Source organism: Pituophis catenifer, unplaced genomic scaffold, assembly GCF_029215685.1.
Source record: "Pituophis catenifer annectens isolate HBS135680 unplaced genomic scaffold, rPitCat1.0.hap2 SCAF_1, whole genome shotgun sequence".
Lineage (NCBI taxonomy): Eukaryota > Metazoa > Chordata > Lepidosauria > Squamata > Colubridae > Pituophis > Pituophis catenifer.
The window spans coordinates 97,718,559-97,781,875 of NW_027256881.1; the positions used below are offsets into that span (position 1 = coordinate 97,718,559).

The 63,317-nt window shown below is 38.9% G+C and overlaps 4 protein-coding genes across 6 annotated transcripts; 2 read left to right on the plus strand and 2 right to left on the minus strand.

Moving 5' to 3' along the window:
* Positions 1–1,454: 1,454 nt before the first annotated feature.
* LOC139323656 (amine sulfotransferase-like) lies at positions 1,455–11,401 on the plus strand. Its single transcript, XM_070953095.1, has 7 exons — positions 1,455–1,532; positions 1,831–1,980; positions 2,345–2,553; positions 6,821–6,947; positions 7,672–7,766; positions 8,783–8,963; positions 11,241–11,401. The coding sequence occupies exons 2-7, from the start codon at positions 1,839–1,841 to the stop codon at positions 11,399–11,401; spliced, it is 915 nt and encodes a 304-aa protein (XP_070809196.1). The 5' UTR covers positions 1,455–1,532; positions 1,831–1,838.
* A 1,487-nt stretch (positions 11,402–12,888) lies between these two features.
* RWDD1 (RWD domain containing 1) lies at positions 12,889–24,132 on the minus strand. Its single transcript, XM_070953106.1, has 7 exons — positions 23,903–24,132; positions 20,385–20,450; positions 18,915–19,045; positions 18,173–18,316; positions 16,023–16,155; positions 14,624–14,686; positions 12,889–13,182 (listed from the first exon to the last, which is right to left on the minus strand). Exons 1-7 carry the CDS (start codon positions 23,973–23,975, stop codon positions 13,070–13,072), a joined length of 723 nt encoding a protein of 240 aa, XP_070809207.1. The 5' UTR covers positions 23,976–24,132; the 3' UTR covers positions 12,889–13,069.
* A 7,755-nt stretch (positions 24,133–31,887) lies between these two features.
* Positions 31,888–45,910, plus strand: TRAPPC3L (trafficking protein particle complex subunit 3L). Of its 3 annotated transcripts, XM_070953119.1 has the most exons (6): positions 31,888–31,929; positions 34,036–34,083; positions 34,547–34,644; positions 36,711–36,810; positions 44,888–45,073; positions 45,791–45,910. In XM_070953119.1, exons 1-6 carry the CDS (start codon positions 31,888–31,890, stop codon positions 45,908–45,910), a joined length of 594 nt encoding a protein of 197 aa, XP_070809220.1. The 3 variants fall into 3 exon arrangements, with proteins under 3 accessions (XP_070809220.1, XP_070809228.1, XP_070809235.1); XM_070953127.1 differs by lacking the exon at positions 34,036–34,083 and having other exon boundaries at positions 36,684–36,810; XM_070953134.1 differs by lacking the exon at positions 34,036–34,083.
* Positions 45,911–51,418: 5,508 nt separating this feature from the next.
* Positions 51,419–53,759, minus strand: LOC139323697 (calcium homeostasis modulator protein 6-like). The gene is made up of 2 exons (XM_070953145.1): positions 53,223–53,759; positions 51,419–51,829 (listed from the first exon to the last, which is right to left on the minus strand). The coding sequence occupies exons 1-2, from the start codon at positions 53,757–53,759 to the stop codon at positions 51,419–51,421; spliced, it is 948 nt and encodes a 315-aa protein (XP_070809246.1).
* Positions 53,760–63,317: the final 9,558 nt, after the last annotated feature.

Below are 63,317 nucleotides of genomic sequence, written 5' to 3' on the forward strand. Positions count from 1 at the left end.
AATATATCTGAGACAGCTAATTCCACAAGACTTAAAGTTGCTAGGGATGAGAAACAATCGAACTGTTGGCACTTGACAGAATTAGCCTGCAATACTGCATTCTAACCACTGGACTACCCTGACTCTTAATGCTGTAAAATGCTTTTGGAAAAGCATGATAAGACACCACCTGGATTGCATGAGAGCTTTTGATAAAACCTCTAATACCGAAAACATATATACAAACCACCCAAACCACCTACACACTCATACACAATAGTGTAGACCCATCAAGTTTCTCCATGAACTTATCCATGAAGCTGACAATAATATAGAAGTGATTTGTCATACCTTCTGATCCCTTATTGACTATGTTGGTCAGAATGTTTATGCAATCATGGTATCTGAACTGATAAAGTTTAAAGTGCCAGCTAAAAGTTTGCCAGCATCTATTTGAATAAATGAGCAGTTCCACAAAATCAGGATGGACAACATCGTTACAATTATTAACCCAATGTATTGAACTTGGCTGCATTTGCAGAAAATAAGCTGTCATCAGGTCCACACAAATCAAGATCATATACCGTAGTTCAATTAAAGGTTGCAACATTGCACAATAAAATTATTCCTTGCATAGCCTGAAACATATATTTTCCTGTAAAGATTATACAATAAACACACTAGGCCCCTCAAAACTCTACAGCTTTCATTTTCTATGCATTTATAAAATTCTCCTTTCTTCCTTTGGCCAAATGCTTTTGTTTCAGTTGCCTTCCAGGAGCTCCATGGGAGCTGAGCTCTATAGCACATTTTTCCGTGAATGCTCAGAAGCCACAGCATGCGATGCAACTCTTGTTCATATGTCCGACAGTCGATCCAGTGTGAAATTCTAATTATGTACTCTCGCCATATTGAATGGATTTTCATGGAACACATTTAGGTGACATTTCAGCTAAGATTTTTCTGGTATGATTACACCTATTCAGCATAGCTCTTAGATAGAGCATGCAGGGGTTCCCCCATAATGAGGTACTGTTGCCTTTGGAGGGGGCAGTAATATAACAACTCTTATGTAAATTTATATATGGAAATTGGGATTGGGATTCAGGTTTGAACAATAACAATGCAATAATTTTGTTCTGGCCGCATCTCCTATTGGTAAATCCGTAATTCTTCATATAATGATACATTCCAAATACTTGGCATGCAAATCAGAAGTGCCTTTGTATTTTTAAAACATACTGATTTTTATAGCAACACTTCAATAAATTTATGGATATAGTGAGACAAGTGTGATACAGGTCTACATCAGCTAAGAAAGTTCCCCTTGACCTGTTTTACATTTCCAAATTAGATTAATACTCAATCGTGTTAAATGTCCTTTCTTGCTCATTTTTGGAATACAGAAGTACTGCTGAAACAATGATTGACTAAAGATCAGCCTTCTTAATATTTGAGCATTCTACAGAAGTTTAAGTACATTGACAAAGTATTGCAAATAAGCTAGTTTAAGGACATGACATGAGTGGACTGTCAGAGTCCATATAGATAAGGTAAGAAAAGAAAAGAATTGCAATTAGTATGTTCTTAACATTGTAATTAAACTTTCTCTTCTACACATAAATTTTAGATTCCAAGAAGAACAGCAAATTTACTCTTTGCAATGGAAACTTCTATGGATGAAAATTGAGTTCATGGAACTAATGAATTAATTAGGGAAACTAATCTAATAACATATACATCATTTTTCTTTATGTTAGCAGGATTCATGATTTTTAAAGAACTGAATTAATACAATATTGAGCATAAATGTAGGGAGTATTGATAATTGCTCTATTATTACCTCAACAGCTGAAGAAATGGAGTCAGTGGATGAGTCCCTGTATAAATACAAAGGACTCTATTTCATAACTGACTTGTCCTCACCTGAAAATTTAGATTCACTGGACAGTTTTGAAATCCGAGATGATGATATATTCATAATCACATATCCTAAATCTGGTAAGTTCAAAGTTGTCTTCCAAGAAAGAGTTAATCTTGTATCCAATGCTGTTATTCAGTTCTTCAGTATGTTGGTTGTTGTGACTCTGTTGTGCTATAACCAGATTTTAAAATTTAGCATTTTATAAAAAGCTGGAAATGTAGGGAAAATAAAGCTGCTAAACCTCTATTTTCAACATTTATATTTTACTCGACATTGCTGAATGGGTGACCTTGGCTAATCTATCAATTTTAGTAGAGTTAGTTGTCTTTATGCATCTCTGAAACATTTGCTATTCTCCCTGATAGGAAGGTTGGGTTTACATAAGTTCAATGTTCTTCAAATTATAATGGGTGAATTAATTTAATTATTCCTTATTTGCAGGCACAATATGGACTCAGAATATTGTCAGCTTGATTCTTTATGAAGGTCACCGAGATGGAACTGAAAATATTAGCCTGATTGACCGAGCACCATGGCTGGAGTATAATATGTTCCATGTAGATTTACCTAGTCGCCCATCACCTTGGGTCATTTGTTCCCATCTGCCCTACTATTTGGTACCCAAAGGATTACAAAATAGAAGAGCAAAAGTAGGACATATTTTGCTAACTTGTCAGGTGGAGTGGGCTACTGTCTGAGTCCTGTTCTTTCAGCTCTGTATCTGAATATTTTATTAACAAATAGACAAGGGTACACAAACAAATATTACATTGTTCCAATATGTTTGGTAGACAATAGTAAATTCTGAAGTGTGTGTGGGGGGGGGGAGGACCACAAACAAGCAGTGTTAAAATGAGAAGGTCATGCCCAGCAGAAATAGCTAAGAACCAAACGGAATATCAAACCCTTAAATTTATTTTTCCCAAGAACTCCCAGATGGATAGTAACAGTTTGTGTTGCATGGCCAGTTGCTATCTTAACATATCTGGAGGATGTCAAGTTGAGGGATGCTATCTTTAGCCCTCAAAATCCCTTCCCACAATTTCCATTCTCAGTCACTCATGCCCTAGTCACCGGAAGCTTTAGTGGTGCAAAATGCAGACGCAAAGGGCATTGGTGTATTCTCTAGAACTGCATACATTACAGCTCTACTTTGGAAACTGCTTTGGCTACTAGATTACTTCTAGATCCAATTCATGGTGCTGGTTTTGACCTTCAAATTCCTTCATGAATTAGGAACATGTTATTTGAAGGCCCACCCCTCCCCAGTTGCACCTATGCATCTCATCAAGTCCAGCAGGAAAGGCATGTCGGGGTCCCATCAGCTAGTGAGAGTTGTCAGGCAGGATTTAGGAGGAAACCTTTTCTTCTTTGGTCTCTGCCATATGGAAAATCATTCCCCCAAGTCAACGTTGGCTCCAATCCTCCTGGTCTGCTGAAAGGCTGTCAAACATGGTTTTGCTAAGGAGCTTTGAGATCTCATGAGAGAATGGAGCATGTTAGATGAATGTCTGAGAGTTACTTGATGCAGTCTCTGTATGCTTTGCTTACAATTCCAACATTTCCGGTTCCATGGTGTTAATACATATATACATATTATTTACTTGTTATTCACATAATATTACCTCGTTACATTATCTTAATTTGAAGGGTATTACCCATAGTAATGCATGATTCTTTGTAGACATATATCCATATTATTCACATGTAATTTACATATTCTTACATCTATACTCAATTGCAGTTGGTACTACAGGTACTACTGCTCATTTCTATATAACCATTATAAATTAATTATTGAATTAAACTTTAAGCTCTCTCGAGCTTCACTTTTGTTTTTTCTCTAACCACTCATACCACATATCCCACACGCTATAATAATCCGTATCCTCTCTATCATTAATTTCTAGTGTTAGTTTGTTCATTTCGGCGCACTCCAATATTTTCCTGATTACGTGTTCTTCAGGTGATAACTTTTTTTCTTTCCAATACTGGGCAAAGGAGATTCTTGCAGCTGTTATTATGTGTGTAATTAAGTACCTCTTCTTTTTTGCATATTCTGTTTTCAGAATTCCCAGGAGAAATATTTTTGGTTCTAAATCAATAGTGTCTCCTGTTATTTCCGAGATCCACTTCCGTATCATCCTCCAGAATTTTTTCACTTGGGCACAGGTCCACCAACAATGATAGTAGGTGCCTTGCTGATGGCCACATTTCCAGCAATTTGAACTCATATTGGGATAAATTTTTGCGATCCTAGCTGGTGCTAAATGCCACCTGTAAATCATCTTGTATTGATTTTCCTTATAGGTTATCGCCCTAGTCATTTTAAGATTGCTGTTCCAAATTTGGTCCCATTCATTTAAATTTATGTTTTGCCCGATGTTTTTGGCCCATGCTATCATTGGGTCCTTAACCACCTCCTCTATCATATCATAATCCAACAGGTAATTGTATAATTTAGCTAGTATTTTATTATCAGTGCCCATCCAAATCTTATCGAATCCATTAGTGCCAGTCTCAATGCCAAATTCCTCCTTATCCTTTTTATACCTTGATTTTATTTGTGCATATGGCCACCAATCTATGGGAATGCCCTGTTCTTTCAATTCTTCCATTGTTTTAAGGTTCCCTCCCCCATCTAATATCTCTTTATATTTAACCGTTTTTCCCATTTCCAGCACATTGGGATATATTATCGCCTCCATCGTGAGAGCCATCTCGGAACTTTTGTGTATTGTTTTCATCTTATTTCTCCCCATGTCAGCATAAGTGTATCCCTTATTTTGTGTCTGTGGAAGTATGTTCTCATTCTTTTCTCTATATCCCAGAGGTAAGCATGCCAGCCCTTCTGGAGATCATGCCCTTCCAAGGTCAGGAGTCTTTTATTTCCCAAGGTTGCCCACTCTTTTAACCATACTAGATTTGCCGCTTTATAATAGGTCCCCCATATTGGGAGTCCGAAACCTCCCCTATCTTTTTTGTCTTGCAAATTTCTAATCGCTATCCTTGGTTTCTTCCCCCCCACCAATGAATTTTCTGATAGTAGAATTAAGTTCCCAAAAAAATTTTTTATCTAATTTAACTGGGGCAGTTTGAAATAGGTACAGTAACTTGGGTAATACGCTCATTTTTGTTGCAGCTATCCTGCCTAGGAGTGATATCTGAAGTTTTCCCCACTTTTCTAAGTCCTGTTTAATGTTCTTGATCAGGGGCACATAATTGTCTTCCTTAAGGGCCGAGCATTTTGCTGAGATCCATACTCCTAAATATTTTACCTTCTTGACTACTTGTAGCCCCATTGATACTTCCACTGCTTTCTTTTGGTCCTCAGTCATATTTTTGGTCAACAATTTAGTTTTGGATTTGTTTAGTTTGAACCCTGCTACATCTCCATACTTACCCAGCTCTTCCAGGATTTTAACACCTGTTTCCGATGGCTCCTCCATAATTAGTCAATCCCTTGATTTGGTTATTATCTCTAATCCTTTTTAATAATACTTCTAGGGCTAGTATAAATAGAAGTGGTGACAGGGGGCACCCTTGTCTCACCCCCTTTCTAATTTGGAAAGTTTTTGTCAATTCTCCATTAAGTAAAATTTTTGCCCTTTGGTTTTCATAAATCATGGTTATCGTATTTACAAAATTTGGTCTGAATCCCATCTTATTAATTTGTTGTTTCATGAACTCCCAATTCAGGTTATCAAACGCCTTCTGGGCATCTAAGAAGACCAGTGCTACCTCTTTATCTGGGTGTTCCTCGTAATATTCAAGTATATCTAATACCATCCTTGTATTGCTTCTTATCTGTCTCCCTGGAAGGAATCCATTTTGATCACTATGTATTAAATTACTCAAAATTATCTTTAGTCTTCCTGCTATGATGCTCATGTAAATCTTATAATCCGTTTTAAAGAGGGAAATTGGCCTGTAATTTTTTATCAATTTTAAGTCCGCTCCTTCTTTCTGGAGGAATGTGATAAATGCCTCCCTCCACGATTCCGGTATTTTAGATTTTGTCAAGGCCTCATTATAAATTTCCAACAGTTTTGGTAGGAGGATTTCCTCTAAATCTGGATTTTTATATAGTTCCCCTGGGAATCCATCTGGGCCTGGTGATTTGTTCTTTTTGAGTTTGGATATTGCTGTCTTTAATTCTGTCATTGTAATTTCTTTGTTAAGCATTTCTTTCTCCTCCTCCCCGATCAGTGGAAGTTTTTCTTCCGACAAGTATTGGTCCACTTTGTCTTTGGGAATTTCTTCTTCTTTATATAAAGTAGCATAATATTCACGAACCATCTCTAATTTCTCCTCTTCTTTGTTTACAATGTGCCCCTCTAAATCTTCCAGCTGGTGAATGATCCCTTTCTCTTTTTCTTTTTTTAATCTGTAGGACAGCCATCTGCCCAGTTTGTTGGCGTTTTCAAAATAATATTGTTTAGTTCGTTTTATTTTATAAGCCAGGTTTTCCTGATCAATAACATTTAGTCTATGACGGATAATCATCCAATTTCTTTAGCTGTCTCCTTATCCGGGTTTTGCTGCACTTCCTTCTCTGCATTACCTAGATCTTCCAACAATTGCTTCTGAATCTCTCTTTTTTCTTTGTTCTTATGTGCACCATATGCTATTGCCAGGCCTCTCAGGAACGCCTTCATTGCATCCCATATTATTCCTCGATCAGTTGGTTCCTCAATGTGCGTCCCTCCCAAAGCTGCGCACTCGGTGGAAGAGGACGACCATCCCAGATAGGAGTGTACCGATCTTCGGTCAAGGGTATACGATAGCTGCGCTCCCCTGCTAGAACCTCCAAACAAGCTCAACCAACCAACTCTGTATGCTTTGCTGTCCATCTGTCTTTTTTCTTGGTTTTTTCTTTTTTTAAAAAAACTAGATATTATCATCTTTTTCTTACAGATTATTTATGTGCTTAGAAATCCAAAAGATGTCTTGGTTTCTAACTATCATTTTCACAAACTATCAGTCAAAATAGAAACCCCAAAAGACTTTGATATCTTCTTTGAGAAGTTTCTGGCTGGCAAAGGTAAGAAGAATTTGATTATGACAATGTTTTGTCCCTTTTTGTTTTGGATAAGAGATTATGAATATATTTCAATCCGCTTCCCACCATGAGCAAACAATCCATCCTTTCTCTTTACATAAGAAATGAATAATGATTCTCTATACACATGCAGTAAGTTGTGTAAACTCTACACATATATTTTATAATAGGATGGGTGGGTGCAGAAGAATGCAGGGCTCCTAGGACAACTATGACGTAAAAGTGAGTGGAAGAGGCAAGGGAAGCGGGAAGCGTTTTAAGGGTTGGAAAGAGAAAAGGGCTAACCAGAGTTAGTTCTTTGAATATTTGAAGAAGTATAGGGATCATAATGGAGTAAACTCAAGCATTAACAATGTAGAAAGAGCTGTGGTGGCGCAGTGGTTAGAATGCAGTACTGCAGGCTACATCTGTTGACTGCCGGCTGCCTTCAATTTGGCAGTTCGAATTTCACCAGACTCAAGGTTGACTCAGCCTTCCATCCTTTGGAGTTTGGTAAAATGAGGACCCAGATTGTTGGGGGCAATAGGCTGACTCTGTAAAACCACCTAGAGAGTAAAGCACGGTGAAGCAGTATATAAATCTAAGTGCTATTGCTATCCCTGAGACAGATGGTCAGTTGGATCATTGCATCAGAGACGAACAACTGAACTCAGCGACTTTGAAGACTGTTCTCATGTTTATGCTAAACTCATTTCTCTCATATCAGTGTTTTGCAGTTCATGGCTAGACCATGTTGAAGGTTGGTGCACTCATAAGGATGATTTCAATATTCTCTTCCTGTCTTATGAAGAAATGAAAAAGGTAAGATGTGTTTGTGTTGTGTCGTGCAATATGAACAACCATCAAGCACAGAAAGCTTTAGAAATGATGGGATGTGTAAATAACTTATTCCAACAAGGAGCAGTAGAGGTGACCACAGAGCCAATCTTAGTTATTTCTATGATGTCCTAGAGGACTGGTGAGATCTCTGAAGAAAAATAAGTTTCTGTCTCTTCAAAAGGATGGTGGAGGATCCAGGAAACTAGAATGCTGTCAGCTTGATATCAAAAAGATTAATAAAAGGTGTATTTGTGAGCACTTGGCTTGTCATGCTAGAATTCACAGGATGCATGTCTTGTAAATGAGTTCAGGAAAAAAAAACTGATCTAATTTTTGACAGACTTAAATAGATAAGGGAAATCCAATTAGCACAATGTACCTGTAATCAGCAAAATCTTGGCCAAAGTGTCTCATAACATTTTCCTGTTTGGGCTCAGAAGAGATTGGCTCAACTCAACTGCATTTTTAATAGGCCAAGGCATTTTTTTAGCCTCGCTTGGGAACTGGCCAGCCTCTGATGTAGCCAATATTGCTACGAATATAAGAGTCTGAATCTGTGGCACATAAATATATTGTGAACTAAAAATGTTTCTCAACAACCTGCCTCCCCAAAACATTTATTAGAAGTCCTAAAGCAGCATTTCTTTGTTTAATTCATTGATACAGCTTCTATGTACAGTTTTCATTTTAAAAAAATAGTTTATATCAAAGTAATTTTTTCAGTAGAAATTTGAAGTTTAATATGCAAGATATAAGAGGGATGCGGTGGCTCAGTGGCTAAGACGCTGAGCTTGTCGATCAAAAGGTTGGCAGTTCAGCGGTTCGAATCCCTAGTGCCGCGTAATGGGGTCAGCTCTCGTTACTTGTCCCAGCTTCTACCAACTTACCAGTTCGGAAGCACGTAAAAAATGCAAGTAGAAAAATAGGGACCACCTATTGGGAAGGTAACAGCATCCATTGTTATGGATGAACTAAAATAAAATTCTATCAAATTGCAGGATCTGAGAAGTTCTGTACTGAAAATATGCAACTTCCTTGGAAGAGAACTAAGTGGAAAGGAGGTGGATGATGTGGTGGATAAAGCTACATTTGATAACATGAAAATGGATTCTAGAGCAAACTACACATTCTTGCCTCCTGATATCCTAGATTTCAGCAAAGGAAACTTTCTTCGCAAAGGTAGATGAGTAATAATTCATACTCTGGGGCTATGCTTTTGGAATGTTCCAGGCTTCATCTGAAACCAGGGTTACCACCAGGGGTGAAATGTAATATCTGTTACTACCGGTTCTATGGGCGTGGTTTGGTGGGGGGAGGGGTAATGTGACTGGGTGGGCATGGCCAACTTTTTTTTTTTAACTTTACAAAGCATTTTTTCTAATGCTTTGAAAAGCCTCTCTGCCGATCAGGAACTCAGCTGGGATCGTCAGAGAGGCTGTTTAAAAAATGCCCTTCTGCCGATCAGGGAACTCAGCTGGGATCGTCAGAGAGGCTCTTTAAAAAATGCCTTTCTGCCGATCAGGAACTCAGCTGGGATTGTCAGAGAGGCTCTTTAAAAAATGCCTCTCTGCCGATCAGGAACTCAGCTGGGATAGTCAGAAAGCCTCTTTTTTTTACTTTTAAAGCTTTTTTTCATTGGAAGAGGTTGTAGAAAAAAATGCTTTTAAAAGTAAAAAAAAAAAGCCTCTGATGATCATGTGGCTCAGCTGGGCATGGTGGGGGGGGGGCGCAGGGATTTTTGCTACCGGTTCTCCGAACCACCCGCCACCATCGCTACTGGATCAGGCGATCCGGTCCAAACCGGGAGCATTTCACCCCTGGTTACCACCCTCATCTGAAAAGCACTTTCTAAAGTGGTATGGATATGTCCCAACAGCCTCTCTTTCTGCTGTCTCTCCATGATGTTGTCTTTGTCTTATGATCAGCCTACATTTGAGGCAGCCATAAGCCTTTCTTAGTTGTGCCAATGTTGAGGTGGTGTTCTCTTTTTCACCCTAACAAATTTCTGGTATGGATATAATCCGACCTGTTTCAATTATCATTCTGTTGGTTGTACAGTCTAATAATCCTTTGGGAGGGGGATTGTTTTAGCTCATACTGACCACTTTACCACTTTCACAACCCTAACCCTATAAAAACCGAAATTTGAGGATTTTACTAGTCTCCAGCATTGTCTTAACACAATGCCCAAGAGGAAGGACATTAGTAATAATATTAGAGAACCAATTGTTGCTGACCATCAGTGTAGGTAGGATTATTAGGTAATTTCCAAACAATTGAAAGCACATTATTCTACGGTGAGGAAGATTACTCACAAGCGGAAAACATTCAAGAGCGCTGCCTATCTTCCTAAGAGTGGACATCCCAGCAAATTCACCCCAAGGTCAGACCATGCAATGCTCAGACAAATTGCAAAAAATCCAAGAGTTACATCTCAGCCAGCATGTTAAAGTTCATGATAGTTCAATTGGAAAATGACAGAACAAGTATGATTTGTTTGGAAAGGTTGCCAGAAGGTCTCTTCTCTCTAAAAGGAGCATTGCAGCACAGCTTTGATTTCCAAAGTTGCATCTGAACAAATCACAAGACTTCTGGAACACTGTCCTTTGGACAGATGAGACCAAAGTGGAGATGTTTGGCCACAATACAAAGTGCCACGTTTGGTGAAAACCAAGCAGTAGATATCAGCACAAACATCTCATACCAACCGTCATGCATAGTGGTGGAGGGGGGATGATTTGGACTTGTTTTGCAGTCACAGGACATGGACACCTTGCAGTCACTGAGTTGACAATGAACTCCTCTGTATACCAAAGTATTCTAGAGTCACATGTGAAGCCATCTGTCTGACAGCTAAAGATTGGCCAACATTGGATCATGTAACAGGACAATGACCCCAAGCACACCAGCAAAACTACAACAGAATGGCTGAAAAGGAAAAGAATTAAGGTGTAGCAATGGTCCAGTCAAAGTCCAGACCGCAACCCGAATGAAATGCTGTAGTGGGAAGTGAACTGTACATAAACAAAGGCTCACAAACTTCAATTAACTGAAGTAATGTTGTAAAGAATAGTGGGCCAAAATTCTTCCAAAATGGAATCAAAATTCTTCCCAAACTATTGAAGCGTACGTTTTACACACACAGCTTCTCCATTTTGGCTTTCTATTTATAAAACAAATCATGACATGGTGTAATGTCATGTTGTTCATCTGAGGTTATATTTACTTACTTTTAAGAACTGCTAAGACCAGGTTTTCAGTATTTTGTCACTCATAAAACTATGGAACTGAAACAGGGTATACTTCCTGTTTACATGAGTCTATATACATTCATACACAAACTTAGTCACAGAAAAATGTGTAAGAATGAACATTTTGGTGACAGGATGACGTAAATAGCCTCTAGTTTAATTGAATGCAAAAACTGTTGACATATTTTTAACCATTGTTTCCCAGGCACTGTTGGGGACTGGAAGAACCTCATGACTGTTGCCCAGAGTGAAAGGTTTGACAGTGTCTTTAAGGAGAGAGTGGAAAAGCTGCCCTTCAGGTTCTGCTGGGATATGCAGGAGGATCCTGAGCCTATTTCCAGCTCAGTGCAGGAAAATAATGTGTGATACGTGCCTTCAAATGATTTGAATCAGAAATGACCTTTCAAGAAGAATCTTTATATCATCTTGTAATGTTTAATTCTCAGCTCTGCAGGGATCATAGAACACAGCAACATTAAATTCTGTGTTATTATTAAATATTGTACGCCATTTTTTTATTTATTTAGATTTCCATAGCTACCTGACACTGGGTGTTTTGCAGTGGTGAAATCTAAAATTTGTCACTACCGGTTCTGTGGGGGTGGCTTGGGGGGGGGGGGGTAATGTGACTGGGTGGGCGTGGCCAATTTTTAAAAAAAAAACTTTTAAAACCATTTTTTTTACAACCTCTTTGGCGAAGAGGTTGTAAAAAAATGCTTTCAAAAGGCTCTGATGATCCCAGCTGAGTTGCCTGATTGGCAGAGACTTTTTTTCTTTTAAATGCCTCTGCCGATCAAGCAACTCAGCTTGGATCGTCAGAGGCATTTAAAAGAAAAAAACCCTTTAAATGCCTCTGACGATCCAAGCTGAGTTGCCTGATCATTAAGAGGCATTTAAAAGAAAAAAAGGGTATTTTCTTTTAAAAGCCTTTGATGTTCCCAGTTGAGCTGCGCGATCATCAGAGGCTTTTTTCTTTTTACTTTGAAAAGCATTTTTTCGGCCGAAGAGGTTGTAGGAAAAATGCTTTTAAAAGTAAAAAAAAAAAAAAAAAAAAAAAAAAAAAAAAGCCTCTAATGATTGTGCAGCTCAGCTGGGCATGGGGGGGGGGCAGGGATTTTTGCTACCGGTTCTCCGAACCACCTGCTGCCATCGCTATCGGATCGGGCGATCCAGCATTTCATCCCAGATATTATGTCTCATTAGATTATATTATTATTTAAACAAGTTCATATAGCCACCCAGCTCATATATGGTGCCTCCAGGTGGCTTCCAACGTTAAAGCAGTGTAAAACCTATATTTCCTTCACCCACCCCAGCAACAGTGACCACACAGTTACACCATGATTGGCTCCTTATCAGTTAGGGGCTCCCTGGGCTCCCTGACAAAATCATGTCTTCAGAACCTTCCAGGAAAGTAAAGAGGTGGGGCCAATCTTATCTCCAGGGTATAATATTCCAAAGGGAGGAAATCACCACAGAGAAGGCCCTTTTCCTCGGTCCCACAACATGCACCTCCCTAATAGATGGGACCTGCAACTTACCTTGTCTTCCAACACTGGTGGGCTAGGGTAACAGCCTTCTTCTAAAATAAGCATCCTATCATAATTCTGTAATCTTCAAGGTGATGCCAAGAGCGATATGTTCCAAATAAAACAGAAGAAAGCCAATTTCTCTTCAGAACTCTCCTCCTACAATCAACTACTGTGATTTATAATTGAAGGGGGGGAAACATTACCTTCAAAACAACTATCTTTATCCAAATCTTAGTACAACAATGCAGTTAATTTGAGAAGAGCGTTTTCTGCTTTCCCAGAAAGGCCATTTTCTGCAGGAATACACAAGAGACACAAATCTCAAATGTTAAAGTCTGTTTATTACCTGGGCTGAAAGCCACCAGAAAAGAAGTCACTTGGTCTTAAAATACTTCACCCTTTTCTTTGAAGAAAAAGATATCCAAACCACATGTGCATCTTTCTGGCTACAAGTGTCCAACCAAACCTATGGATCAAAGTAGCTAGTAGAGGAATTTCAGATCTAGTCACTATCTAGATGAACAGGGTTATAGTCTGGATCGTCCTCATCATCTTCCAACTCCAAGTCATCCATTTCCTGGAACAATGATTCATCTACTTCCACATTGTTTCCACCTGGGAGTGGGGGAAGAAGAAGGAAAATAAAGATGACATTTTATAGAGACAAAGGAGATGAATTCCAAACTGAGTGCTTGTAATGATCATTTAGCATTTAGCTAAAAAAAACTGATCCAGCATGCAAAGGGGCCATAATTTCCAAAGAAGACAGAAACCACACAGTGGGCGATCTATACCTATACAATTAACTCAAGCAAATGGGAGTGAGCTTACATTGTGTTCTTTCATGTGATATTAATAAATTTAGAAGGCATACTGTACAGGGCTCTGAGGTTAAGGAGTTGTATTGATACTTACCATTTCATCAGTTTGAATTAGTAACATAAAGAACAAAAGTCATTACTTTTTTTAAAAAAAAATGGAGTATAATTTTCTGCAAGCCAAAAATACTTAATGCAGTAGAGGAAGAAAAAAATTCCACTGTCTTCCTCGAATTGCTTTTCAAACTGCTTATGCTATGGATCCTCTGAGAAGTCTCTTGCAGTTAAAAAAACATTTTGGGGAAAAAGAGTGGATATATTGCTAGTTTGAGTCTGGGTCAGGGCTGTCAAATTCCTGGCCCGCGGGTCAGATGTGTCATGCACTAGCCACACCTACACCCAGTTTAGCCAAGTGGAAAAAAGTCCCGCTATGTCACGTGACATCACCATGATGCTGTGAGTTTGACATCCCTGGTCTGAGTTAACCACACAGGATCAATGATATACATCTCTGTACAAGGAAGAAAAAGGTAACAGTGGAGCAATAGTGACACCTTCTGTCTTCCATGATACATGCTGTTAATTTTGTCCCTTATTTATCAAGCTTGAAGTTTATGCTGGAGGAAAAACACCTACACCTAGGCACGTAGGCGATAATGGTATAATGCCAAAGATGTTTCGAGTCAACTGCAGTTTTCTTGGCCAGATTTTTGTAAGTTATTTGCCTTCATGCCAAATAACCTATAAAATATTTTTTAAAGCAAAACTACATGTGATATCAGCAAAATGGAATCCTATAAAGGACCAGGAATATTTCAGGTGTTAAAATTGGCATTTTTCAGACATACCTTCAGTTTAAGCCAGATCCAAAGTTATTTGATTTCAGCTGATACTTAGCATTTTATATCCACATAAGCAGACTTGCTTGCTCAATTAGCTTTTTCCTTTCTGCTAGAAGCTATTGTCACATTAAGAGGGCAGATACAGATGTAAGAATATAGTTTGGTTAAAGGGATAGCTCCCAGTTTTTACATTACCTTGAACCAGAAGTAATTGCTTATCTTCAAAAGCATGTAAGTAGCTTATTCATCTTTATTAGTACTGGAGGCAAAATTTAGCCAATTGATATGAAAATACCAGTATATTTAGTGGTAAGTGCCAGGAGATTTAGTAGTAAATAGCTTTTATCATTAAAATCATATTCTATAGCAATTAAAGTAGAAATAATGGAAGGTTACCATCTTCTAAGAACTGAATATCAGATGTATCAAGGTTATGATCTGTCTCAAACAGCTGCTTTCCTATTAAAAAATAAAAGAAGTACGGTAAGTTGATTTGGATAGAGGTATAACAAATACATACACACACTCTTTAGATTACAACTTTGGAGATAAACCTATGATGGAGCAGAAGAATGAAAATGCACCAGAAATATCAGGAACTACAGTACTTTTGCCCTTGAAATCTGAAGAGTGATGACTAGATAATTTCCACTGCTAGATAATATGGGGTGCCATGATTAAACTGAATTATCTTATAACAAATGTAACATATTACACCTAAGACATCACCCTTAGTTACAATATGGGCTTGGTCTAGATTTGTACATTCAACCATTATTTGCATAGGCCTTCTCCACTCCCTTACCCCAACCTTACCCCAATATGTTTTTCTGCATACTATATGAGAGCAAATTAGGTTTTCTTTCTGTGTTTAATACAATTGTAAACAAAGACAAAAATCCTAGCTTACTTAGAAGTTATAATTTGGAAATTACAGTGCCCCTATAGAAGAGAAGACCCCTACTGAGTTTGATAAACTTTATCTTTTATAGAACTAGGGTATATGATATTAACATGTACAATTCAAGCATGCAGTTTCATATATAGTGTTACTTTGGTACTCAACTACTTTGAAACTCACAGAATTTGGTACTCAACACATTTTGACATGAAAATTTTGTCCCAGTACTCATTTGTTTGATACTCAATGCACAAGCTAGAACTTATCGATGCTGGCTGCCTTGTAACTCACTACATTGTTCCTTACAGGAAAAAATTGTTTGGGACTCATCGTTTTTCATAACTCATCGTGCTCCCAGAACCAATTAATAATGAGTGCTGAGGTACCATTGTATTTCTTTGCATCTCCTGTAAAAATATTCAAACATTTATCAATGTCAACTGTTTAACTTCTGTATTATTGTGGATAATTTGGACTGCTTTCTTGAACACTGATATTTTTTTCACCCCTGTGTTGCATGACTAACCAATTTGATACGTGGATTTCATACGTCAAATGAAGAAAAAAAATCCTTCGGCAATCCAAGACCAGGCACATGGTTTTTATAAGACAGTCTATTAGAAGGCCAGATCCTGAAGATGAAACTCAAATACTTTGGCCACCTAATGAGAAAGAAGGACTCACTGGAGAAGAGCCTAATGCTGGGAAAGATTGAGGGCAAAAGAAGAATGGGTTGACAGAGAATGAGGTGGCTGGATGGAATCACTGAAGCAGTAGGCATGAGCTTAAATGGACTGCAGAGGATGGTAGAGGACAGGAAGGCCTGGAGGAACGTTGTCCATGGGGTCGCAATGGGTCAGACACGACTTTGCAACTAACAACATTATATCCCACCTGTTAATTTATTTTTGCCGCACTGTTCTTCTTCTTTCATCTTTTTTCTTCTAATTTCTAAAAGCTCCAAATCAAATGTTGCCTTCCAGCGTAGAAAGCTTTCAATAGTGACTGGAGTGCCATGAAAACATTGCTACACAAATGGAGAAGAATAAGATAAAGTTCCAAAACATGTAACAAAGGACAATACCAGCCTAATAATGTCGGCAGCTTTCCAGCTCTGATATGCCAAACCTATTCTCACATAAACAGCTAGGCAACAGAGGCAACTATATATCCAGCCAGAACTGCTCTGAAACAGTTCTGTGGACAGTACCAACAACAATTGCTTTGAGATTCTTTAATGGGAAGTGGGAAGTGGCATACAAAGATTAAAAGCCGTTATTGTCTTTGTTGTCGTCATCGTCATCATGGCTATATAATTCAAAATAAAATAAATAAATAGCACAACCAAGGAGCAAACAAACACAACAAAGGACAAGGCCAAATGTAGCTGTAGCCCTCTTCAAAAGAATAGGTACTTTACACATAGTCCTCGACTTACAACTAATCATTTAGCCACAGTTCAAAGTTACAACGGATCCTCAAAAAAGTATTTACAACTGATTCAAATTTCCAACACCTACACACACACACACACACACACACACTATAATGTGATCACATTTTGGGCGTGCAGCAACTGGTCTGCATTTATGGCCATTTGTAGTGGTCATATAACAGCGATTTACAATAGTTTTTTGTTTTGCTGGAAATTGGTGTTTACTTTCAATTTCTGGCAAAAAAAAATGCTCATTGCAAATAATAGGTTCACTTAAGGAGTGTGGTGTTCGTTTAACAACTGGAGATTTGCTTAACAACCCTGGTTATTTGCAACGGCTGCAAAAAAAAGTTGTAAAATCAGCTTGGTCACATGTTGGCTCACTTAACAATCGGCACAATTTACAACCATAATTCCAGAGTCAATAACAGTCCTAAATTGAGAATTACCTGTATGTAATTACATTATCCTATGGAAATATATTCATAGTCATTAGATACACATACAAACATATTGGTTGTTCCGTAGTTTACCTAACTAACCAAGATTTCACATACAGACTGCGGGATTATATTAGGCCTTATCTGTCACACTATATTAATAAGCCAATTTAAAAGAGGTGAGAAAGCTAAAAAGACAGTCATTCAGCAACCATAAACCAACAGAATAACAAATTTTCCCTGTCCTCTGCTAAGGGCAAACTAATTGATTATGGCTATTTCCCTTTATTTTATTTATATATGTGTGCATGTGCATCTTTGAATTTGTTTTGACTCCTGGGTATTGTTTAGACAAGTTCTTGTAGGTTTTTTTGGCAAGGTTTTATGGGAGTGGTTTTCCATTGGTTTCCTCTTTGGGTTGAGAGAAAGTGATTGGGTTAAGGTCACCCAGATGGTTTCATGCCTAAGGCAGGACTAGAACGTATGGTCTCCAGGATTGTAGCATACTGCTACACTTCAGCAAATACTAAATTTATAAAGCTGGCAAGTATCCTAAAACTGGACCAACCTAATTATAGGATTCTTGGTGAGGCTAAAAAAAACATTCCAACTTAGTTTATCTACTTCAAGAACATTTGTAGTCATATTGAATCCCTTCATGTTTCCCACCTGCTTTCTGCAAAGAATACAAGATCACCATGTGTGTGTGTTCATGTGGGTATTCAGACATAGTCTACACACATGTACTTAAACACATACACACACACATATATACAAATATATATTTCTATTAAACAGAATATTGGTCCATAAAAAGAAAAGACAAGTGAACCTTAAGCTTCTGGATTCTTAACATGGGACAACAAAAAACAATCCACAGGTTTATATTGTATAATCTTGCATGATTTTGGATGAGAAGGCTATCATCCATCCATCCACCCATCCACCCACCCACCCATCCACCCACCATCCATCCATCCATCCATCTATCATCTACCTATCTCTATCTATGCATCCATCCATCCACCAATATCACCCTTCTTGTTCTCCAGTGATCCCTGTATCATAGATTGGAAACACTGTAAAAAAAATCTCTGGTTAACAGACTCAAATACTGCAAATGCTACTTTTTCTCTTTCTTATAACAATGTGTTGATGAATTTTATCACCTTTTCTGCCTCCTCTGCCTCTTTCTCTTTCTGTTTCTTTTCTGCTTCTCTTCTTGTTTTTATTAGATCTACTATTTCATTCAGTCTTTCTTGCACAGCTGACACCAGTGTGAAGATCATTACCATGCCTAGATTCTCTTCTGACTGAAATACAAAGAGAAAATAGATTTACTTGCAAAGAACTTGGAGTTAAAATCATAATTTCTGTTACACAAAAAATGTAGGAAGTGTGGTAAGAATGGTTTTAAAACACAATTCAAAGTAGGTAGCAACATATAACATAACAAACTCTATCACCAACAAAGCTTTTCAGTTTTTATTCATATCCTTTTCATAGCAGCAAATGATTTTGCAAAAGAAATTTTTAAAAATGTGTTGCGTTGAATTTCTTTTTCAGCCGTACAATGCATTTCAGTTTATGAACATCAAAAGTTGATAGTTACTGTGAAATGACATAAACACTTGTATCTTTTATAAGAAGGTATTCTAATTTCTCTTCCACCTAATACCTAGTGAGTCCCAGTTTTATAAAATAAATTATGAAGTACTTACATTCATTTGTATTAGCTGCAATATCTATTAACCTTTAACTTGAAAAATCTAATCATGAGAGTTTTGTCATAACCTTGTTTATCTTCCGGTTTTCAAGCCAAATGTATTTTTACTCACTGAATAAAAGTTGAACTGCCTCTAAAGAACTACTGGCATCAAGAAAAAACAATTTGCTCTGAATATTTCTTACCTGTTCCTGCAGTAGTTTTAATAGGTCTGCAATATCATTATTTTCAAGATTCTCATGTGCAAGCAATTCATATAATGGGACTTCATCTGGATATTTTTCTGAATAGGTGAATTTGAGGGTCGTCTGAACAGCTGTAGTGCAACAGAAAAAAAGGCAGTTCAAATGTTCAACTGAAATTATTAATATTGACCATTTAGTTAGGAATATTATCATTGCTTGTGGGAAGATCAGAAGACAAACAAAGCATCTCACTCAAAACACTCTGTCAGGCCTGGAAGCCATCTTTTGAGTTGGGCCTTCAGGCCTGCCACATTTACTGCTGTGGGAAACTGGGAGGGGGGATTATATGGAGCAAGGGACATATATAGTCATAATAACATTCCTTTCTCAGAGAGTCAAGGACATCTTGTCCTGCACCTGGAAGGGTGTGACTGGGAGGCATCTCCAGATGGGACAGTGCTTTGATTGGACCATGTAATGGACATGTGGGTGCTGGGCAGGGACTTGGACTTTCCTTTGGGTGGGGAAAACCTGGAAGCTTTCACATTCAGATTTTCCCAGATGTGCCATTATGACATCTCTAATAAAATGGAACTTTGAGGAACTTCAAGCCTCGGAGTCTTCTTTCATTGGGGGCGTTACTTGGAACCCTGACACACACTTGCATTCTTGCTGGCAGACAACAGATGAGAAGAAGTAGCAGTTTCTACCTTCTTTTTTAAATCACCTTTCAAGGTTTTAAAAATTACTTTTAATGAACTTTTAACATTCATAGAGATGTGGGATAAACAGAAGAAGAAAAGATTCTTGATCTACTCCTAGGCATGCCTCCTCTTTCCTCAACTCTGATTTCCTGGTGCCACCTATTGGGAGAGTTTCAAATTGGATCTCTCCTTTGGAAGACATTTTTCTTTCAATGCTAGGAGGACAAGAACTAACATATCCTTTGGTCTCCAAATATATGCGTAAGCTTCAATTTATAAACAACTCACTTGCATTCAAACAAATGTTTTTTTTTCTACTTATAAGTATGCTTTGAAGTCTATAATCCGGACTTCAAAAATACTATGAAATTATCTTCACTATATTCAGGTAACATTTCTCTTGTCTGGTACCATGAATCTCAGGTTCCTTGATCAATTGACTCAAGTATGAAGGCAACATGGAACTTGGTCAACCGTCATCTTCACTTTATTGGAAAGCTCCACTGAAAACCCTCCAGGACAGCAACTTGCTCAAAGCAATCCAATGGCTTATTTCCAAATAAGGATTTAAACTTGGATTTTCTGCGGACACACTCCAATACTCGCAGAGTGTGTCTGAGGACACATACCATCGCAGATTTCCAAGCCAGTCACTGTTCCATACTGGAAATAATCTGCTCTTGCTTTCAATTATTTGTACAAAATTGTTTTCTCTGAGAGATCCCCACCCCCCCCCCACATAAACCCTGAAAAGCATTCAACTTACTTTCATCATTTTCTCCTGCTTCAGATGTCACAGTGATAGTGAAACTTGTAGGGTTTTCTGATAACACTGTGGAAGAACAGAACCGATAAGAAAAAATATTTTTCATATGGCTTTTTTAAAGAATACCACTGCAAATTTGGCATGTAAATTTATTTAATCCTAACGATTAAAAAAGCTGCTGAAATTCTGTTCTTTACTTTAAAACAAATTAATATATAAATCTGACTATTTCTATTTTTAAAAAAAAAAAAAAAGATAATTTATGCCTTCAATCAGCGTAGCCTGAAGTCAAATCTATACAGGCTGTACTCTCTGAGGAATAAAGTGCTAGACCAAATGCTTTACAAGCAAAAACCAGTGAGCTATTAACTGAACAGACAGCACTCATTAAATGAACTAAGAGTCTGAGAAATCCACATTGGATTATGAAGACCCTGACATCCTCTGGATGGGAGGGCATATGCATAGTTTGATGCCACTGCATCGGTAAGCCATACAGTAGATAAACATGGACACTAGATTCATTCTCCACAGAGGCTGAATGCTGAATCCAGATTTTGCTGGATTTGTTTGGTGTCATGATCGCACTATGATACCAACACAGCACTCCTTTTAATTAGTTCAGTCAAGGTATTATGCAGAAAGCTATTGGAACACAGAGCATGAAATAGATGAATTCATTATATCCAGGGCACTGAAGGAAGTAGAAGTTATGATTGCAGGGCTGTTCTTTAGTCACGTTTGAAAACTCCCAGAGGAAGATGAGATCTCAAAAGATCGGAAGAGAGCAAATATTGTTCCAAGTGGACGAGAAGGATACAAAAAATATGGACCTGTCAGCTTCACATCTATATTGTAAAGAGATGATTAAACAGTGTATTTATAAATATTAGGTAGACATTCTACAATCAGCGAGAACAACCAGGGGTTTATGGCAAAGAGTTCACGCCAAACTTATTTCCTTCTTTGTCAGAGTTTCTAACCTAGTAGAGAAAGGAAATCCAATACAGGTAGTCCTCAACTTAATCAATGACGATTGGGACCAGAATTTTCACTGCTAAGCAAAGTGATGGCTAAGTGAGAGGCACCTCATTTTACAACCTTTTTTGCCACAATTGTTAAGCAAATCATTGCAGTTGTTAAGCAAAACATAAATGTCTATGTAAGGCGCTTTAAGTCACCAGGTGCAAGCAGGCAGCAATATACATTTTCTAAAATAAATAAAACATACTGAACAAATGTAGCTTCCCCCATTGACTTTGCTTGTTGGAAACTCCCTGAGACAATTGCAAATGGCAATTACATGATGGGATGTTGCAACCATTATAAATATATGCCAAGAAATCAAATTTTGATCATGTGACCATGGAAATACTGTGATGGTTGTACATGTGAGAACAGGTTGTAAGTTACTTTATTTCAATACTGCTGTTAACTTTGAATAGTTGCTGAACAAATGGTGATAAACCGAGGATTACCTGTAGTCATAATGCACCTGGAGCTAAGTAAAACCTCTGCCAAGGTCTCTCCCAATACTTTCCAAATAAAATGAGAAAATATGAGCTAGATAATACTATTAGATGGAATCAGAATTTGTTGAATGAGAGCATGCAGCATTAAGGATTCCATTTTAGCTTAGAGGGAAGTGTCAAATGGTAGGATTCTGTCCTGGGTCCTGTGCTGTTCAGTGTTTTTATCAATGAATTGAATGAGGGAGTTGAAGAGACACTTTATCAAATCTGCAAACGACACAGAGCTGGGAGGGGTAGCTTATACTTTAGAAGAGACAAAGATTTTTTTAACGGTCTAACCAGGTAATGGGCTGAAATGAACAGGATAGAAATGAACTAGGTATAAAATGTACAGTTCTATGTCTGGATAGGAAAAATACATATAATACAAGCCTAGGATTGAAGCCAGATGATTTGGCAATGTGAAAATGTGAAGGTTCTTGTCAATTGCAAGTTCAACGCAAGCCATCAGAGTGATGTGGCTGCTAAAAAGGCAAAGGCCATCTTGGGATTCATTAAGCACAGAGTTCAAATAAGTAATTACTGTTCCTCTCTATAGTACTCTGGTCAAAAATCATTTAGAGTTTTGCGTCCAGTCCTGGATACCACCATTCAGAAGGGACAGTTACAAATTGGAGTAACATCACAGGAGAGCCGTTAAAATGGTGAAGGGTCCTTATGAGTGAAAAGATACATGAATGTTTAGCCAGGTGACTGAGTGAAGGAGGTGTGATAGCAATCTTACATACACTACTGGTTTTCCTTTATGAATTCAAGGTGGCAAATAGAGTCCCCATAACACCATCCTGTGACATTAGGCTGGGCTGAGAAAAAAAAGAAACTGGTCCAAAATCATTCCGTGAGTTTCTGCGGCTGAGTGGATCTGAATCAAAGTCTGGCCAGTGCCTTAACCACTATATGGTTACCATGACTTTGATAGAAAACACTATCAGATAATTTACATTTTACAGGTTTTAAAACGCTTTGGTTTATGGCTTTACTGTAAAGTTTATTCCAGACTTGTTTTTAACATGTCAAGGGATGATTATACCACAAATGTTTTAATAAACAGCTTTTACCCTCAAAGAGTGCAGGAAATCAAGTATGTATGAATGAATGAATGAATGACAGCATCAGGACCTAAGCAGGAATGTTTATTTATTTATTTATTTATTGGTTTGATTTATATGCCGCCCTTCTCCGGAGACTCAGGGCGGCTTACAATGCATTAAGCAATAGCCTTCATACTTTTGTATATACCTGCTTAGTAGGGCTTTCGGCCCACCCTAAGCGGTGCTCTTTTTTTATACAAAGTCAGCTTATTGCCCCCACAATCCGGGTCCTCATTTTACCTACCTCGAAAGGATGGAAGGCTGAGTCAACCTTGAGCCTGGTGAGATTTGAACTTGCAGTAATTGCAGGCAGCTGGTGCTACTTAACAGCACTTTACTCTGCTGCGCCACCAAGGCTCTTTTGACTTTTTAAGGAGGCTACTTCCGAGGGCAGGAGATGTACCGCCTACTGTTCAAGCACCCCTAGTTCAAGCCAAGTCATCGGAGAAGCCTATCCTTCTACCGCCCCCCCCACCCCCAAATAAATTGCGGAAGAAAGAAATGAGATTAGACAAAAACCTCCCCTTGCAGTACCAAAGGAGAACCAGAGCCCGCCTCGCGTATCCTTCGGAAAGCTGGCAATCCAAAGCGAGCTTCAAATAGCTGGATTCTTTATCCGATTTTCTGGATTCACACGAGCCAGTGAAACCCGCTCGGGCTTCTCACAACACACTTAGGTTTGCAACGCGGCCAGTGCTTGCTTGGCTCGAGTTCTGGATGGACCAGTCCAGAAAGAAAAGGGGGGAAAAAACACAAACTCTTTTTAACAGGAAGAACCGGGGCAAAAGAATCCTCGCCGCATGCTGGAAACTTGCAAGCCGCCGCCGCCGCCGCCGCCACTGTCACCCCGCGAACCCAGGCGCCGGCCAGCGCCGACTTCCACTTGCTGCCCTACCTGTGAAGGAGTCCGGATAGATGGCCTCCAAGGCCTCCAACTCATTGCGCTGTTCCTCCCCGTAGTCGGTCATGATCCCCCGCCGCCGGCCATGGAACGCGCCGACCCGCAAATTGCCTCCGCCGGTAGGGGGAGCCCGCGAAGGAGACGCCGCAGCAGCCGCGAAGTCGGAGCGGCGGGGGCTGGAAAAGAGAGAGAGAGAGAGGGAGAGAGAAATAGCCCAGGCCACTCTACGCACGCGCAATGCATCGCCCGCCCTACCCGCAGCAACTTTTTGGCCTGGAAGGCGATCCGTTGCTCTTCTGTCGATTGATCAGGGCTGCTTTCCCGGGGACCACCGCTGATCTGCTCATTCTCCCTGAGAGAGAGAGATCCTCGCCCAGTTTGTTCAAGGCGGGAGCTTTTGAACCTAAGCCCAGGGGTTCCGATGGCTGCCCGATCACACTTCCCAGTGTTGTTTCAGAATCGTTATTATCTATGCACGGTTTTGATTTTCTTGTTTTTTTATATAAAAGTTTTTTTTTTATTTTTGAACAAAAACAACATAAAAAACATCATCTTTCCATATACTTACAGACAGTGATTCGATCGGTTAAAATCATTTCGTGCTCTCAACATTTTCAAAATTAGATCAGTTTTGATTTTCTTGATCGTATAGCGATAGAAAGTTCTTGCAACCTTAAGGCGAAGGAGCAGTTTGGATGCTGCTCCCTGCTAAAGCTTGCTTAGGTTGCGCGCTCTTGCCTCGCGTTGTGCCGGTGTCTCTCTTTATGCAACTCAGTTTGGAACCTTTAACTTTCCTTTATCTTTTATCTTTTAACCTTCTAACTTTCTGCTGCCCTCAGCTCCCCCTTTAGCCCCCAGAAGTCGATCTCTGCCTTGTATGTAATAAGAACTCTCTAAGCAAATCCCGCTTCGAGCCTCTTCGCCTTGGGGATAAGTACTGAATAGCCACATTCACACGAAACAGTCCCGACTGGCCAACCATCCATCCATCCATTGTTCTGCGTTTGTCCTTCTGCAAATCTGCATTTACAGTTCAGCAACTACGTAGTGCAACTTTCTCATCCTGACAGATATTAAGTCTTTGTTGGGCCAGCTTGGTTGGGAAGCATGAATATACAATGTCAGTAGGTGAGCAGTGAGATCTTGCCCCGTGTCTAAAAATGGATTCCTTGGTATATGCCAGAAAGGCAGACTTTTTGCTGCTTGACAGCCATCCTGGTTTTGAGCAACATACAAAAGGCCAAAACCTGTTGGAGATTTTAAGGGATGAAATGGATGCTAATTTAACTTACTTGGTTATGCAGATATAACCGCAGATGTATACACTTAATGTATGAAAAAGTCACTATACTCTGGTTTGCATATATTAGACTAAGCTATAATTGCTGGATTATACATTATGTTGTAGTAGATGTGTTTGTTTGTTTGTTTGTTTGTTTGTTTGTTTATTACTAGCTGTACCTGGCCATGTGTTGCTGTGGCCCAGTCTGGTGCTTCCGCTGGGCTAAAAGAGCGAGGCTGAAGTTCCAAACTCTCCATGAATATTTTGTGGGTGTGGCCAACTCGACATCACTCTTTCATCAGTCACATGACAGTTCCCGAGCCACGCCTACCCAGCTGGTGTCTCTCTCTCCCCCCCTGTATCTCTCTATATGTCTCTCTCCCCCCTCTCTCTGTATCTCTATGTCTCTCTCTCCCCCTCTCTCTGTATCTCTCTCTCTGTCTCTCTCTCCCACCCTCCCTCTCTGTATCTGTATGTCTCTCTCTCTTCCCCCCCCCCACGTCTCTCTGTATTTCTCTATGTCTCTCCCTCTCTCTCTGTTTATCTCTGTCTCTGGCCCGGCCTCTTCTGCATCCCCCGCCATTGCCCTTACCTTTTCAGGCCAGGCCTCCGCAGCTCTCCGCACCACAGCAAAAACTCGGGGACCCCCTCCGTCCTCCCTACACAGAGATTCTCTGGGGGCTCGACAGGGAGATGCATAGCAGGGAAGGGAAGGAAGGGAGGGAGGGGGTGCGGCGGGTGTTCGAGGCTGGTTTAGGGCTTCCCGCCTGAAGGAAGAAAGCGGCAAAGCCAGGAGCCATGCACACCCCAGTGGACCCCTGCTGCGCAGTTCTCCTCCCCTGCCTGCCAAGGGCAGGAGAATGATTAAATCCCCTGCTTTTCCTGCCTGTTTCTGCCCCCAAAGCCTCCCCGGAGCCCCTTTTCTGCCAGAGGCCGAAATTTTCATGTAGGCTCCGTGAATGCCAGAGCATTCCCACCTGGGAATCAAAGGTGGCGCTGGTCAAAGGCGACCCTGAGGCTCCAGTTGCCTCCATCTCCCGCTCACCGACCAGATTCGCATAGCGCCGGTTAGTGGCTGGTCTTTCTGACCTCAGGGCCCGTGGAAGCGCTGGGCCAGGCACGATTTGGGCCAGGTGAGGGATGGAGGGTTCCCGCTCAGCGGACCCAGGCAGCCTCGTTGCCAGGTGTCCTTTGGAGGGAGCCCCAAGAGCAGCTGGCGAGGGGGATGGGCAGCAGCGGTGGGTGAGGCTAGTTCACGGGGTGGCCGGGGGAGGGGGAGGTCAGACCCAGGCTCAGGCGGACCCCGCCCAGCCCTAGAAGCATCGGCTGCGAGGGCTTCCCGGCAGGGAGCTGGCTGCCTCCCTGCCGAGCCTGGTGGCAGGAAATGGCCCTCGGGCATCTCTGCCTTCCAAATGCACAGTTTCTTGGAAGCAATATGGAGAGTCTAAATATAAGGAGCAGAAATCTGTTGAGCATAATCAGGGCTGGGAGGCTGCCATGTTGGTTTTATGTCCAGCAGATGGCGCTGTTTTCAAGTTTTTCAGTATTTGTCAATGTCTTTCAATGTTTTCCAATGTTTTTCATGTTTTTACCTGTCACAGGTGTGACATGTAGGTATATAAAAACACGCCCGTAGTCGAATGCAACGTTGTGTCAAAATTTGAAAGCAATCGGTGAAGAACTTTCAGAGATGTGCGGTTATGTACAAACGGACATTTACATTTTTATTTATATAGATAATATATGACTTAATAGTCCGCATTGGCCATTCACAATTGTGATGTAATGCATCATCAAATACAATTTTGCAGAAAGGAAAAGGACAAAAGTAAAAACTATGCAAAATATTCTATAGAGATCATAGGAGCAATTATGTGTGAAAAAGACGAACATTGTAATTCTATATACATTTTACCTCACCCAAGTTATTTTTTAATAGACATGCAGTCAATCCTATGATCACTCATTTCATGAAAGAAATGAATACGTGTTTTGTCTGGATGCATATTTTTTTGTAATTATTTGCCTTGCTTTTAAATTTAAAGGTTCCCAGAGTTATTTGGGAGTTGGGCAACTTTCTAAATTTAAATAAATAAAGAACATGTGCTAGTCATAGAAATAAGTATCTGCATGAATGTGTGATCAAAGACATGTGGTAACAATGGTGGAAGATGTTCCTGAGTTTATAAATTAACTTCCTTCTTGCAGTGTGATTTTGTTCACTCTCAGTCAGCCAACCATGCCCTCTTTCACAAAACTTGATTATAATCTCCATTTCAATTGATTTTCCTTTCCTCTTTCCATCAATCAATTTGCAGCATCAACAGTAATGTGGAACAAATTTTCTTTTCACAATATTTGTCTAGGGCTTTCTTTTTCTTCATAATATTTTCCACCCCATGGGTTGGGTTCCTAGAATTTATTATTATATCAGATTTTAGTACTTTTTTTATTTAATGGTAAGCATAATGTTATTGTCTTTAAATATTTTAAAGACAATAACATTAAAAATTTTAAAGTAAAATAACTTTGCCTGAACCTCACTTAAGTGTACCTTAGTTTTTTTAACAAATGATGCAGGCCATTTGTTAAAATGATATTGCCACAAGGAATTCACTTGTCAGTTTCAATAAATACAATCCAAATGACCAAAAAAATGTAGCTTGCTTTCTGATGCATGTTACCTTATACAAATTACTTCAACAGTTTCCAGGAAATCACAATGCCACATGCAATTCAGCATTTTAATTCTATCTGTGCTTATTTTGTCTCTCTTTCTCTTGCATTTTGTTTCTAAGCATTTTGATGCTATTAATTGTACTTTTGCAAACTTCCCTGAATCTGCTGATATTTCTGCTGTTATGCATAGGCAATGCTGTTTTGTCTACAGGACTCCTCTTGGAAGAACTGATTTATGCATCTGATCACAATTTGGGCTAGGTCCAAAGCCAAAGTAATATGCTTTGGAAGCATTGATTTGCAATTTTGCCTAAAAATGCAGTGATCCATGAATCTAGGATGAAAGAACAATAGGTTAAGGCTATAACATTCACTGAAATTGTCACAATTAGCTATTAACGAAAAGAAGGGTAAGCAATTCAATGCACTTATTATTTATTGGTAAGATTTATAAACTCTGTCATTCCAGAAGATCAAGATGGTATAGAAATTAGAAATCAATACAAGCAACATAATAACCTCAGTGAAATTAAACAATACATAGTAATGATATAGCTCTTCCTCTAATCATCAATATATTCTCTCCTCCCAACTCTAGTAGTGTGTTTCAGCTAGATGGGAGATAAAATATCTGAGAAAAGCTACAGGCACCTGGGAACATCATGGCATGTTAGTGGCAACTAATGTACTGGATCTGAACTAAGTCATGTCTTAATTTTGTTGAAATCAATGTGATTTAAATGGCAGACTTAACTTTTCCCATAGGCACACTACCTTATTCCCTCAGTAATGGAAAAATTCAGAAGATTCTACATTCAGGCGCAATCCATTTTAAACTCTACGTGACATGTATCCAATTCCCTGTCTTTCAGATTTTTTTCAGATTGAAGAGGAATGAATCACAGCGGTACTTCAAAGCAGCCAGATGGCAATATTGGGTAACATTAAAAGGTATGATTCAGCTGACAGCAGGGTAATCTTCATGTGGTCCGTTTGTTTTCTAAAGCAGATTCAGTATACTTCTAAAAATCAGCAAACATTCATTGTGTAAAACTTGGATACGTCTTCATGAAACATCCATGAAAAAAATTATCATTTTTTTTAAAAGCATGGAGGTAGGGAGTTCTAGAATAGAAAGGTGTTTTTAATGAAAGCTTTACAAAAATCCTGCCTTTGTAGCCATTGGCCTTAGCTAAAACAGGGCAATTATTTACAGGATTGTGGCTAGGAAGGCAATATTGAACCACCTCTCCCTGTTCTGCTGAGATCTTGAGCATAAGGGAAAAGGGGCATGCACAGAGGAGATAAAGTCAATATTGCTGACGGCAACCTCATGAATTTCCACTCCCTCTCTAAGTGCTTCTCCAAAGGTACAATGTGGCTTCAGTTATGCACCTGGGCATAGCCATCTTTATTTTGTAGACCTCTGTTGAAACTCTGGTTGCTTTGCCATACATTTTGCCTAGTTCAGTGAACAAGAACAAGCAATATGATGTCTTTTTGGTCCTACTGTTGGTTTTCTGCCCAACTTTCATATTATTGTTATTAGATGAGAATGTCTCTAGCTCAGGGTTGAGTTACAAGTAGGGCTGGGAATTATGATCATAAGTCATTGCTATCTTTAAGAGAGACACCAACATAACTGCTCTGCTCAATGACTGCAATCCCAGGTCTCCCCATTGCAAATGTTAAGCAATCACATGTGTAATTAAAAAGAGCATAGGGTGCTTCAGGATGGAGTAAGTCCACACTCTATTTCAGGCCCAGACCCTACACACTGCAGTGCTCCCCCAACTCACATGTCACCTCTGCTGGGTCTCCCAGGGTCCCCTCACCCCCTGAGGCACACTTTGCATAGCAACCCTCCCCATGAGGTCCTACAGCCTTGGGTCTGCTTCCCAACTTGTCAGGTCACACTCAGCCTTTTATTTGCTTCCTGCCCAACAAGGTCCCATTGTTTGGGGCATCCTCCTTGCTTCATAACACCATGCTCCACTTACCTCTTCCAAAGATTACCTTTCTGAAAGAAAGCCCAGCCGATGCAATGTGTGGCCTTCCTACAGAGGTCACCTGGTGCCATCCTGAAGGAGGGTGCCTTTCTTGTGATTTCTCAGAGAAGCATAATTAAAATTGTTTATAACATTGTTTTTGATATTGGTATCCAGGACCAGTTTGGGAGATTGGGAGCACAGTGTTACTGTGGTTCTCTCCTGAGGCTGCTTCCTGTTAGTAGTTAAATTTTCTTCTGCTAAGGATTGAAGGAAACTCGCTCAGACCTGTAAAAGTTATCAATTCAAAGATTCCTAATAACTGAAAAGCAATTAAAAAGCAATTTTTGAAACTTTTAATACAAGCACTATTTTTAAAAAGTCAGTGTTGACTCCTGTTGACTGCCTGAACTGGCAAGTGGTTTGTCGCTGGTTCTTCCAAGGACTGAGAGTGACTGGCCAAAGATCACCTAATGTTGTGTGTGTGTGTGTGTGTGTGTGTGTGTGTGTGTGTTTGTATGTGTACAAGAGCTCATAGTCTCCCAATTTCTTACCTTGTGTCACCACTACACCTAACTGGCTTTCTTCATTACCGGGGGGGGGGGGGATAAATTTAATATTTTAGGGGGTGTTGCAAAATTTGCAATATCTGAATTAAGTAGTTAATTAAGTATTTGGTGTATTATTTAAATAACTGATCATTTGCCATGTATTGAATCATGCTCTGCCATCTTAAAAATTATATTTTGGCAGAATATTTGAGGGAATTCTGTGAATGGTCCCTAGACTAAACCTTAAAAGTTAAACCCTCAGTGCTCTGGTGTCAGCTTATGCTCCCATAATTTAGGGCAATTCCAAAGGGAGAATTCTTTGATGTTACCGGTCAAAAATCATCCTCTCTTCTCTTCCTTACTGGCTTTTCTTTATCTACTACTAATACTCTCTTTTCTATAATCTTTAACTGGGCAAAACAGTGCACAGTGGAGTAAAACTTTTTGAACCAAGGTACGTCAAATGAACTAATTTACAGAATGCTTCCAAAATCCAGGAGTCAGGACTCCCATGGAGTTGAAGTTTGGCAACATTTATACAATACTTTATGACATAAAATGATCATAAAGCATTTTGTGACCTAACACAAAATATCATATACTTTTTCCTGTGGTCAACTCATGATGGTCGATTGTGTTATACAGTTCAACGTGGGCTACTTTCTAGGCAGATACTTCTCTGAATATCTCCCTGAATTTTTAAGAACTTTTCAAGTGCGTTAAAAGCTCTGCCATTGTTGAAGGCATTGAGAAATCTGATAAGGAAATATCTCTGGAATAACCTAAGCGGGTCATGAATTGTCTAGTGGAAATTGAAAGGGAAGAGTGTTTACTTTTGTGGTTTAAAGCTCTTCCGAGCCCTTTTGTCTCCGTTTCCTCTCACCTAGGAAAGAAAGAGATTATGGAAAAAGTGATGCAATAAGAAGCAAGGTTTTACAAATGGAAGACACTTTTGTCTGACATTCTCATTAAATTGTGTACTAAGTTAGGGCAAATGTGCCCTAATAGCTTGCCCTAAAAGCACCTCAGATGCGAAGAAAGATGGAGAGTGGAAAATGCTGTCCTTTGCCCCTGCCATAAAATATTACAAACAAGGCAGAGTCTTGTTAAAAGCCTCTCTGAAAGTATCCCCTCAGTGGCAGGCTTCAAGCAAAGAGATAGCTATTTTACATGTAATTTGCAGGCTGTTTTGTTTAATGGATCAGTTAACGATCTGAGTCAGGTTGTTTACTGAAGTAAGCTGGATTCCTTGCCAAACACATTTCTGTTGGAAGACTTCAGGCTTACCGAGAAGAGGAGGAGCATCGGAAAAATCAGGATCTGTAGCATCAGAGTTCATTACAACCAGGGTGTAGCAAGGGCAATAGGACCAGGGTTGAGGAAGAAATGGAGTAACATCAGCCAAAACAGCAGAGAAAAATGCTATTTAAGTCAGAAAGAATATAATAACTGCTGGTATCTTCCTCCTGTCCAAGAAGAATGGCACATCCAGCAAATAGAAGACCAGAGAACTCCAAAATCGTAAGACTTGCTTGTACATTTACTAGCAGCTACCAAACTTTATTATGCTTGTTACTTTTAAGGTGGTATTCGTCATTATCCCAATTTAATGTATTTTGTGAATTCAGTATACTAGTGAAGTCTTCATTGTTTACTTTTTAAATGGGAGTGAGTGGGAAGAAAGAACTCTTTTTGACCATACTTCCAGTTCCAGTGCTTGTGGTTATGGCAAGGATGATTTTCCACAAAATTAAATCTATAGAAAACCCACAAAACCACTGGCATTCATCAATTATGAGACCTCTGCTGTACCCCATAGACGTTTTCTATAAAACTATGTGGGTTGTGTGTATATGTTTACCCCTGTTCCATCATGTTCTCCTCAGATGCTAAATAATAATAACAATAAGTGGCATTCAATAATTTTGACTGGCATGCTACTCTTTTAGTAAAGAGGAAATATGGTCATAGATGTCTGAAATAATTTATTCCCTTCTCTACCTATATTAGCCCTTCCTTCCTTCCTTCCTTCCTTCCTTCCTTCCTTCCTTCCTTCCTTCCTTCCTTCCTTCCTTCCTTCCTTCCTTCTCCCAAGGGTCCCCAGGAAATTTCCCTTCTGGTTACCCAAGGATGTGAATCCAGATCTTAGAAGTATAGTATATTTTGATGAATGCAGGACAAGTGATATGATTTGATTAAAATATATTTAACAGTGCAAAGAGTAATGTTTAATCCCTCAGCCATGCCCACTGCAAGTAGAATCAGGGAAAGAAAAAGATGTTGTTGGTCTATATTTTGTTTTGACTTTTCTGACTTGCACCTGTTTTTAATGTTTAAACTTTTCTAGTTCTCTGAATCAGTTTGACACGGAATTGTCTTTTAGATGGCAAGATGTTTTGTAAGGAGCTGGTTTCCAGCTGAGGCAATTTTCAGTGAGGCACCCCCCCCACCCCCCAATGTTCTGCATCTATATTTGAATGGTCTAAGCAGAAATTTTATTGAAGATGCTGTCATTTTGCCTCTCAAATAATTTCAGCTCATGATATTTTGGACAGGTCTTCATGTTTTTTTTCTTCTAGGCCACCAGATGGCAGCACCAGAAGTGGTAATATTTTTAAATTTTTGGTCTTTTTTTTTTCTCTCAAATAGAAGCAAATATCACTCATGCAAACTCATAAAGGTAAAGGTTCCCCTGCACATGGATGCTAGTCATTTCCAACTCTAGGGGCGGTCCTCATCTCCGTTTCTAAGCCGAAGAGCCAGCGCTGTCCGAAGACATCTCCATGGTTATGTGGCTGGCATGACTCAACGTTGAAGGCGCACAGAGCGCTGTTACCTTCCAACCAAAGTGGTCCCTGTTTTTCTACTTGCATTTTTATGTTCTTTCGAACTGCTAGGTTGGCAGAAGCTGGGACAGGTAACGGAAGCTCACTCTGTTACGTGGCACTAGGGATTCGAACTGCTAAACTGCTGACCTTCTGATCGACAAGCTCAGTGTCTTAGCCACTGAGCTACCACATCCCTTATGCAAACTCATACCATAGCTATTGGTATTTCACAATCTCAGGGGAATTCTTGGTCTTAAAGTCCATCCATCTTAAAGTTGCTGAGATTGAGAAACACGGCATTATATTATATTGCCCAAAAGAAAATATGCATTTGAAGCAATATTCTATACAGAAATATTATATGTATTAATTTACATATCCCACCTTTATCATTTTAATAAATAACTCAGAGCGACTAACATAGCTAACACTGCATTTTCCTCCTATTTTCCTCATAACAAGTCTGTGAGGTGAGTTGGACTGACAGAGAGTGCCTGTTACCAGGCCAACTTTCAGGCCTAAAGTGGGACTAGAACTCACCGTCACCTGGTTTCTAGCCTGGTGCCTTAACAGGACTGATTCTGGTGTAAACCTAGTTCCTAACTCCAGCTAAGAGCTAAATTCTATTGTGCTCCTTGTTGGTATTATTTCTCACTAAGTAGTTTATTGTTATTTTTTTTCTTTTGGTTAGTGAATTGCCTTTTCATTTCATCATAAACTGTTCTTTAAAAAGTAATTTTTTAAAAAAAAATTAAGATATTTTGTGCTCCCTCTTCTTTTACTTCTTTTTATGTTGTAGGACTGGCATTTGCCCACCATTTCATCCTCTGCGTCAGCTCATCACATGGTATGCAGACTGACTAATGCATCTATCCTAATTTTTGTCTGTGGGTCCTGGGATATTTGAGGGATTCATACTGGCAGATATGGTTGTATTATTTTTTTCAGCACAAATGCAGTTGTGCAATGGATACTGCCTGGATTGACATATTGCACTAAAAGTGTGGCCGGAGTCACATTTAGATTGAGTGATAATAAACTCTGATTATCAAGTCACAATCACGGGGTCATTCAATGCGATAAAGCAAAACCACTTTTTGGATTTGTATTATATGTGAATCTAGCTTCTGTCTGGGTTCTCTTTTACAAATATATATATATATATATATATATATATATATATATATATATATATATATATATATATATATATATATATATATATATATATATATATCCTACTTGCTCTTGGAGTAGAAGATTGTATGTTTCTCCTTCAATTCTCATTCAGTATTTCCTGTGATTGACAGAGTAGAGAGCTTTTTGTGCTCACCTACGGTGCTTTGGTAGCCCAACTGTGTAAGGATTATGAAAAGGATGAAGATGTAAACAAATATTTGGACAGCATGTAAGTATAAGATGGCAAGAAGCAGCATGACAAATTTGAGGAAAAATGACTAGTTATCTTTTCCCTGTTCTTCAGTCTGTTTACTTGGGTGTAGATATCAGCTTAGGAAACGGCTATAGGATTCTGTTTCTACTCTCCAGCTTATTTTGAAGCTGACCATCCAATCCTCTCTATTTTCCTGAGTTCGGAATGCTACAAAAATTCAAAGATCACTATAAGCCAGGGTTATCAAACTCAAGGCCCGCGGGCCACATCTGGCCCACAGGCTACTTAGATCTGGACCACGGGGCTGCCCTGGAAACAGTAAAGGACCAGCCCGCGGAGCCTCTACCATCAAAAATGGAGCTCGCAAGACCTCCCGAGCTCTGTTTTCGCTGGCAGAGAGTTGCAGGGGGTCGTTGCAGCTGAAAACAGAGCTCAGGAGCCTGTTTTTCCTGGCAGAGCGCTCGGGCCACTATAGGCACCTCCGGCATGAGTGATGTCAAGCTGGCCACACCCATCCTTGTCACATCCACTCCAGCCCCTCGAGGTCAAACACAACCCTGATGTGGCCCTCAATGAAATCGAGTTTGACACCCCTGCTATAAGCCAATCAGTGTTGCTTTCAGCTGGCCAATAGAAGTGTGCAAAAGTATTCAGGCTGTGCCCTCTAAACTAATGAAAGTCCTGACTAATTAAAATTTATCTGCACTTCAAGCCAAAAAGCAAACATTTAAAGTGCTAATGTTCTTTCTCTGCCTCCCTGATGTTGCAGTTGGAAAGTTATAGAAAATAAAAAATAAAAAGGGAAAGGAAAGGAAATAATGAAGCTGCTTTGCCTGAATTACTTTACCTGATATTTCTCCTAGTACCTTTAATAGCAATAGCATTTAGACTTATATATCGCTTTACAGTGCTTTAAAGCCTTCTCTAAGCAGTTTACAGAGTCAGCATATTGCCCCCAACAATTTGAGTCCTCATTTTACCTACCTCGGAAGGATGGAAGCAGTGGTAGAATTCAAATTTTTTTACTACCGGTTCTGTGGGCGTGGCTTGGTGGGTGTGGCAGGGAAGGATACTGCAAAATCTCCAATCCCACCCCACTCCAGGAGAAGGATACTGCAAAATCTCCAATCCCACCCAACTTCAGGGGAAGGATATTGCAAAATCCCCATTCCCACCCCACTCTGGGGCCAGCCAGAGGTGGTATTTGCTAGTTCTCCAAACTACTCAAAATTTCCGCTACCGGTTCTCCAGAACCTGCTGAATAGCACCCCTGGATGGAGGTTGAGTCAACCTTGAGCCTGGTGAGATTTGAACTGCCAAATTGCAGGCACCTGGCAGTCAGCAGAAATAGCTTGCAGTACTGCACTCTAACCACTGTGCCACCGCTAATCATGGCTGTTGTGGGTAGAGTAAAGGAAATGAATATTTGTTTTTGGATCTAAGAGCCTCTCTTTCTTCTTTCATTTAAAGAACAGTAAATGCCCCAACTTCCAGAAAATATTGTTTTCTTCAAACTGGAGTCATATTCTTTCATTGCTTGGACAATTATGAATTTTATCCTGCCTTTTTTCTACTATTTTTTATTTTATTCAAAAGAACATTAAAATACAAAACTCCAAAAAAATCCAAAAATAGACTAAAAATCACAAAACAATCAAGACATTAATGAAGTGCATTAAAAAGAAAAAGAAAAAACCATATATATATATCCATCCCTTGGAAAACAGCCCCCCTTCAAAATGTTTAAAACTAGTAAATCTATTTGCAAATTATTGAGAATATATCTTCTATATACTATATTAATGACAAAGTCAGCAGGAAGAACAATAATAATAATAAAAAGACAAGGCTAAAGTTTCAAAATGCTCTGTTAACAAACTCTTATTGTAATCTGCTCGTAGAAAATTTGCCATGGCATCTTAATCTATACACGGCATCTTATCTATGAATTTTATCCTGCCTTTATGCTTGGGACAATGTGTGCCATGTGTTCATTTTATACTCACATCAACTGTCAGGCGCCTTTGCACCTTTTCCCCTGGCACCTTTTCACCTTTTTTCTCTCTTTTCTCCTTGGTCAGGGGATACAGCATCGGCATCAGATTGGTTGAAGATTTCTTGGCTCGCTCTGCTGTGAAGAAGTGCCGCAGTTATTCTGAAACTGCAGACATAATTGCACAGGTACCCAAAAATGCTGATTCGCCTTCATTTGCCAAGGCTGAACCAAATTCATACCACTTAATTTCTAGTCTGGCCCCCTAACAGCAGACTATAACCCAGAAAGATTCACACATTAATTAGGGCATCTTTCGGAAACTTGACAGTTAGCTTTAATGTGAAGAAGGTAAAGGTTACTATAGAGCAGGAGTGTCAAACTCAATTTCATTGAGGGCCGCATCAGGGCTGTGGTTGACCTTGGGGATGGTGGACGTGGCTGACTGGGTGGGAGTGACCAGCTTGACACCACTCCCCAAACTTCTGGCATGTTTCCTCTTTGGGTTCTTCCACTGAGTAGACTGGGCCGAAGCCATGCTGGCCCGATGTTTTTTCTTTGCATTGGGTAGACTGGGCTGAAGTGATGCTGGCCCAATGTTTCCTCTTGGTTAGAGCAGGCCAAAGCCACGCTGGCCCAATGTTTCCTCTTCGCATTGGGTAGGCTGGGCTGAAGCGACACTGGTAGACCAGGCTGAAGTGATGCTGGCCCGATGTTTCCTCTTGGTTAGAGTAGGCCAAAGCCACGCTGACCCAATGTTTCCTCTTGGTTAGACCAGGCTGAAGTGACACTGGACACTCTACCCTCTTGGGTAGAGAAGGCCGAAGCGATGCTGGCCTGATGTTTCCTCTTCGCATTGGGTAGACTGGGCCGAAGCGACGCAGATAGATTGGGCCAAAGCGACATGGGCCAGCCCCTTACATTTTCCAGGACAACCTCGTGGGCCAGATCCAACCACATTGGGCCCATGGGCCTTGAATTTCACACCCCTGCTATAGAGAATCAGAAAAACTGAATGAGCCCAAACTTCAGTACTCATTTATTAGCAAATAAGGGTCTCCGAGAGCTGTTTGCACCTCTTTTTCCAGAATAAAAGACTGAAGGGCTATCCACCCTTTTCCCAAATAAGATTGACATTAAAACATCCATCTGCTCATCGTTACTAATATTTTCAGATATCCCTATTTCTTTCTCAGACCCAGAGATCTCTCTTAAGCTCTCTTTCCTACATGTGTTACTCCAATTTTCATTATTCTCAGCTAATAGAAATATTGGTGGGAAATTTCGAAGTTATATTCCAAAGCACTTGAAAGAGATTTAATTGGGAAGAGCTATTTTAGCCTTGTGATTGCACCATTTGCCTTCAGGCAATTTCCATGTCCAATTTCCAAATATGTGCCTAAGAATTACATTAGTAGAGTTTTTACAGTTATATGCATTTGCCTTGAGCTGATTTTGGAGTATTTGTATTCCAATTTTTAAACTGTTATGGCACAAATATATCAAAAACATTTTTTTTTAAAAAAGAGAGAGACCTAGTGCATAATTGAGACAAAAGCAGAAAAGAAAGAACATTTAGAACAGTACATCCCCCCAAAAATAATAAACTTATTTCTACTCACTTGATGTTTTTTCTCTTTAAATTTGGGCTTGTCCTTTTCTTAATGAAAGAAACTGTTTTATTTTTTAATATAGCCCTTTTCTGAGTCCAAAGAAGAAACCTGGCAGGGGAATAAATGCTGAGATGCCTGTAGTGACATCAGCACCAACATGTTGTAATTCACACACCTTGTAGCAGAGCTCAGGATTCACTTCTTGAATTAGCTTTTTAGGGTTTGGTTCTCAGCAGGTGGGAAGCTTGAAATATTGAAATTCATTTCCCCCAATTTTTTTTTAATATTGTTAATGATATTTGTGGTTTTTTTAACAGTGAAGTTGAGGCTTCAGTATTCAACCTTGAGTGTTTTAACATTTCTTCCTGAGTTAACGCTTCTATTGGATTCTTTCAACACTTATCCCAAATCTACCCTGTAATTATTTTTCTCAATTCTGTATAACTGAAAATGTGTACAGAGTTGCAGCAAACTGGGCTGGTGCAGACATTTCAAGAAACATGGTGTACAGGTAGTCCTCAACTTACAACATTTCATTTAGTGACCGTTCAAAGTTACAACGCCACTGAAAAAAGTAACTTATGACCGTTTTTCACACTTACAACCATTGCAGCATCCCATTGGTCACATGAACAAAATTCGGAGGCTTTGCAACTGGTTCATATTTATGACGGCTGCAGTGTCCTGGAGTCATGTGATCAGCTTTTGCGATCTTCTGACAAGCAAAGTCAATGGGGAAGCCAGATTCACTTAACAACCGTATTACTAACTTAACAACTGCAGTGATTCACTTTAAAACTGTGCCCAGAAAGCTTGTAAAATGGACACTTTTAAGTGAGCAAAACTCACTTAACAAATGTCTCACTTAACAACATAAATTTTGGAGTCAGTTGTGGTCATAAGTCAAGGACTACCTGTAATGAGAGAGTCCCTCTTATGTTTGACCAATTCTCCACTCGCTATGACATTTTTTATTTTATTTATTTCAGCAAATGGTTCCTTTACAAAAGTTACTTCTATTTTGTTTGTTTTTTTGTAGAGATTACTATGGGCAAGGTAAACGTTGTGTGGGTGAGTTTAAGCCTGTGTGGCCTTCAAAAGAATCATAGGTGGGATATAAAAGCAAAATGTTCAGTCATAAAAAGTCACTTTTTATGGGAAGGGTTAAAAAAGCTACATGCATTGACATAAAAAGACTTGCCTTTTTTGATTCCTTCTGTCATTGTTGCTTAGTCCAGTATTAGTTTGAGTGGCCTGTTGAGGTTGTTGGTGTGTACGAACAACATACACAGAGTACATGAACATAACTAAGCTTTTCTCAAAGTTTTTTATGTTGATATGTTGGTTTGGTCATACACTGAATATTTTGGAGTCTGCATTCTCTTATTTTATTTATGTTTGTTTGTTTGTTTGTGGACACGTTGGAGAGTATTATAAAATTCAAACCACTACATTCTGGTTGGCTTTCTTAACTTAGGTGTATATGCATTCTGTATACACACTTATTGATATAGCAAATGGTATATTTTGCTGCAAATGTGTTTTTTTTTTAAATTCACTGTGTTTGCTGTAGTTCTTCCTCCTTTCTAGCACAGACCTTTTAAGCAAAAGGGCTTTGTTGAGCAAGGAAAGAACATCTAAGCTCACGATGAGAAAATATTTTTGTTATAATTCTTCTAAGCTCTGTTCTTTCCAGCGTTAAACGAAGCTTAGTTATTTATTTTGATTTACTTGGGGTTTTGTAATTTTCCCTGTTGTGGCGATTTGAGTTCAATGGCTGTTGAAAACTTGATGGTGGTCAAAATAATGTACCAGAAGAAGCCACTGCATTCCAATTCCAATAAAACAAAAGAGAAGACTAAGAAGAAGCAAGTTGAATTGTCTTCTAGGATAGAACATCAAAGTGGCCATCACCGAGCCATTAATAAAAACAGCATACTATGTTTTCTATTCTTAGAGGAGCCTAAATATTTTGAAGAAACTTGGCAGACAGCAAGAAGTCTTCAAAGAGTATAAAAGCCTCACTTCAAACCTAGAAATTATTCAAGAATACAGACATAAAGTCTATCAACCCAAGTAGCTCATGCATAATTCATTCCCTGAACATTGTTTTAGATTGTCTAGTACAGTGATGGCAAACCTTTTCAACACCGAGTACCCAAACCAGAACATGTACGCATTCGCGCACGCCAGAGCACCGGAAACCCGAATACCAGCTGGCCAGAGCGCATGCATGCACTGGAAATCAGAAGCGATGGCGTGCGTGCCTACAGAGAGGGCTTTGCGTGCCACAGGTTCGCCATCACGAGTCTAGTACCACCTCCCATGACTTAAAATCAGTAGAATGGTTTTCTGGTCCCTTTTAATAGAACAGGATCCTACTGAGTTTTCAACAGCACACTGTACAGAATGAACCTGATCTGGCTAGCCTGCAAATATTGTTGTGTTTAGAGATCTGTGGCTATGTCTATTGATTCAGGATTGTTTAATTATATTCCATCAAAGTCCAAACCATACAAACCTGTTCCTGAAGATAACTAAGCCATGTCACAGAGCAGATGAATAATGACAGACAGCTCATTGCCTTCTGTGGGGCTGTGTGGATCACTGTGGGGAAGTAACATTAATAAAGAAGATAAGTCACTTCTCAGACCTTATGAAGGAATAGAATATTACACAAGTGCAGCTGTATATACAATACTATGATTTCAACCAAGCAGATAGCAGGAATATTGAAAGATTGCATTAACATAAATGGAACTCAAGTCCAGATACAGTCAGGGACCTAATTAAAGTGATTCTCAACTTCTAGCTTTTTAGGTATTGAGCATAAACTTCCTAACTGAGGTCTAGATGATGTTAAGGAACTAAGAACTGATCTAACCATCATAGAGACAACTTCAGCATATATCCAATATTATAAAATTCCACTTCCTCTTTAACCAAAAGTTCAGTAGAGATTTCCAGTATAGAAGATGAACTCAATAATCCCCAATATGCTAACAGCAGAAGTTGACTTCAAATTTAATACAGGTAGTCCTCAACTTACGACCACAGTTGAGCCCAAAATTTATGTTGCTAAGTGAGAAATTCGTTAAGTGAGTTTTGCCCCATTTTATGACTTTACTTTTCTTAAGCAGGGGTAAAATGCTCCCGGTTCGGCTGAGCCGGTAGTGATGGCGGCCGGTGGTTTGGAGAACCGGTAGCGATGGTGGCGCAAGGCTCCGCCCACCTGCCCGGTCGTCGTTACTTCCTGGTTTTAACCAGGAAGCAACCTGTTTTTTACCCCCTGCTCATGTGCAGAAGGGTTTGTGCATGTGCAGAGGGTCCGTGCATGCATGTGATGCGTGCAGCGCATGCACTTCCAAACCAGTTGGGAAGGTAAGTAGATTTCACCCCTGTTGTTAAGTGAATCACTGAAGTTGTTTAGTTAGTAACACAGTTGTTAAGTGAATCTGGATTCCCCATTGACTTTGCTTGTCAGAGGATTGTAAAAGGGGATCCCGTGATCCTGGGACACTGTGACCATCATAACTATGAACCAGTTGTCAAGCATCCGAATGTAAATCACATTATCATGGGGATGGTGCAACTGTCATAAGTATGAAAAATGGTCATAAGTCACTTTTTTCAATGTCGTTGTAACTTCAAACGGTCAATAAATGAACTGTTGTAAGCGAGGACCATCTGTACTCGGATAATTTGAGATTAATGTCCCTGAATCTATTGAAAAAAAGGTAGTGTAGGTTATACTACATTAAAGAACAAAAGAATCGATAGAAGTTTCTACTTCAATAAGGACGAAATGTTCGGTGTAGAATCTAATTTGACAGATTATTATAAAAATTTGCCTCAATTAGAGGAAAGGGAAATTATAGCAAGGCTGGATACTTTAAAGCAGTGGCCCCCCAACTTTTTGTGCATCAGGGACCGGTTTTCCATGAACTGGAGGGTGTGTAATTTCGTGTTCTGCCTGCATCCCACAGATGGGGCTTCGCTTGTTTGCGCAGCCTGGTTACTGGCATGCCGCCGTGGACAAGTGCCAGTCCAGAGACTGGGGGATTGGGGAACCTTGCTTTGAAGTCCTTCTTGACAATGGAAAGTCCCTAAAGCAGGGGTCTGCAACTTTAAACACTCAAAGAGCCATTTGGACCTGTTTCCCACAGAAAAGAAAACACCGGGAGCCACAAAACCCTTCCTGTGCCTGACTATTTCTTAAGCGGCCACAAAACTAGTATATGTAGTTGAATTAAATGTTCTGTTTTCTTCTGAAACTTTTCTTTTCTTCGATTTATCCATGGTTGGCCTCTACCGGGGGTTAAAAAGCTCAATAAATCGTGTGCCAGCGGGTGTCGCACTTTGGCGGTTGTGACACATATTTTGAGTGACAGAGCCACAGCAGAGAGGTGAAAGAGCCACATGCAGCTCCAGAGCCGCAGGTTGCTGACCCCTGCCCTAAAGTATTGCCTTGATATCAATAGCAATAACAATTAGACTTATATACCACTTCACAGTGCTTTACAGCCCTCTCCGAACAGTTTACAGAGTCAGCATATTGTCCCCAACAATCTGGGTCCTCATTTTACTGACCTCAAAAGGATGGAAGGCTGAGTCAACCTTGAGCCTGGTGAGAATCAAACTGCCAAACCACTGGCAGTCAGCAGAATTAGCCTGCAATATTGCATTCTAACCACTGTGCCACCACGGATCATAAATGAGTTTAGTTTGTAATCTTATTTTGCAACCAAGATTATGGTCTTTACTATAAAAGATGCACGTGGACAATTGATGGTTAAGTGATTTTTAAGTATCCAAGTAAGACCTTTCATACCTCAGGGGAAAAAGTGCCTGACTCACAAGCAAACGTGATTGACCAAAGAACTAAAACTGCTGTCCTAAGAATATTCTATGGGAGAGGAAGCAGGATTCTTTCAACAGTCCTTAAAGTATTCATGGTCAAAATGAGGTCCATTTCTTAGTGGAATTCAGTGAGGTCCTGACCAATGTATTAAGATAGGCATCTAATTTTTGGCTGAAAAGATTGCTACCAAGGATTGAAAAAAGAATGGTACTTTCCATGATCAAGTATTGATTAAATAGGAATTTTAGATTTAGATTCATCCATATTGCTGACCATTTTTAATCAACATAGCATAGTTTAATCAACGAAGCATAGTTCATATAATAATCTTCATATAAAACATAATACATCACTACTGTTACACTTTCTTGGGCACTCAGGTTTAACTTAGATTAAAAAGACATTACATTAAAACATTTCTGAAAGAAACTCCCTTTGTGCTAATGGACTGACAAGAATTTATTTTCTTGCACAATCTTCTCCTGTTCTAAGAAAGATAATTGTTTTAGAAATAGATACTGTGAGACCTTCTAATAAAATTAAATTTTCATGAGTGTTTTTTTTAAAACAGCCAACCTACTAGTATCTCCTAACAATTTTTCAATTCGCATAACCCAGGTTAAAGAAATAATTTTCTGAAGCCAAAGAAGCAAGGTAAGAAGGATCACGAACCAAAGATTCTGTGATAAGAATTATCATTTTCTCCCTTTTTTCTTCCTGCCAATTCTTCTGCAAACTGGTTCAATAGTAGCACTCAGTATGAACTGCTACCCTCTCTGTTCTTGTGATCCTGTGGTGAAAAGAAAGGAATAAGAATCTTTTTCTCTATTCCCATTGTCTCTTTTGACTCAGACACTTGAAGTGTTCCAATATTTGCTTCACTGGAATACAGAATGCTTAAACTGGTTTAGGTTTCTTCTTGTCAAAGTGCAACAAACTCAAACTGTTTCCATGGAACACTCCAGATGGGATAGTTGGGTTTGAGAACTAAAACAAAACATATTTTCTATTTTTTGCAGAACTGCAGAAAGAAGCATGATTCTAAACAGACATAGCCAATAAGTGTGCCTGGAATTATTTCTTTTTTTTTTTTTACGCAATAACCAAGGGAGTTATTTTCATTCAGATTGTGAATTAGTTTCTTTCTAGCTGAAATCATGATGATCACATACACATGCTACTCTAGAGAAGGAGAGCCCCCATTGGGATCAGTGTGAATTCTCACCCCCCAGCCTCACCCCTAAAATTATTGCAAATGAAATAATAAGTGTTGTCAACATCATGCTGAGGAGGCTGTAAACATTAATCTTCCTGGCATTCAGTAGTTCCCTTAATGAAAATCCCAAATACAATATTTGAGAGGCTGCCACAAAGAGGAGGCGGCTCAACTTATTTTCCAAAGCACCTGAGGGCAGGACAAGAAGCAATGGATGGAAACTAATCAAGGAGAGAAGCAAACTGGAATTAAGGAGAAACTTCCAACCAGTGAGGACAATTAATCAGTAGAACAGCTTGCCTTCAGACATTGTAGGTGCTTCATCATTGGAGGTTTTTAAGAAGAAACTGGACAGCCACCTTATGAAATGGTATAGGGTCTCCTGCTTGAGGAGGAGGTTGGTCTAGAAGACCTCCAAGGTTCCTTCCTGCTCTATTCTGATTTATTGTTTCTTTGATTGATTGAAAATACAGGTTCATACCTGTAATACATAGAAGAAATGTCCAAATTTATTGAACATAATTTATGGTTTGATCCAGTGATGACATGGCACACATTTTTCATTTCATTGACAGGTTGCTTTTAAGATGTATCTGGGTGTCACCCCTACTGTGACTTGCAACAATGCAATGGGAAATGAGTTTTCTCTCATTCTGGCCAAGAATCCGTTAGTGGACTTTGTGGAGGAGCTACCAGCAAGTCGATCATCTCTTTGCTATTGCAGCCTGTTGTCTGGGACCATCAGAGGGGCTCTGGAAATGGTAAGAAAATGGATACTGGCTCTTCTTACTCTGCCCTTTTCTGTCATCCCCCCCCCCTTAAGAGACCTTAAGTTTTAGTCGCAACTGGATGCAGCCAATTACTCTTTCTGTACTAGCAGCAACAAACTTCTTCTGAAATCTTGCCAAGAAAACTGCAGTCTATTGCCAGGAGTCAACACTAACTTGAAGGCACAAAACAAATCAACAAAGAACATCTTCTGATTTTCTCCAGTCGCTATATCTGTATTCTCAGAGTCACTTGATTGTGAGATAGGTGGCTATATAAATATGATGAATGAATGAATGAATGAATGAATGAATGAATGAATGAATGAATGAATGAATGAATGAATCTCATGGTGTAATTGACCTGTATATTTAAAAGCACTTAGATTTCTATATATGAGCTAAATTTATCATATTTGCAATTGGATCTCATATAGGAGGTATAGAAATGGTGCCCTAAAAAATTGGAAGGCAAAGATAAAACCAGTAAGTACAATAGTACATGGATATTTAGCAGTATACATATATCACATTTTGATTTGCACCCATGTTTTCAGCACCAGATAAAAGCTTTATTCTATTTCCAAGCCTTATTTGATGGAATCTCAGTATACATATTTAACAAATAAATAAAATACCCCATTATTGTATGGCTTTCCTGCCATTGCGAACCTTTCTCCCTGTAACATATATTTAACTTTTTATTTTCAGATACACCTAGCAGCTGACGTGATTTTCCTTCAAGACACTCTGAAAGGAGATGATGTGACAGAAATCCGAATCACATTCTTGAAGAAGGCTGAAACCAAGAAATACAAGAGAAATAAATGAAACTGTTATCAGAAATAATTATGTATATAGGATTAGCCAAGCCTCTGTAGCTGCCTAAAAGAGGAACCTTCCAATACAGGAAGGACCATCCACCCAGAACATGATTAAAAATAAACAGTTTTTCTAGTCCAGGCCATGCATACCCAGAAGCTTGTTGAAGGAACAAGAAATTAGCATACAATCCCCATAAGGGAATTTAATAAGTGTAGTGCTCTAAAATGTATTTATTACCAGGAATTGGGTGGTGAATATCTGTAAAATCTCTGCTCCCTGAAAAATATCCTTGCATGCTGCTTCATATTGGAGCTGTGCTATAGCTGTTTCAGTGAGGTAAATTCTAGTGCTGTGAGAAACAAGGTTTTCTTAGGACTCTTAGGATGATAATTCTCCCAAGGAATTGCCTGAGGGAATTTTCTCAGACCAGATAATTCCATGACATGTAGTAAGTAGGACTAAATGCAACCACCAAACCTTTCCATGTTTGTTACAGTTCCCTGCAATTATACCTTTTCCAAATTAATGTCATGAGGTAGGCAATGTAGAAGAAGATAATGCAGCCCTAAAATAAGCTCAAGATGCTTTAGAAGCAAAATGTAATAACTACTTAATAAGCCCCTAATACTTTCCCTACCCAGGACCCCTAACTGCTTCCCTGACACCATCCAAAGACTGCTTCCTCACTTTGACTCTTGCATTTCTTGGGTTACCATCAAAATGATGCCCACATTTTTTGTCAGGCTTCTGACTGGCTTCTGCTTGGGCTGACTCTGTTGATAAAAGGACTTGCCAATTGGGTTTTTTTTTTTTTTATTTTATCCTTTGGATTTGAAGATGTGTATAATTTTAAAGAAATCGAAAGGGTGAATGAGATATATAAATATATTATCTGAACCAAATTGTGCATGAACTGAAGAAATTATATGAGAATGTAAAATATATTTTTCTGTTTGGAGATTATTATTCTGTCAAAAGCTAAACTATGTGTTAAATAATTACCTTCGTTTATGATAGAGGTTTACCAAACACTTCTTCTGACATAACGTTTAGTGAGCAAAAGTAGGATCAAGACTTAGGTAAGAAATGTAGCTTTCATTATGTAACTTCAACAGAAATATGGATTCTGAGAAATAATCCACCCAAAGCAGGGGTGAAATCTACTTACTTCCTTACTGGTTCAGAAGCACACACACGCCTCACGTGTGCGCGCACACCTTCTGCACATGCGGAAAAACCTGCACATGCACAAAAACTGCATGCACAGAAGGTAAAAAAACACCCGGGCAGCGATTGCTACTGGATCACCGAACCACAGGGAAAAATTGCTACCGGATCGGGCGATCTGGTCGGATCCAGGAGCATTTCACCCCTGACCCAAAGACTTCCTGAGCAAAAATTCTACGTTTTTGAAAACTAGTTCCTGGGGTATTATTTTAAAAAAAAAAAAACCTATGGGAAATTTCAATTTCCAAGAATCCTGATTTGAAATATATGGAAGGATGGATATATGCAATTGCCCTCTCTATTCATTTATTTAACAAAATTTATAAAGCCTTTTTGAGCCATATGGACTCTGAGCAGTTTACAAATGTAAAAGTACAGCAAAATAAATGCAACGATTAACATAATGACGATACTCAAGATACTATGGTCATTCAAATAGCACTATGTTGTTGCTGGAACATAGTTGGACCTACCTATGCTTATCAGGGGTAAGATTTTGCACAAAATGGGGACTATTCCTGAGAAGTTCTGTTGCTGGTCCATCTCCTATGAATCTCGCAAATAAGGTGGACCTTTCTTTTAACTATCACTTTTAGCTTGAAACCTAAAATATGCTTTAAAACAATTCAATTCTTGCACCTATGATCTCTCTATCAGAGAACGAGGTGGCTGGATGGAGTCACTGAAGCAGTAGGGTGAGCTTAAATGGACTCCAGAGGATGGTAGAGGACAAGAAAGCCTGGAGGAACGTTGTCCACGTTCCTCCAGGCACGACTTCACAACTAACAACAACAAAATGATCTCTATATTCCTGGAATATTCATCAGATAAAATTGGAGTTGGGGGAAGGCATTTAATCTGCATTTTAGTCAAACCACTCCAATTTGCAACTTCTTATAGAGGTTAACATTTATCTTCTGAGTTCTAAATGCATAGTTTACTGAAAGGTATATTTTAAATATGCAAGTTGTCATACCAAAATGCCTCTTGAACCAAAGGTTTATTAAGAAAAATACTGATAACTGAAATATGCACAAATTGATAACCAGTGCAGAACTTGGGGAGAGGGGGAAAAATGAATTTTAGACTGAAAAATAGGAAAGGGGGAAAAGAAAGGGAGACTGAGAGATTATTTTAGTTAGGCTAGTAGTCTCCTTGTTGCCTTATTTCAACAGTAGCACAAGCAGATTTACAAAATGCAACTACCAAAATTATCCCTTGATGCTTTGGGTTGTTTTGATTCCATTACAGTAAAAAGCAGGCAGAGTAACCTTTCAATTAACATACCAAGAAGGAGGTTGGGGGGGGGGTGAGGAATAAAATGGGAGCCTGGTTTTCTGCAGTTCTACTGGTATCTAGCCTTTCGTCTGAAGCAAAGAATCTCTTCTATCAATATGATAGCATTCACTGATTTGTAAGACCTCGGTGCTTCCCGAGAAATAGCTTGTTTTCCCCTGAACAATTTGAAAAGGATATCCTGTCTTAAAAGCAATATTCTATCCTGTCATAGATTTTTTTTTTTTTTTAGAAATAGTCCTGTTATATGTGTCGAGCAGCACTTCTCTTTTTAAGTTAATTTGACTTACTAGAATGTCTTATAGCAATACTTCTCAATCTCAGCAACTTTAATTTTTGTGGACTTCAATTTCCAGATATCCCTAGCTAGCAGCTGGCTTAGTGAATTCTGGGAGTTGAAGTCTACAAATATTAAAAGTTGCTGAGACTGAGAAATAGAATAGAATGGAATAGAATTTTTTATTGGCCAAGTGTGATTGGACACACAGGGAATTTGTCTTGGTGCATATGCTCTCAGTGTACATAAAAAGAAAAGATACGTTCATCAAAAATCATAAGGTACAACACTTAATGATAGTCATAGGGTACAAATAAGCAATTAGGAAACAATATCAATATAAATCATAAGGATACAAGCAACAAAGTTACAATCATACAGTCATAAGTGGAAGGAGATGGGTGGTGGGAACGATGAGAAGATTAATAGTATTGCAGACTTAGAAAATAGTTTGACAGTGTTGAGGGAATTATTTGTTTAGCAGAATGATGGCATTCGGGGAAAAAACTGTTCTTGTATCTAGTTGTTGTGGTGTGCAGTGCTCTATAGCATCGTTTTATGGGTAGGAGTTGAAACAGTTTATGTCCAGGATGCGAGGGGTCTGTAAATATTTTCACAGCCCTATTTTGACTCATGCAGTATACAGGTCCTCAATGGAAGGCAGGTTGGTAGTAATTGGTTTTTCTGCAGTTCTAATTATCCTCCGAACTCTGTGTCTGTCTTGTTAGGTTGCAGAACCAAACGAGACAGTTATAGAGGTGCAGATGACAGACTCAAAAAAAAAAAAAAAACCTATGCTGGCTGGAGAATTCTGGGAGCTGAAGTCCACATGTCTTAAAGCTGCCAAGTTTGAAGACCTCTGGAATATACAGTGACATCAAGTCCCCATAGCGTTGGTTAAATCAGGCAACAACTGGCTGCCACAAACATTCATGATGTTAGTCCTTTGAAATTATAAACATCAATGTCATTAATAATTAGAACATCTGAACACCTCTTCAAAAAGCTGCCATATTTCAACAAAGATTAAAAAATACAACAAATTGCAATAACACTAATAAGACGGGGAAGTTCTCAAGTTTTATGGTGCCATGAACCCAGAACCAAATCAGATTCACCTTTTTCATCATTTTGTTTCTACAAATTCAGGAATCTGCTCTAAACATTAATAAAGCTAAATTTCACATCCTTGAGAAATGCAATGATTTGGGAGTGGAAGTCTCCTAGGGGGGAAAAAAATTGAAATAAAGAATTCCTTTTGAGCTAGATGACATATCTTAATAAGAAAAGATGAGAAAATCCTATTTGCTTTACTTAGAGAATTAAGACATTAAGAGAACTCATTTAATATTCTCTTGAGCATGATGATGAAAGTAAAAGTAAAAGAGAGACTTTCCCCCTACTGTATTTAACTATTCCTACTTTTAATAAGTTACATAGCAATTTTAAAGCCTTACTTGTAAGAAGTATTAACTGCAATTCTAAACTCATTTGCCACACTACTCTTTTAACTGGCTTGATGTAATATACTTCACATGGAGAATCCTACTGAATATACTGTACATAAAAATGTGGGAGAAATATTCACCTGTAAACCACAGTTATGCACATCAAGTTCAATTAAAAATCAGTAAAAGTTTCTTTATTAGATACTTAACTACTAGTATTTTCAACATAATCGACATTAAGATGCCAACTCAATTTTTTTCCTATTCTATCTGACCAGCAAGATTTTGGAAAACCTGAAGCAGGGCACTGGCTGAGGTCTATCTTTGCTTTAGAGACAACCTCGATCCCTTCCTGATGCGCTTCAGGATTTTCTTCCCTCTTGGCCTATGACCTGGAAAATGTTTCCTTATTGAATCTACAAAAGAAGCTTGAAGAAGTCTATGCCATGGGGTATAGAAGAATTGAAGAGAAATTAAATCCTACCACAGTATTTGACTGCATTAAAGATTAAGAATTAAATATTTCATGTTACTGTTTGAAGTAAAAGGAAGGAATATAAAGTTGCTTTATTTGATCCAAGTTTGATCCAAGTCTCTCCCTCTCCCTCTCTCCCTCCCTCCCTTCCTCCTCCTCCTCCTCCTTCTCTCTCTCTCTCTCTCTCTCTCTCTCTCTCTCAGGGTAAAAATTTATATTTGTTTACACTTGCAATGAAGGCTGAAAGTCACTTCTTCATATATTTCTTTTCTTTTTCAATATTATATACTTCTTTTTTTCTTTTCTTTTCTCTTTTTCCAGCACGTTTTTCTTCTTTGTTCCATTTTCTTCTCTTTCTCCTAAGTTTAGTTTGTATTCATTTTTTACTATTGTAATTAAAATTCTTAATAAAAACTATATTTGGAGAAGAAAGGACATGGGACAAAATTCATGATAGAACAGATGTTTTACTTCTTATTAAATGAAAACCTGACAACAAGAATCATGAACAGCACATGTGCAGAAATGGGGGGGGGGGGAAACAAGCAAGAATTAGGAACACTCCATGTAATGAAGTAATGAAATATTGCATAATGTAGCTATTAACAAGCCTTGATACTTGTCAGCCCTTTAAGGTAGACCAGACTGGGAAACCAAAATTATGAAAGCTAATGCTACTTTTATTAGAAGGTTACAATAACAAACTCTTGCAAACAAATAGGCCTCCCTCTTCCACCTTTATGAGGCTAGGAAGACTGTTGTTTGAGGCATTTTCTCAGTTGTTACAAAATTTAGACTTCAACATTTGCACTATCTACAAATTGCAAACAACTGGGGTATATATCTCCTTCAGCAGACTTAATGCTACCACTTTGAGATTTTTGACTGACATATTTATGTATCATACTGTAGTAATTGACTTTAGGATTAAAGGCAAACAAGGAGGAAATGCTATCCCAGGCTTTGGTGTTTGGGGTCTGAAATGGTTCCAACTCAGTGGAATCAAAGAAGCTTTTAAGATTCCTCTCTGCTAACTTTGACGCATGTTCTTTGGCCATGGTTTCAAAAAGTTGTTGTTCTTTCTGCAGGTAGACTTTCCAGAATGCAAGTTGAAGAACGCTGACTGGAGAACGGCAGCGAGAAATGCAGGTGGCAAGAAGGGCCACTGTGAAGATGCCGGCAATCAAAATCCATCCAAACACCTTTAGAAGAAGCATAAAAATAATAATCATGCTTGCAATCAAGGCACTTCAAGATTAAACTCCATCTTACATTCTGGGCAGCGGTGAAATTCAAATTTTTTTACTACTGGATCTGTGGGCGTGGCTTGATGGGCATGGTGTGGCTTGGTGGGCATGGCAGGGGAAGGATACTGCAAAATCTCCATTTCCACCCCACTCCAGGGGAAGGATACTGCAAAATCTCCATTCCCACCCCACTCTGGGGCCAGCCAGAGGTGGTATTTGCCAGTTCTCTGAATTACTCAAAATTTCCGCTACCAGTTCTCCAGAACCTGTCAGAACCTGCTGGATTTCACCTTGATTCTGGGTGTATATTGTAGCGATCTGCATTGGTATTGGTATTTACAATCTAGAATTCAAAGCCCTCAGTGTAGGGAGAAAGATTAAAGCCTTTCTTCTTAACAGTTGCTTACCTCCTGATATTTATCTCTTCCTGTTCAACACAGGAGCTGCCAAAGCAGCACATCAACACTTGTTTCTCTAGATTTTTGAGGCCTAGATATCTGATAACTATAGCAAAACCCCAGTAGGTATTTAAAGTGAAGATGTAAAGTAAAGATGAGGCCTCTCAATACAACTGGAGGGACAAGATGGATAATTAAGGAATCTGAGCAGGTATGGAAATGTAATATAGCTTTTTCATCTCTTATTGTTAAGGCTGTATAAGGTGATCTCAGAATGAATCAGAGTATTCTCAAGAGCAGCTATTGGCATTTCCTTAAAACAGCTGCATTATTTCCAAAGCTTACACAGCCACCATCTGGAGCTACCAGAAGTACCCCAAGAAAGTATATGTTTGATTTAAGGACAGGGGGTATGTATGTGCCTGAACGAACTCCAAATCACCTTTTGTCCTTCAAATCCAGATTGCTGCATAGCCCTATTAGTTGCATGCTAGAGGAAAATCCCTCTAATTCACAATAGGAGGAAATTCCTTCTGATGCTAATGGGGAATTTCTCCTCCGAAATGCAATCAATTTCTCTGCAGATAGGAAAAGATACAACTTTTCTCATTTCCTCATATAACAGCTTCCCTAGCTGGAAGCAATTGACAAAATCATGTTATCTCTAGTTTACTATTAACGATTTTGACCAACAGGACAACATCATCAAAACAAATATTTAAACTGAAACAAATAAAAAGCTCCTAACCTGGTACCTAAAATCCATGAAACAGGCTGCCAGGGAAGCAATGCTATGGAAGTCTTTAAGAATGGAGTTACTTGGCCACTATTGCCAGAACAACTGGTAGAAAAGCTCCTGGTGCTGTTTCAATGGTCTAGTTAGCACCCTTGGAGAGTTCTAAGATGGGAACTCTGGCTGTTACCCAACTTGGAAAAAGCCATAGACTAACCTGTGATTGAGCTCGAAGGGTTGCGAGTATCTCCAGTTCAGAAGAAGGAGAGGCAGAGCTGAGACAAGGCACTTTAACCAGAATTTTGATACATTCTTCCCCTTTGCCTTTGCACACATATTGCTGTAAGATGGGGCTCCCAGTAGCAGTACATTCATAGAAACTTCCTCCCAGCAAGGCCACAGAAATCCACGTGAGAGGAGCCACGGCAGCACTGAGTATTACAAACCCCATCACTTGTAAGCGGCGCTGGAGGCGATTCCCACGAGGACAACTACATGGTCTGCCTTTGGAGCAACATCCAGTGAGCACCTTCCAAGAACGTACATTCAGGAGCAAGCCCAGCAGAAACAGAATAAGAGCTGGCATCAGCAGAAACACACCACCATAAAGGGTATTCCAAGAGTTGCAAGGGCATTTGAACACCACCACAGAAAAGATACGCTCACTACCTGCAGTCAGCAGAGATACTGCCCCATAGCCCAAGATCTTCTGGTGATTGACCATGAAATCCAGCACTGGCCGAAACTTTTCCATCCTCTGATTCGGTGCTGTAACGGTCCAGTTCAGCTCTGTGATTTGTGTTCACAGAATCAGAAACTTCTAAAAGCCCGTTAAGAGAAGAGGAAGAGATTTGTAGCTTTAAAATATCTGTCCGGAAGAACACAGTTTCATTTTCATTTTCTGGGGCAAGAAAAAAAAAGTTCATGCTGTACTAGGTTAAGCAAATATCTTATCTATCAAGTAAAAAGAAGATACAGCATTAATCTGTTAAAGCTGTCGGCTGCTTAGTTTCTTTCCAACTAAATAAGAATTATAGAATCATGGAATGTCGGGGTTGGAAGGATCTTAGAGAATTCATCTAATTCAAAACCTGCCCAGTGCAGGAATCCATTTTAACATCCCTGACAGATGTCATCCAACCTGACCTCTGTTCAATTGCCTGAAACAAAGAAGAGTATGCCATCGCCCAAGAAAGTCCATTCCTTACATTAGGAATCTTTTTTTCTGATGTCCAACTGAATCTACTTCTTTGTAAAACAAACCCATTGCTTCTTGTTCTGAAATGATACTGAGCAATTCTACCCTGTCTGGGTTAGAATTGTATGTGTGACTGTCTCTCTTTTGCCCAGGGTTCTGCTTTTGCCAAGAAATGCAAATCCTTTTCATATATATTGCTTCCAATGGAATTTCCACCTTCATCCTATAATTGTGACTTTGATTTTTTTTTCTTACCCAAATGTAAGATTTTGTCCCTGTTAAAATTCACCTTGCTGATTTCTGCCCATTTTTCCACCAGTAACTGAGGAGGATCTGAAAATCCTCCTCAGTTACTGTCCTTTGAGGCATTTGCTCCTTTAACTATTGATTGGTACCCACTTATGGAGATTATTTTAACATGTGTCTTAACAATTCAGGGACCAGATCAGGTCTGATCCTTGCTGGCCCTCTATTAGCTTTATCATTCACCTTCACTGAAGACTTAGAAAAGCCTGAATCAGTCTCCTGGGTACACCATAAACTTTGTGCTGCAGATGCCAAAAAGCCAACACTGTCCTAGGCTGCATTAACAGAGGAATAGAATCAAGATAATGTGAAGTGTTAATACCTACCTTATAATGCCTTGGTAAGACCACACTTGGAATATTGCATCCAGTTTTGGTTGCTATGATATAAAATAGATATTGAGAGTGCAGAGAAGAGCAACAAAGATGAAGCAACAAAGGCTAAAGCATATGAAGAACGGTTGCAGAAATTGAATATGTCTAGTCTAGAGAAGAGAAGGACTAGGGGTGACATTATAGCAGTGTTCAAATATTTGAGGAGCTGCCACAAAGAAGAGGGGCTCAACCTATTCTCCAAAGCACCTGAAGGCAGGACATGAATGGAATGGAAACTAATTAATGAGAGAACCAACCTGGAACTAACAAGAAATTTTCTGACAGAACAATTAACCAGTGGAACAACTTGCCTCCAGAAATTGTGGGTGCTCCAACACTAGAGGTTTTTAAGAAGAGATTGGACAACCATTTGTCTGAAATGGTAAAGGGTTTCCTGCTTGAGTAGAGGGTCTAAAAGACCTCCAAGATCCCTTCCAACACTGTTATTGTGTTATTCTGTTTTTTTTAAAGTATCATTCTTTTCTTTAAATCAACAGGATGTTATCCATAGGCTTCTTCAATTTTATGACTATGAAGGTGTCAAAATGATGAAACAGATGCAAAATCTATCCTTTCATACAGTATTTTCATAACCAGGTTGCTGAGAAATATGTGAAATGGCATTGTGATATTGTGATGCACATTTCATCATTTGCTTCTCTTGACCCTCTTCTGCAGTTGTCCATGGTGGTACATTTTACATATTTAAAATTTTGGATTTCATTCTCCACTTTTGCTTTGACCTACTAACTGTTCCAATCCTATTATCATTCATTTTCTTAAATATTTTAATAAAAGTTAAGCAGGACACTATGATCCTTGTCTCACCCCTTTCTATAAGCTGAAACATTCTGTTTCTTCAAACTTTCTTTTTCTTATAGTAACTTCTTCACTGTCAGTTTTCTTCAAATGAGCAAACAGGTATTCTTGAAACTGTAGCATGATCTATATTTAGTATAAAGTAAACTTCCTCCTTTCTTGTTGTTTCCATTACTCATCTTAAGTTAGACACAGAGGTAGAGTTGGTTGGCAACTTGACAAGCACAATTAGAACCAGAATTTCCATTGCTAAACAAGGTAGTTAAGTGAATTGCCTCAAATTTTATGACCCCTTTTGCCATGGTTGTTAAATGAATGACTGAAGCTGTTAAATGAATCATGCAGTCATTAAGCAAATCCAGCTTCCCCCGTTGCCATTGTTTGTTGGGCAGCTGGGAAGGCAGCTGGGAAGGTCGCAAATGGTGAACCTATGACCCTGATGTACTGCAACGGTTGTAAATAAACGTCAATTGCCAAGCAGCTGAATTTTGATCGTGTAATGTGGGGATTTTGTGATAGTAGTAAGTGCAAGGATCCATCTAAGTTACTTTTTTTTAATGTCATGGTAACTTACAACAGTTGCTGAATGAATGATTGTAAGTGGTGCATCTGCATTATCCCTGTTGCACTTTTGCAGTCAAAATGCTAAAAACAGTGTTATGCTGCAAGCACTACTCTTTTGGGGTATATGTGTGACATTGTACCACTTGTAGAAAAATGGATCTTGCGTCACAGTGCTGTAATGCTCTTTTCATCCATCTGAAATGCTCACCACAAATTCCATCGGTTATCAGTTTCATCTTGATGATTTTACAGTTTTTACCATATTTTGTTTCTTTGCTTGCTAGCTTTTATCCTTCTTTTCCTCCAAAAACCCAAGGCTGCTAACATTATGACATATTTTAAATGTTTCCCTACAAGATTCCTGTGAGGTAGATTGGGTTCCAAAAGTGTTTGAGAGACCCAAAATCATGACTGAGCATTGAGGGATTTGAATTTCAGTCTCCCTCTGCAAAGCAAAAAGAGTGGTTTTGGTTTCTTCTACATGAACTTTCTCTGTCTCTTTTCGGAAAGTGCAAATTGTTTTAAATAAATGGGAAATGAAATGTAAAATGTAAGTATTCATTTGCAGGAAGAATTAAACAGTGGAAGAGAGGCTATGCAGATTGAGACAGAAGTTTGAGAATGAGAATTAGTAAGAGTTGAGACATATTAGTAAAACACCAAACAAAACTGAATAGGAGGGACTAAAAGCCAGAAAGCATCAAGGTTTGATTATGTTCTGCTCAGATAACAGATTAAGAGAGTTGGAAGAGACCTTGTAGGTCATGTAGTCCAACCCCCAGCCCAAGCAAACCCTACACCATTTCTGAAAAATGGCAATCCAATCTCTTCTTGAAATTCTCCAGTGATGAAGCTCCCACAACTTCCGAAGGCAAGCTGTTCCATTGGTTGATTGTTCTCACTGTCAGAAAATTTCTCCTTATTTCTAGGTTGAATCTCTCCTTGATCAGTTTCCATCCATTATTCCTTATCTGGCCTTCAGGTGCCTTGGAAAATACCTTGATCCTTTCTTCTCTGTGGCAGCCCCTCAAATATTGGAAGACTGCTATCATGGCTCCCTTGGTCCTTCTCTTCACTAGACTAGCCATGCCCAGTTCCTGTAACCGTTCTTCATATGTTTTAGTCTCCATTCCCTAATTATCCTGGTTGCTCTTCTCTGCACTTTTTCTAGAATCTCAAAATCTTTTTTATAGTGTGGTGACCAAAACTGGATGCAGTACTCTAGGTGTCGTCTTATTAAGACTTTATACCTGCAGCTGACACTATTCTGGTTCAGCAGCATAACAATTTAGGGACCAGAGTTTGTTTCAAGGTCTCTTTGATGGGCAAATTATCATGATACAGCAACTGTGATATATCTATATCTCACTGATATAAGTTGCCCATCTCACAAGAAAGTGATTCTAGGCAGCTTGAAATAAAAAAATAAAATAGTTGTATATTTTAATTTTTACAATTATCCATGGATAATCCAGAGATTGTTTATTTTTCATGATTTTTGATTATATACAAGATTTTATGGTATTTATTAATAACATCCAAAGATCATAAACTACGATTAAAGAACATTGCTCACATTGTTATTAACAAGTTAGAGGGGATAACTGATGTTTAAATTGTGCAACCATCTTATCAACACAACATTGATTGTGATGGATGGAAAAGCCACTTGCATTGCATGCTGGAATGCTTTTATATCACTGTATGTATATATGATGTATCATTTTGACATCATCTAAGTTTTCTATGGATGCCCATGAAGATATTAACCATTACTCCATACAAGAAGGAATGAAGAACCCCTGTACTTCAGCAGTATTATCATTATTCAGCAGAATATTGATAATAAGATATACCAAAGTTATTAGTCCCTTAGGAGACTTCTTAAGGGACTATGTTTCTTAGTATAGCATGACTTGTTTTTACAATCAACTGTTTTCCTGGTTTGGGAGTGACCATGTGCCTAGAAAGGCTTCCAATGATATTCCCTACACTCACAGACACTATGGTTTTTAAAATAGAGGGATATACTATATATACTCGTGAATAAACTGAGAATTTTAGGTGCCAAAATGCACCCTAATATTGGGTCCACTGATCCACTGATGGGATTATTTTTTTTAAATTACCTGTATATCACTTATATATTTGCAAAGAAGCTATCAATAGATAAGCTGATAGTTGAACTCTTTCATTAAAATACCATGAAAAATAAATCATCTGTGGATTACCATGGATAAATCAATTGTGATGATTAAAATATACAAATGTTTTGAGAGTTCGATTTACCTGTGGATGAACTAATCTGCAAGTATATAAAGTTACTACAGCTATAAACCTAAAGCTAGAAATAGCACTTAGCACTAGCAATAGTACTTACATCACTTTTACAGCCATCTCTAAGCGGTTTAGAGTCAGCATATTGTCCCCAACAGTCTGGGTCCTCATTTTACCAACCTCGGAAGGGTTAGGGTTAGGGTTAGGGTTAGGGTTAGGCTGAGTCAATCTTCAACTTGTTGGAATCAAACTCCTGGCAGTGAGCATTATGTTAGCCTGCAATACTGCATTCTAACCACTGGGCCACCAGGGTCATAGATATATACAAGAAGCTGGTGTGCTACAGAGCAAAACGCCAGCCTACAGCATCTTCTTCATTTCCAGTGACTTGTCTGGGTTGCAAATAGGCCCCTGAGTTTTCTCAGAAGGTAAAAGTAATGGGTGCCTCCAGCCTAATACTTTGGAAATCTCTCCTCTCCTCCAATCTATAACAAGACAAAGGGATAGAAGAAAATAACCTGCAGGATGGAGGCCATAAAGAATGACAGATAGGCTCTTGCAGAACATAAATTTAGACTCTTATGTCCCTGATGGCAGTCATTTTGAAAATGGATAAACCCCCATTTTGCAAAGGTGCTCACAAAATTCTTCAGTTTTTGAAATTCCAAAATATCACCAGATCTTAAAATTGAGGACCCTGTCCTGTTCCAATATGTGTGATAGTTGTTCTTAAGAAAAAAGCTAAAATCTTATTTCTTCATTAATGTGAATGGAAGAAGATTCTTCTGCATATAAAAGTTATTTTTAAAAAAGCAAACTACTTTTGCAATAATATCCACTAGATGGCTCTTTTGAGCCATAAAGGCCTGGATTTCTCAATTTTTATTTTAATATTAATGCCAGTCTACATTATATATACACACACACACACAAGCACACATACACACTAATACAAAGTAATACAAAGTAAGGGAAAAAAAGAAAAAGAAAGGAATGAAAGAGAGGGGTAAAAAGTGCAAGAAAGAAAAGAAAGAAAGAAAAAAGATATAAATAAGTTTCTGATCTTCTTTAGAGCAGTAAGTACAATTACAAATTTACCAACACTGTATGGTTACAAAATAATCTTTCTATACTGTCTAAAACCATCAATCATGTTTATTTTTTCTGTTTTACCAGAAAGACCATAAGGGTTTTCCAGTCACATAGATCCAGTAAACATAGATCCTGTCAGGGGTGAAATCCAGCAGGTTCTGACAGGTTCTGGAGTAGCGGAAATTTTGAGCAGTTCGGAGAACCAGCAAATGCCACCTCTGCCTGGCCCCAGAGTGGGGAGGGAATGAAAATTTTGCAATATCCTTCCCTCAGGAGTGGGGAGGGAATGGGGATTTTGCAGTATACTTCCCCTGGAGTGGGGTGGGAATGGAGATTTTGCAGTATCCTTCCCTGCCACACCCACCAAGCCCCGCCCACAAAACACAATTTGATTTCACCGCTGGATCTTGTGTTCTTTTTCTATCAAGTTGATCATCTCAGCAAGTTCTGTCAATTTCACCAACCATTCCTCCATTGTAGTAGTACAGAATCTTTCCATCTTGTACATACTATAATCTTGCTTCAGTTATCACATACGAAAACAAAGTTTCATGACTTTGTCCAATTTTTTTATGTATCAATGCCAAAAGAAAGACATTGGTCGCAATTATATATTAATCTTTAAACCTTTGTATTAGTGTGGTAGTTAAGGCATCAAGCTAGAAATCAGGAGACCATGAATTCTAATTCTGCCATAGCTGCAAAGTCAGATGGGTGGCTTTGGACAGTCCCCTCTCTTTCAGCTCTAGGAAGGAGACAATGGCAAACCACTTCTGAAAAACCTTGCCAAGAAAACTGCAGGGACTTGTCCAGGCAGTCTCCAAGAATCAGACACAAGTGAACAGAAGGGGGAGAAAAAGACACCTTATATTCTGATATATCCTAATGATTAATCAGTAAAATTATAATAGCAGTGGGAAAAAATGTGATGAGCAACAACGGAATTTTAAAAATTTGGAAAGGAACAGAAAATACAGATTTTTTTTGTTATGAATATTAAATTTCAAGATGTGGCTTATTCAACTTGTTACAGGCTCTTACATAATCCATGCAAGTTTCAGAAAGAAATATAAGTCAGGTTCTGTTCAAATAGAAAAACAAATTTGAAAATTTGTAAAGACTTTAGCCATTTTAAGAAAAGAAGACAATTAGCCCGACTTGGAATAAACCTTCTGAGCCAAAACATAGATAAATGTTACCCAAACACAGCTGCAGTTTTGAAGTCTGTAGCCCAGCAAATCAGTTGTTCTTTAAAAAAACAGTGGAACATCTAATATTCGGAGAGTGTACCACACTGGAATCCTTAAACTTTGACTGACCTTCATTGCTTTTTTAAAAAATCTTTTAGGCAGATGGAACAGGATTTTTTTTTTCTTTGCTATTAATGATCTAGAGAATCTGTTCTGTTTTGAATTTAATTTTAACCGGCAAGATATTCTAAGTCCAGAGAAGGGATGAGTGTGCTGTTTGGCCCTTGTATTTTATAGGACCAACGGAGGGAATGTTTATGTATTCATTTCCTCATGCCTAATTGTAAACCTGCAATGCAATGTGTGAGTCCACTATATGCCAAATTTCCTGTCCCACCCCAACCACCATTACTTGTATTGTACTTGAATTGGGAATTCATATGGCTCATGCACTATCCAAAATTAGAGCATATAACTACTGGCACAAAGTCAATGAAATGGAGACTGATAGACTCCCTAAGACTAAGTTATGTCTACTAGAGCAAATAAAATCATAATCACAAATCTCCTGGATCACCAAACTAACACATTTTGTCAGAAGCAGTGGCCTTCCTGTCTCTTGCGTAACAGAACAATTTAACAAAAGAGCTGCCCAAAGAATTAAGGATATAGAATCACAAAATGACATAGCTATCCTTAGTAAGGTGGGTAACTTGAAATGGCTGAGCAAATAGATAGTTGTTTGAAGTTACAACAGCCAAAGCATCTAAGGGAAATATTTACGCAAGCGAGATTCGAATAGCTCAACACAATGGTCAGATATGGGAGATTCCATTCTATCAGTGGTGGGTTGCTCCTGGTTCGCACCGGTTCACAAGAACCGGTGGTAAAAATTTGTAGTAGTTCCGAGAACCGGTAATAACATTGGCTGGCCACGCCCCTGAAATGGTCCCCGGCACGGTCGCTGCTCACTTACCCTGCCCACCTCATCAGAGGCTTTTTTTTTTCTTTTAAAAGCATTTTTTCTACAATCTCTTCGGCTGAAAAAATGCTTTTAAAAGTAAAAAAAAAAAGCTTCTGATGATCCAGTGGCTCAGCTGGGAACGTCAGAAGCTTTTCAAAGCATTTTTTACCACCTCTTCAGCTGAAGAGGTGGTAAAAAATGCTTTGAAAAGCCTCTGACAATCTCAGCTGAGTTGCCTGATCGGCAAAGGCTTTTCAAAGCATTGTTTTCTGCATCCTCTTCAGCTTTTTTTTACCAAGAGGTGGTAAAAAAAATGCTTTGAAAAACCTCTGACGATCTCAGATGAGTTGCCTGATCAGCAGAGGCTTTTCAAAGCATTTTTTTCTGCAACCTCTTAAGGTTGTAGAAAAAATACTTTTAAAAGTAAAAGAAAGTTGGCCACACCCACCGTCATATTACCCACCACCAAGCCACACCCACAGAACCAGTAGTAAAAAATTTTAGAACCCACCCCTGCATTCTATACCTTACAACAAACATCTCTGCATTTGCAGAGCGGCAGCAGAAGAAGACCTGGCTTACATCCTATTTGACTGTTGCTTGTATAAGGAGGTGAGAGACAGGTACCTTGGTCCATATACCAAACAAATGACCCACTGGGATCCCCATATCAAAACAACTTACCTTATGTGTGGCCAGAATCTGAAAATAACATTTAACACAGCACAGTACTTAAGCAAAATGGTTCTTGTGAGATCTGCATATGTGGGACTGATTGGGGTAGATTACAGGAATATAATTTTATCATATTTTATCTATATCTTAAATTATTGTATTCTGTTCCAATTTCATTTTAGACTGTATTTTATTCCAATTTCATCTTAAATCTTATTTTATTCCAATTTCATTTTAAATTGTATTTTATCCAATTCCATTTTAAATTGCTTTTATCAAATTTTAGTAATAATTTGTTTCTGGAACTTTGCACTTTGATATGGCCCAAGGACTAATAAATAAATAAAGCCAAAGGCTATAGTTCATTACGTGGGGTGGAAGGTAGTCTGGAGTCCAAGGAGGGAGGGGTTATTTCTCAGAAGGGCAAAGAGGCAGCAGAGCTTGGAAAGTTTAGAAGTCAGGAAGAGGATTAGGATGGCCCCTCCCTAACAGTTCACAGAGTTTATCTAGAGTTATGTAGATAATTACTTTAGTCAGGCAAGATTCTGTCTATAGGCGAACAACTAAATGGAAACAACTTAGAAATAACTCCACATTTCATTCTTGGTACTTGATATTTCATTTGCTTTTTGGAATTGGGAATGTGCCCGGATACTTTTACATATCCATGAGATATTTAAGAAATGTTAAGGCTGTAAAGTTACTCCTGAGCAACAAATTATGTGAGGTTTATGTGTAAAGAAAGAGGAATTTGTATCTTCTATACCAAACAGTAATAATCAATAACCAAGTATATGCATAACTGACATTATTTATTTAGCAAAAGACATCTGGGACAAACATTATTTTCTTT

Bases quoted from the DNA above. Each gene is read 5' to 3' on its own strand.
- LOC139323656 (XM_070953095.1), top strand. From the start codon at position 1,839: ATGGAGTCAGTGGATGAGTCCCTGTATAAATACAAAGGACTCTATTTC. The intron at 1,981-2,344 runs GTAAGTTCAAAG...CCTTATTTGCAG, and splicing joins AATCACATATCCTAAATCTG to GCACAATATGGACTCAGAAT. The intron at 7,767-8,782 runs GTAAGATGTGTT...ATCAAATTGCAG, and splicing joins CTTATGAAGAAATGAAAAAG to GATCTGAGAAGTTCTGTACT.
- RWDD1 (XM_070953106.1), bottom strand. From the start codon at position 23,975: ATGACCGACTACGGGGAGGAACAGCGCAATGAGTTGGAGGCCTTGGAG. The intron at 20,451-23,902 runs GTAGGGCAGCAA...GTTCTTCCACAG, and splicing joins CTATCCGGACTCCTTCACAG to TGTTATCAGAAAACCCTACA. The intron at 18,317-18,914 runs GTAAGAAATATT...TTTGTATTTCAG, and splicing joins TAAAACTACTGCAGGAACAG to TCAGAAGAGAATCTAGGCAT.
- LOC139323697 (XM_070953145.1), bottom strand. From the start codon at position 53,759: ATGGAAAAGTTTCGGCCAGTGCTGGATTTCATGGTCAATCACCAGAAG. The intron at 51,830-53,222 runs GTTAGTCTATGG...CTTCTTCTAAAG, and splicing joins CCCTTCGAGCTCAATCACAG to GTGTTTGGATGGATTTTGAT.
- TRAPPC3L (XM_070953119.1), top strand. From the start codon at position 31,888: ATGGCACATCCAGCAAATAGAAGACCAGAGAACTCCAAAATC. The intron at 31,930-34,035 runs GTAAGACTTGCT...TTTATGTTGTAG, and splicing joins GACCAGAGAACTCCAAAATC to GACTGGCATTTGCCCACCAT. The intron at 36,811-44,887 runs GTACCCAAAAAT...TTTCATTGACAG, and splicing joins CTGCAGACATAATTGCACAG to GTTGCTTTTAAGATGTATCT.